General features: G+C 45.0%; 5 protein-coding genes and 2 long non-coding RNA genes across 12 annotated transcripts; 4 read left to right on the plus strand and 3 right to left on the minus strand.

The window, feature by feature from the left end:
• Positions 1 to 2,806: 2,806 nt before the first annotated feature.
• LOC120676891 (pyrrolidone-carboxylate peptidase-like) lies at positions 2,807 to 5,693 on the minus strand. 2 transcript variants are annotated; one of them, XM_039958223.1, is made up of 6 exons: positions 5,539 to 5,693; positions 5,032 to 5,334; positions 4,249 to 4,353; positions 4,105 to 4,152; positions 3,288 to 3,545; positions 2,807 to 3,196 (listed from the first exon to the last, which is right to left on the minus strand). In XM_039958223.1, exons 2-5 carry the CDS (start codon positions 5,284 to 5,286, stop codon positions 3,306 to 3,308), a joined length of 648 nt encoding a protein of 215 aa, XP_039814157.1. In that variant the 5' UTR covers positions 5,287 to 5,334; positions 5,539 to 5,693; the 3' UTR covers positions 2,807 to 3,196; positions 3,288 to 3,305. The 2 variants fall into 2 exon arrangements, with proteins under 2 accessions (XP_039814157.1, XP_039814158.1); XM_039958224.1 differs by having other exon boundaries at positions 5,571 to 5,586.
• A 3,246-nt stretch (positions 5,694 to 8,939) lies between these two features.
• LOC120672464 (NADH dehydrogenase [ubiquinone] 1 alpha subcomplex subunit 6-like) lies at positions 8,940 to 24,764 on the plus strand. Of its 2 annotated transcripts, none has more exons than XM_039952867.1 (3): positions 8,940 to 9,085; positions 20,572 to 20,739; positions 24,284 to 24,764. In XM_039952867.1, the coding sequence occupies exons 1-3, from the start codon at positions 9,041 to 9,043 to the stop codon at positions 24,467 to 24,469; spliced, it is 399 nt and encodes a 132-aa protein (XP_039808801.1). In that variant the 5' UTR covers positions 8,940 to 9,040; the 3' UTR covers positions 24,470 to 24,764. The 2 variants fall into 2 exon arrangements, with proteins under 2 accessions (XP_039808801.1, XP_039808802.1); XM_039952868.1 differs by having other exon boundaries at positions 8,966 to 9,091; positions 20,578 to 20,739.
• Positions 10,471 to 17,561, minus strand: LOC120672463. Of its 4 annotated transcripts, none has more exons than XR_005674136.1 (2): positions 16,630 to 17,561; positions 10,471 to 10,773 (listed from the first exon to the last, which is right to left on the minus strand). XR_005674136.1 is itself a non-coding variant. In XM_039952866.1 (2 exons), exons 1-2 carry the CDS (start codon positions 15,996 to 15,998, stop codon positions 10,643 to 10,645), a joined length of 429 nt encoding a protein of 142 aa, XP_039808800.1. In that variant the 5' UTR covers positions 15,999 to 16,011; the 3' UTR covers positions 10,471 to 10,642. The 4 variants fall into 4 exon arrangements, 1 of the variants encoding a protein (XP_039808800.1); XR_005674137.1 differs by lacking the exon at positions 16,630 to 17,561 and adding an exon at positions 12,397 to 12,567; XR_005674138.1 differs by lacking the exon at positions 16,630 to 17,561 and adding an exon at positions 11,666 to 12,112.
• An 8,367-nt stretch (positions 24,765 to 33,131) lies between the features above and the next one.
• On the plus strand, positions 33,132 to 34,084 carry LOC120676652. The gene is made up of 2 exons (XR_005675931.1): positions 33,132 to 33,627; positions 33,731 to 34,084. It is a non-coding gene; the product is annotated as an uncharacterized LOC120676652 (long non-coding RNA).
• A 102-nt stretch (positions 34,085 to 34,186) lies between these two features.
• On the plus strand, positions 34,187 to 36,407 carry LOC120675930 (probable glutathione S-transferase GSTF1). Its single transcript, XM_039957134.1, has 3 exons — positions 34,187 to 34,373; positions 34,486 to 34,534; positions 35,877 to 36,407. The coding sequence occupies exons 1-3, from the start codon at positions 34,227 to 34,229 to the stop codon at positions 36,326 to 36,328; spliced, it is 648 nt and encodes a 215-aa protein (XP_039813068.1). The 5' UTR covers positions 34,187 to 34,226; the 3' UTR covers positions 36,329 to 36,407.
• A 3,946-nt stretch (positions 36,408 to 40,353) lies between these two features.
• LOC120676437 (probable glutathione S-transferase GSTF1) lies at positions 40,354 to 41,633 on the plus strand. The gene is made up of 3 exons (XM_039957699.1): positions 40,354 to 40,617; positions 40,735 to 40,783; positions 40,895 to 41,633. The coding sequence occupies exons 1-3, from the start codon at positions 40,468 to 40,470 to the stop codon at positions 41,368 to 41,370; spliced, it is 675 nt and encodes a 224-aa protein (XP_039813633.1). The 5' UTR covers positions 40,354 to 40,467; the 3' UTR covers positions 41,371 to 41,633.
• A 2,380-nt stretch (positions 41,634 to 44,013) lies between these two features.
• LOC120671812 lies at positions 44,014 to 45,781 on the minus strand. Its single transcript, XR_005673876.1, has 2 exons — positions 45,318 to 45,781; positions 44,014 to 44,315 (listed from the first exon to the last, which is right to left on the minus strand). It is a non-coding gene; the product is annotated as an uncharacterized LOC120671812 (long non-coding RNA).
• Between the last annotated feature and the right edge of the window lie 24,621 nt (positions 45,782 to 70,402).

Consider the following 70,402-nt stretch of genomic DNA (forward strand, 5'->3'; position numbering starts at 1 on the left):
AGGCTGGGCAAGAGCCAAGGCCAGCAGAGGAGGTTCACACATCATCTCCACAATCCAGACTCAAGCTCTAGCGAACTTCTCACTCTCGTGGGAAGGCAATACAACACACAGTGGACGTAGGGTATTACGCTCCGGCGGCCCGAACCACTCTAAATCCTGCTGTGTTCATCGTGTTCTTGAGGAAGATTGATCTAAGACTAGCTAACCCCCGAGTACACACCCTCTGGGCTAGGGCGGGTGCCTTCCGCCACCCGGCCGTGGTTTGCAGCACCACGACAAATAGAATTCCCTAGTAAGACCCTGGTACTCAAAGCGATATGAGTTATCAAAGAAGTGCACTCAATAGGACCCGTCATTTTGAAATTCATGAGCCACTACTTAACCATAGCCTTTACGGGGCAGACCTCAATCTTATCAACCATGGTGTATAGGATCATCAACTCATTGTTGTGTACGAGCCAAATGTCATCTCTTGGAATGAGAGTGATGGTCCACTTGTGCATCAAACGAATAATAGAATTTTGAATATCATTGCACCGAGGTGCAAACTTACCATGGACAACATGACCTGAAATCAAACCCCAAAAATCATGGCGATTAAAACTGCAACAGGCTTATTCAAGAGAAATCGGCAAGCATGCGCTAAAGCCGAGGTGGTGACCCAAATTCTTCCAAGTAAAATAGTATTCATTCCCGAAAAGCGAGAAACAAACACCGCCATCCACCTCCCGAAGAGTGCAAAGAATTGGATGATGAGGAGACGAGAACCATTCTCCTCAACGGGCACAAAACTCTCCCATCTAATTGCATGCCAAACACGAGCAAAGTCAACGTCCTTACCTGTTTTCTCGAGGAGGTCCAGGTCAAAGACATTGGTGTGACCAAAGCTCCGACATTTGAGGATGGCGTAGGCTTGACGCTTGTTGTTGTCTCGCAAGTCGAGGTAGGATGCATCATCATCGTCCATCTCCATATCCTTGACTTGCGGCTCTTCAGCTTGCTCTTCAAATTGTTCTTCTTGTTCATAGTCCATCATGGTCGGGCTTGGCTTTGGTACGGGAGAGTGATGGGAGCTTGACCTACCCTAAAATCATGGTTCCATATATAGAAGTATACCCATCATTCCATGTTTTTGAAAAATAACGTACCACATTCCTCGTCCCTGTACCTTTCCCATCGTCCCGGGAACTTAATGACTAAGGTCGGACCCATTGGTGCGCACGGCCTTTCTTACCTCTGGCCCTCACGAAGATGCCCACCGCCCTGGGGCACGTCTCGCCATAGTAGCCGACCTCGAGTGCGCCCTGGCACGCCGAGCAGGACGAATGAGCTCATCACGATCAGAAAGGCAATGCAAGCTGACAACCGGCAGCCATCGGCCATCGCGTGCTAGCTCACTCGTCGTGTTGCTGCTCTAAATAGATTATTACCTTGAGTTCTTGATAGATTCAGTGTTCTCAAATCGGATTATTTGTGGTTATTTAAAAGCTTTGTCCCTGAGCTGTAGCCGGGAAGGATCGGCAAGATGTAATGTAACCGCGCAAACTCGCGGCGCGGCCAGGCGGCAACCCAATCATCGGCGTTTGAAATCTACCACATCGGCAAGGATCGGAGCTCGCATTTCCTCTGTATGTCTGAATGCCTTCAGTAGTTCAATATCGCTGTACGTCTTGTGCCGGTCTTTTTGTTTCTAACTCTTTTGAATTGTATGTTGATAGAACACTTTAAGCTAAGCAAGCGTGCTGGGAAACACCGAGACGCCGGACCACCGGCTGATGTCCACGGCCAGCCGGCGGCATGCCACTGGAAAGTGGAAAGCTAGGAGACGACGCAATGAGGCCCAGGCTTTTCAGATCCCTGAGAGACATGAGGATGTATCTGTATTTCTGGTGTAGGAGGGAAGATCACCACACGTAAAACTAGGGAGCGCTAAGACATCTCAAGAGTAAACACCAATGCATCGACATCGCAAAGTGCGCGCACAAGAGAGAATGAATGGGCAGGTGATATATGTATTGTAGCGCAAAATGCACCTGGTCTGTTCTAGAATCAATGTACCTGTCCAGGTTCGACTAGTGGCCTAGTGGGACGGTGGCAATGAGCCAATGATGGTTAGGAGTTTTGGTAACATTGAAGCCATTTCTGTTGCATCTTCCACAAGATGTGCAGCCCTATGATAACCAATATCAAGTTTTATTTGGAGAATCGATAAGTGAGGCAGTATACATCTAGATCCATGTAAAGTCATTCCTTTTCGGGGTGTTACTGACAAGAGAATGGCTAGGTTGTGGAGCGAAACACCATTGAAACTGAAAGTGTTTCTTTGGATAGATTTCAAGAACAGGCTACAGCCAGGGGGTCAGCATAAAAACAAAGCGTGGAAAGGAGACTGGATGCAATCTTTGTTATTTTCAATTGTTATTTATCTAAATTCACGTGGTTTTGTTATTTATCTAAATCTCTTCAAAATAATCCACGTGGTTTTGAATTAAAATGTACCAGGTTCAGACAAGTAGTAGCTTTTGGGATGGCAAACTGGTAATCGCCCTTTTCCCTCTAGCTCTTGTGATCATTGTTTCTACTCTGACTGTCAGATCTTAAACAGAAACTGTAGTGATGTTCAGAGTTTCAGGTCTAGCTGGTGTCAATGTCATATATAGTCTTCGTTTCAAAATCAATGTCACAGACAGAAACTATTAGAACTTTGATCACTAATAGTCTAATATAAATATTACATAGAGTAATAACAATCTAAGATAGATATTACTAGATTTGCCATGATAAGTATTTTGAAACTATTTAATTATCTTTCATTGAAATTTCATATTTTCTCAGAAATAATTGGTCAAAACATGCATTTTGAATCAATGGAGTATATATTTGTCTATAAACAGTCAGATTTTTTCTCTAGAAAAGGTGCAAAATAAAGTTCAATAATGTCATCGTACACAATTGTCTTCTTGTACTTGGTGCATGTATTCCAATTTCCAACCCATTCGTCAAGCCTTTGGAAACAAGTTTCCACTTTAGAATTTGGGGCAGTTTGCGAACTTTTGATACCACATTTCACAACAGGTATAATACAAAATATAAGCAGCCTATTATTTTTTCCTTCAACACACCCTTTAGAGGAAGAACGATGACACCAAAGACCACACCATCTTTACATCTCTGGTTACATCATACAACCATTGATCTGCTAGCAAGAAATCGACAAAACAGAGAAGGATTATACTCAGGCTCTTCCTGCAACATAATTATTGGAACAAAGGATTAACTAGACCCACCTGGAAACAAGTTGCTGTCTAGTTCAAGCTAGCAACAGCTTCAAGAAGGGAAGCAACAAAATGCATCTGAACTGGCTCATCAATTGTCGAGAAGAGGGGCACATGCACAAACAGAGATTTGATGCCATGCTCCTCGGCGAAGCGGAGAGAATGATAGTACACATAGTTGCATACAAATCGATCAGCATCATCTGAACGCATCACATCATGGCCAATCTTTCGAAGAATCTTGACTAATTCATTAACTGGAAGGGTAGTCTGATTCATAACAAGTTAATCATAACATAAGTAATGCTTGAATAATGAGATGCAGAAGTCACAATCACAAGCCCTAAAGTCGAATTTGTATCGATGTAATGTGTGTATAGAGAACCCATTTATCTAGCAAGTAATGTTTCTGTAACAAGGAACAATAATATTTTGATTCCAGAATACAGTGTCTCTATTCCAACTCTTGTCAAAACTGGAGTAAATGATTATCAGTATGGAGAGCATGCCGTAGTCACCTAAAATATAATTTCTTCCTGCAATCAGGTGATGACAGATATTTATCGTATTCCTTTTTTCTCACTGGCTGATGCTATGTGATTCAAAATAATAAACCAGAAAGGTAAAGTTTCCAGTACTTCTACAATCAGAGATTTTTTGGCATGTAAAACAAATAAAATATTTGTCAGGTAGCTTAGTTATAAACATTGCTGACTTTGAAGGAAAAATACTGTCAGAGATAATATTCACATAAACAGAATTTCATGCAAAAAGACATCAAAGAAAGTATGGCTGCAGTTTCTAGCTATATTTCATACTTGACAATTACCTTTCTAACCCGTGAGATGTTTCCATCAGATGCTACAATAGGGACCCTCTGCATAGAAACAATGGAGTAAATAAAACATATAGAAAGACAATATTTGTCTGTATGTGTAGATCATGAAAATAGACAATTGTGCAATAACGCAACCTGAGGTTTCCATCCTAGCTCATCAGGACAAGCAAATGTGGCGTCATTAACAGCTTGATTCTCAAGCGCAAATCTTGGTAAACCACCATTGACCCCAAAGTGGATCTGAGAAACGATACATACAAAAATTCATTCATGTGCCATTGGGTACAACTAGAAACTCTATGACCTTTTCAGATATAGAACATGACAACACAAGAACGGAAGCATTGATTTCCAGTTATCTCTATGTTTTTTCTCTAATAAATTTCACTGTTGCAATCTGGATATCATTCAATATAAATATTGAAATTTTTAAATGGAGCTTTGCTGTAAGACAAAGTAGATCAACTATACCAACAACCAACATCAGCTGCAGCAAAGAGTAGAGCTTCAGCATTAGATGCCCACACGGTCAAATGCATATATTCATGAAGTACAAATCAGTGAAAACTACAAAAAAGTAGGAGATGGCATATCCTCATTGTGCTTTTCCTGAACTGGGAAGTTCCTTTTATCTAGGAAGCAATTTTCTACGAAGTCATCCAAAAAAATAAATATCAATTTATATATTCATGGAGTCGTACAGAATTGATAATTCGGTCTTTTTTAATATAGTTTCAGCTATCAATGCATTAAGAAACATGCCAGTTGAACCAATACAGTTTTAATGCTAACCTCCTGGTCAAGAGAACACAAACAAAGAGTAGCAAAACAAAACTTTTCAGGTGAAAGTTAAAGGAAAGCTGCTTCACCTATCATGAAAGTACAGGCTATCAAATGTAGACTAAGGTGAGCACTAACCCAAATTATTTGCGACCCTTCATGTTTATTTGAAATAGCAGATTCTAAAACCTCATATAGTGTGCCAAGTGCACCCTGCCCTGCAACCTCGAGAACTGTGCAGCTGCCGAGTACAAGGTTTTTTGGCAAGCCTTTCTTTTCCATATAAGATTGAAGATTGCTCACTATTTTCTCAGTTGGGTTCTCAGGAACTCCAATAAACTTCTTGAATCCAGTAACATGGACAGTCACAGATAAAGGTCCTTCTGATCCCATTTAAACTTTTAAGAATAGCCAAACAACAAAGAATGGTTTCCCTATAACCTGAATTAAACAATGATCAATAAATGGGAAATATCAGCAAAGAGCATACTTTACCAGTTACACAAGCCAGAGAGGGCCATAATCTATATTGAACAGCATAATTTGGATTCGGTTGCTCATAGAAGCAGGCAACCTGTAAACAGATCTACCTATCTCCCAGAACAAATTACTCCAAGAAAAAAGGAATCTAGCTAGGGTTCTTACCGACGAAAGAAAAAAAAGGAAAGTTGGATCACCGAGCCAGTCAATGCGGCGGCCTGGAGGGTGCCTCCCTTTTGTCTTTCTTCGGAGGGACCACTAGGGCCTGGCCTGGTTACAGATGGAAAGGAAGAGGAAGTGGCCGCCGCCGCCGCGGTGGTGAGGGTTTTTTACATATTTACCATTATAACGAAAGTTACTCGCTCGTTTAGTATTTTTAAAATAATTCCTACATATTTAGCACTACTATAGCTACAATTTCTATATTTTTACCACTTTTGTTGACGTGGCATGACACAACGGCCTGACACGGTGGCGCTGAGTCAGCAAACTTATGCGAAATGTCCTCGCTGCCCCTAATCTCCTCTCTTCTCGCTCTCCGACAGCCGAGTCCCGCAACTCCTATCCCTGCCAGGTGGGCCCCACTCATCAGCTTCGTCATCTACCTCTGGCACCGGCCGGTCGCCGAGCTCCTCCCCTCCCTCTCCTCTCCGCTCCCCGCGCCGCTGGGCCCTGGCCCCCCGCCTACGCCGCTGCTGCAGGACCCGCGCCGTGGCAAGGTAGGGAGCTGAAGCTGCCGCCGCTGTAGTGCCACCGGATCAGGCCCTGCTGGAACTCGAGCACGAGCGCGTGTCCTTGTCTTTGCGAGCTTTCAGAGAAGCCCGCATCTGATCCGTGTATCACAAGAACATGCAAATGATTCGATCTGTGATTGTAGCGCATCGAGAAATGCTCCCTCCATTCCTGCATTCAGTGGGAGACATTGGGCCCGCCGAAGCTCGAAAATTTGTTTCCCCAATCACTGATTAGACCTTTCGCGATTGATTGTGTAGCGTAGCGTCAAGGCTCTGATCTTTCCTTGCCGGTGGATTCGTCGCAGCTGAATCTTCCCCCGAGCAACTAGGGTAGCTGCATTGGCGGGGAAAGCGCGAGGAGCTCAGCAGCAATGGCGGAGCAGGAGGGCGCCGGGAGGTACTGGTGCCACATATGCGCCGTGGCGGTGAGGCCCGCGGAGGGCGAGCCGGAGATGAAGTGCCCGCACTGCCACAGCGGCTTCCTCGAGGAGATGGAGACCGCCCGCAGTGCGGCCGCGGCCGACGGCGAACACGACGGCGCCGTTCCGGCGGCTGCCCATCACGAGCGGGCGGAACCCGTGCGGGTCGCGCACGGCGAACATCTTGTCGGCCGTGCGGAACAGGAGCGAGTGGCCCCCGCGGCGGCGCGCCTGTTCGTGGAGGGGGAGGTAGATAACAAGCTGACGAGTGGAGGCCATCTGCTAGTGAGAGAGAGAAGCTACAGGACCCAACCCTCGGAGAGGGAGAAGAGAGGAGGAGATAAGAGGCAGCAACGACATTTTACGTGAGCTTGCTGACTCAGCGCCACTGTGTCAGGCCGCCGTGTCGTGTCATGTCAGGCAAAGTGGTAAAAATGTAGAAATCACAGCTACAGTAGTGTTAAATATGTAAGAGCCATCTTAAAAATACTAAACGAGCGAATCACCTTGGTTATAATAGTAAATATGTAAAAATCTCACCACGAGAGAGCAGAGAAGACTCGGACTCCAAGTTCGGTCAACGGAAGGCTCTGTTTGATTTCATTATTTGGACTTTGTTTATCTGTGAAGCCATGGGAACGTATGTGGTGGAAACCACAGTCTTCGTGAAAACTCATGTAAATCACAACAAAAAAGTCATCTAAATTCATAAAAAAATTACACATGTAGATGATATGATGATACACGACCTTGTAAAATATTCTGTCCAAACTCGAATTCGTTTGTGAGATATAAAAACAACAAATTTCAAGCCAACAAGTTGTCCAGATGATTTGTTAGAAATTTGTTATTTTAATATCTCACAAACGAAATCGAGTTTGGACAAGATATTATACAAGATTATGTATCATCATATCATCTATATGTGAGATTTTTTTCGTGAATTTAGATAACTTTTTTGTCATGGTTTGTATGATTTTTCATAAAAATTTAGTTTTCACCAGATATGTTCCCGTGAAGCCATAGTCTCTAATAAGCCAGCTGCCTGATTGTCTTTCGCAAAGCCAAAGATGGCTTCCCAATAACTTCCTCCACCCTAAACTATATGTTTTTTATGTTGGTTTTTCCCCTTAATTATATATTTATCTATATACTCTCTTCGTCATCAATTGTAGAACATCCAAAGATTTAAAATCTATACTTAAATGTAAGACATTCTAAAATCTTTTGAATAAAATTCTCTCTCACACTTATCTCTCCACTTCCCATGCACCACTTCCCAATACACCAGGTTTGTTTTGGTGAGACTATCAAGCGGGTGTGCTACTTTTTTAGATAAATCAATTAATGTGGGCTGAGGGGAATAAAAGAATGAATGCTAATCTTCTTGTTTTTTGCGCGAGAGCTGAACAACCAGCAATGAGTTAAGTTGTTGAGTAACTAAACAATACACTAATGAATACATATGTCTTTTCTCAACCTTCTTAATCTATCTGCAAAATCCTAAAATACCCTATATTTCAGGACAGAGAAAATACATAGTTAAAATTTTATATTTAAAGAAGTTAAAACGACCTACAATTAATAGTTTAAAATGGGAGTTGCACATCTGGAAATACAGAATCACGTTATAACTACAAAATAAATTTATTCAAATTCATAGTCTCAACGAACACCTAGGTGGCGTTTTGATAGCATACTGGAATGGGAAAATGATATGCAATGGGTTATGTGAGAGCAGGTATGGTTAGGGATATAAAGTTTTTATCCTTGCCCCATGTTTTGGTTCATAAAGTTTGATTTGGGTTAATGGTATGGGATCCGCATAGCCATATTCACCGTTTCATTACCCATCCAAAACACACCCCTCCCACTAGGATAAATTGATGGGAAATAAGCTTGTCTTATCCCTATCCTATAGCTAGTTCTTAACCCTTTCCATATATTCAAGGGTTAATGGGATTCGTAGCATTACAATTTTGCAATTTCTAAACTACGTCATTACAATTCTTGTATTTGGAACGATGACATTACAATTTATTCGTAACTTGAAACATGTCATTTTCTACATCTCCGATGTTTGTATTTTTTTTAAGGACCAAAACAACCTTGTCATGATCCTCTCCCTCCACTCACTGACATGCGGCTCCACATGTTCGTAATTTGTAATAGCATGAATCTAATTCTAATTAAATCTTATATCCAAATAAAAGGATTAGCTATCCATCTTCCCTCGTTTCCCTTTCCCACCCTTCATTTTAATTCTATACTATCCAAACGTCACCCTAAGGAAAAAAAATAACTAGAATATTTATTCACGTTTGTATTCGGCCCAAGCCTTCGACTGAACGCCGTCCCCGTCCTTCCGGCCCAACCACACCTCCCGCAGCCACCGCAGGTCCGCAGCCAAATCACGTGCCCTCCCGGAGCTCGAACCGAAGCCACCAGCAGCACGACCACCCCACCGGCGAGGGAGAGGGCGGGAAGCGGCGCGGCCGGAGGAGTGGGGGAACGATGGCGTTCACGATGCGCGCGGTGAAGGTTCCCCCGAACTCGGCCTCGCTTGTGAGAACCGCCCAATTTGATACTATTTTAAATGAACCGCCGGTCATTATCACCCAGATGAGAGTTAACACGTGCTTGCCGTAGAGCGAGCCACGTGTTATCCCACATCTAGAGACACGAATAACCGACACGTCATTCATTCAAAATAATACCAAATCCGGTAGTCCCGGTATGTGCTCCAACATACGCCCAGGATCAGCATATGCACATACCGTATACAATCGAATACATAGCCAACAATCCACAAAGAGCAGTTATATAAAAACCAGAGTTCGAGACTTAATATTACAAGTTCAACATAGGTGGGTTTAAAGCTTCACTTTACAAGCCTTGGGCTCACGCGAGTCATATTAAACAGAGATTTAGAGCTTATTGAAAATACATGCTCTCCCGAAGCTCAGCTACGATAAAACCTACTTAAGATGATGATGCCTTGCTCAAGGACATCACCACAGCAGCAACAGCCTACTCTTCCCCCGCATTAGGAACAGCGGGGTAGAAATGGCCGAACACCACTTCTGGCTCACCTGCAACTAGGTTTAGAAAGCACCCTGAGTACAAAAGGTACTCCGCAAGACTTACGCGATTAAATAAACAAGGATCATGCAAAGGCTCAAAGAAAAGCTTTAAGTTAAGTAATTATTGCATAAGCATGAGCTCTTTACACTACCACCTAGCAGAATTAATTAATCTTGCCCAACCCCAAACAATTTTAGTTGATTAAGAGAGTAAAATACTAAACAATAGATCATTAACAAGACATGATTCCAAAACCAACAATACCGAAACTCTCTAAGAGGAATTCGGCGAACCAAGAGCTTGCTCATATCCGAGAGCGCGGCAATTCGAATTGATTTAACCTTGCAAGGGTGTACTACTTTACCCACATGACGCGAGGACCATGCGACTCACCCAATCGATCACGCCGGGCAAGGGGGTACTCACGTCAACCGTTCCCAACAAGGCTCGATCATTGAACCTCACACCTAGCTTACGAGTAGAGACTTAGTTCCACCAGGGACATCTCTAAACTTTCCTACACATAAGTCCACCTGGGGACACACTAAGCCTCTCTGCATAGCCTGTAGCCACGTAGCTAGGACTGCACATCAATGATCAAGTCAAAGAAGGTAATTGGCTCATCCGTTCCATTATATTGGATATGTGGTAGCACGGAAAGGTGCTCAAGGCCGATGGCATCCACTCGGTCCTTAATCGATCCAAGCGGACTATGCCCATGTGACTTCATTCTCTAGGCCCTACCATTCCGCTCGAACCTCGCTACTACACTCCACTTATCCCAGCTTCCCAAGTGCGATCAAGGATGGATGGTAAATGTGATACTCTAACCCAATCCTTTCTTGCAAGTTATACAAGTATTCAAAGCAAAACTAAGCATCTAGTCAAATTAAGTTATTAGCTGACTAACACGTGGCAAGGACATGGTTAAACAATTCAAGGATGGCTAGTGCATCAAAGTAGGTACAAGGATGCAATACATAGATAATATATAACCCAACAGTACCCGATGAGATAGCTAACTAAATCAGATTAAATAGGTGCAAGGAAAATGCTTAGCTGCTTGCCTGGGTTAACTTCCGGCTCGACCACGAACGGGACTCCAAGCTCCGGCTCAACGGACTCGACGGGTTCCCCGGGTTCGCTCTCCGACGGTCCGGTCACTAAAATGCATGAATGCGATGCAAGAATTAAGGAATGAACTAAACAGCAAGCATAAATCATGAAACAATTTGAGCATGCAGAGGACATCACAAAGAACTCATGAAAATTGGTTTTGCAGCAAAAGCATTTTCCTACATTTAATCATAAATATAACAGTTTTCAGCCACTTTAAACAAAGTAAAACAGAAAAGGAATGCAAACTCAACTAAACAAATCCAACAAAATTATCATGGAAACTAGAAAGGAACACAAAGCTAACAAAACTGGTTTTGCCATTTTATCACTTTCCTGCAAAAAAATTCCACAATAAACCATATTTTGGACAGCAAGCACAAAATCGAAATAAAACCCTAACCAACAGCAAGTAAACATGTGAACAACCTGCACCACTGGAAATTACACCTCACAAGGAGTCTAACAAAATTTGGTTTGACATTTTTCTAGCAGTACACAAATAACCAAGCAATAAACTCACTTTTGCAAGATAAATCTATAGATAAATCTACAACAAAGTAACATGCAAAACAATATTTTTCCTAGGTAGATCTCAGCTAGAGGAACTCAACAAAACAAGTTTCACAATTTTTGGAGCTATACATGAATTTCTATGAATTTTGGAAGATTGCAGAAATATGGAACCTAAGAAACCCTAGCTAAAACGCTAGGTACACCCGAGGTAGCCACCCCGGCCACCGACAGGTGGGCCCAGGGAGCCGGGCGGCACCACCAGGCCGGGTCAAGGCCGAAGCCTGCCTTGACCCCGCGCCTGGGCGCGCCCACGCGCGCGCGTGCGCGGCGCGGTGGCGCCGGCGGACGGCGGCGCGGCGGGGCGAGGCTGGAGGAGCTCGGGGCGAGGGCGCATGGCGTGCCCTAGGTGACGGCGAAGCTCACCGGCGGCGATGCGGGCGAGGAGCGGCGGCGGACCGGTGGCGCGACGAGCAGAGGCGGCGGCGGGCGGAGGCGCTCGTCGCCGGCCCTGCAGGGGAGGGGAAGGGGCCGGGTTAGGGGTGGAACGGGTCGAGGGAAGCGAGGAGACGCTCCACCCGCGAAGAATCGACTAGGGACTCACTGTGAGCGGCGAATCGGCGGCGAGGAGGGAGCTCGGGGCGGCGGCGTCAATGGAGGAGGGGGCTAGGGTTTGGGTTGGAAGGGAACGGGGTCGACCGGGCGCGGATAAGGGCGTGGGGGAGGACGACCGTGGCACGGGACGCGAAGATGGCCGGCACGTGGCGCGGCTCACGAGGATGGCCGGCGGCGGCGACGCGTGCCGCGGCGCGCGGGAGAAAACAGAGAAGGAGAGGGAAGGGGCTGACAGGTGGGGCCCGGCGGAGGATTTTATTTTCTTTTTCCTTTTTTTTTCCAGGGCTGTGACAACTCTCCCCCCCTTAAGAAAATCTCGTCCCGAGATTTAGGTAGACAAGAGGGGAAGGATAAAACTCGGACTAGGTTGAGGCCATATTTACCTAGACAAGATAAACATCTAAGAGATGATGCACAAAGGCAGGGATGATGTGATGTGAGACATTCCTAGGGTTTTCTTGATGGTGACTGTGTACACATATAACAATATCTGGGAAACTGAGCTTCATCAAGAAAGTGGGGGTGGTAGGGAGAAAACTTACTCATCGGAAAAGAATTCCGGGTATTCTTGACGTAATCGATCCTCACGCTCCCAAGTGGCTTCATCTTCGGAATGATTGCTCCATTGAACCTTTACAAACTTCACCATGCTACGCTTCACCTTTCTTTCATCTCGATCAAGAATGGCAATTGGATGTTCTTCGTAGGTAAGACCTGGTTGAAGATCAAGTGACTCAAGGTCGACGGCGTCAGCTGGAACACGATGGCACTGCTTCAACTGAGAGATATGAAAGACATTGTGCACTGCGGAGAGTGATTGAGGAAGTTCCAATTGATAAGCCACTGCTCCAACTTTCTTGATAATTCGAAAAGGTCCGACATAGCGTGGCGCTAATTTTCCTCTGACTTGGAAACGGCGAGTGCCCTTAAATGGAGAAACCTTGAGATAGACATAATCACCAATCTTGAGATGGAGTTCTCGGCGACGACGATCAGCATAAGTTTTCTGACGAGATTGAGCAATGCGAAGATTCTCACGGATAATTCTGACTTGATCCTCAGCATCTTTTACCAAGTCTGGACCATAGAAAGGCCTTTCTCCCGATTCGGACCAGTTGATCGGAGTTCTGCACCGTCTTCCATAAAGGGCTTCAAAAGGAGACATCTTGATACTTGCTTGATAACTATTGTTATAAGAAAACTCTGCGAATGGTAAGCATGTAACCCATTTCTTCTCATAGATTAGAGCACAGGCTCGAAGCATGTCTTCTAAGACTTGATTCACTCTCTCGGCTTGACCGTCGGTTTGAGGATGATAAGCAGTACTATAAGTGAGATCGGTTCCCATCGCTTCATGAAGACTTCTCCAAAAGTGAGCAACAAACTGAGGACCGCGGTCAGAGACAATTTTCTTAGGAACACCATGAAGACAGACAATGCGAGTGAGATATAACTCTGCATATTGCTTGGCATGATAAGTAGTCTTCACTGGAAGAAAATGAGCAGACTTTGTCAATCGATCCACAATTACCCATATAGAATCATATCCTTGAGAAGACCTAGGTAATCCAGTGATGAAATCCATTCCAATTTCTTCCCATTTCCATGATGGGATAGGTAAGGGCTGAAGAGTACCAGCTGGTTTAAGATGCTCGGCTTTAACTCTTTGACAAACATCACACTCAGAGACGTACCGAGCGATTTCTCGCTTCATGCGAGTCCACCAAAATCTTTGCTTGAGATCTTGATACATTTTTGTACTACCTGGGTGAATGGAAAATTGAGAACTGTGGGCTTCATCAAGGATAATTCGCCTGAGCTTATAATCCTTTGGCACCACAATTCGCTTCCCAAAGAATATAACTCCTTGATCATCAGTAGAGAAACACCGAGCTTTGCCCTCCCTCATTAATTCCTGAATTCGAGCCATACCTTTATTCTTCTTTTGGACTTCCTTAATTTGATCATAAAGATCAGATCGGACTGTAAGAGTAGCAAGATAACCTTCTTTGACCATAGAAATTCCGAGTTTCCGAAGATCATCACAGAGAGTATGCACAGGAGAAGCTATGGTCAAGCAGTTGCATTGAGCCTTCCGACTTAGTGCATCAGCGACGACATTTGCCTTACCAGGATGATAGTGCACTTCCATATCATAATCCTTGATCAGTTCAAGCCATCGACGTTGCCTCATGTTTAGATCAGATTGAGTGAAAATGTACTTGAGACTTTTGTGATCAGTATAGATGTTGCAATGATTACCAAGCAGATAATGACGCCATATCTTTAGAGCATGGACAACAGCCGCAAGCTCTAAATCATGGGTAGGATAATTTTCTTCATGCCGCTTGAGTTGACGAGAAGCATAGGCCACTACTCGGCCTTCTTGCATAAGAACACAACCAAGACCGATGCGAGAAGCATCGCAATAAACATCGAAACTCTTGGAAATATCTGGCTGAGCAAGAACTGGAGCAGTAGTGAGGCGATCCTTAAAGGTTTGAAAGGCTTCTTCACAGGCTGGGGACCACTCAAACTTGACCCCATTTTTCAATAACTCGGTCATAGGCTTCGCAATTTTAGAGAAGTTCTCTATGAACCGGCGGTAATATCCCGCAAGTCCCAGAAAACTCCGAATCTCATGGACATTCTGAGGTTGCTTCCAATCCAAAACATCCTGCACCTTACTAGGATCTACAGCAATACCATCCTTAGAGAGGACATGACCAAGAAAAGATACTTCTTCAAGCCAAAACTCACATTTGCTAAACTTGGCATAAAGACGATGCTCCCTAAGCTTTTGGAGGACAATATGAATATGACGAGCATGATCTTCTTTGGTCTTGGAATAAATGAGAATATCATCGATGAAGATGATCACAAAGACATCAAGTTCCTCCATGAAGATGCTATTCATCAGATACATGAAATAAGCCGGTGCATTGGTGAGGCCGAAAGACATGACAGTGAATTCATAGAGACCATATCTAGTAGAGAAAGCCGTTTTCGGAATGTCTTCAATTCGAATTTTGATTTGATGATAACCCAACCTTAAATCAATCTTAGAAAAATAACGAGCTCCAAAGAGTTGATCAAACAAGATATCAATCCGTGGAAGAGGATATTTGTTCTTGACAGTGACTTCGTTTAACGGACGGTAATCAACACACAACCGTAAACTATCATCTTTCTTCTTCACAAAAAGAGCCGGGCATCCCCAAGGAGAGGAGCTCGGACGAATGAAACCCTTGTCCAATAAAGTCTTGAGTTGTTTCTTCAATTCTTTCAACTCATGGGGAGGCATTCGGTAAGGCTGTCTAGAGATAGGAGCAGTTCCGGGCTTGAGCTCTATGACGAACTCCACCTCACGATCAGGAGGCATACCCGGTAATTCTTCTGGGAAGACATCCGGATACTCACAAACCACGGGAATATCTTCCAACGTCGTGGTTTTGGTACCCGCCAAGGCATATAAACAAGATTCCACCTTGGCAAGGGACAGTACAACTCTACTCCCAGAAGGGTGCAAAAGATCAACGGTGCGGGGCCCACATTTAATAACTCCGTCATGCTTACTCAACCAATTCATCCCAAGAATCACATCTAACTCTAGCTTGTCTAGAATGAGAAAATTGGCTCGAAAGGTAACTCCCCCAATGAGAATTGGAACCTCACTAGCAAAGTGTTTGGCAATGATTTTCCCACCCGGTGATTCTATATGGTATGGCACTTGTAGGTTTTGAATCTCAAGCTTACTATGCAGCATAAATTTCTTGCTTATGAATGAAAAAGTTGCTCCAGAATCGAAAAGAACACTTGCAGGGTGAGAGTTGATTAGGAGCGTACCCATGAGTACTTCAGCATTCTCCGGAATTTCTTCAGCGGTGGTGTAGTTGAGACGGCCACGTTTAGGAGCTTGTTGTGGCTTAGCTTCTTGACGCGATGCTTGAGGCGGAGGAGCATTGGGTCTAGGTGCATTGAAGGCACCACCACGCCTCGGAGAGGGGCAGTCCCTAGAGATGTGGCCTAAGCCACCACAATTGAAGCACGGACCCTTTGCGGTCACACCTGGGTTGTTCCAATAAGCACTGACCGGCCTAGGAGCTTGTCCTTGAGGAGGTTGAGGGTGACGCACAATCCACATAGGACGTGGAGCTTGAGCACCCGGCGCCCGAGGTGGAAAAGGAGAAGGCCCCAGACGTGGACGTGAGGAGCTACCGCCTGCTGAGGTAGGAGCAGGACGCTTGTTCTTTGCTTCCAGATTCTTCATCTTGTGCTCGGCTCTAATGGCAATATTCACCAAGTCATTGAAGTCTTCAAACTTGGTAGTAGAGAGCTTGTCTTGCAACTCTGCAGAGAGCCCATCATACAGGCGTTCTTGCTTCTTGGCATCGGTGGCCACTTCTTCAGGTGCATATTGGGAGAGAGTGTTGAAGGCATTGACATAGGCCATCACATCACGACCTCCTTGAGTAAGATTCAGAAACTCCTTCTTCTTGATGTCCATGATACCCTTGGGAATATGGAAGGAGCGAAAAGCTGTGCGGAACTCCTCCCATGTGAAGCGGTAGTTGGCAGGGTGAGATGCCTTGAAGTTCCGCCACCAAGCCCCAGGGGCATCATGAAGTTGATGAGCAGCAAAGAGAACCTTCTCATGGGGCTCACACTCAATAAGATCAAGCTTCTCTTCAATCACATTGAGCCAGAAATCGGCATCCAGAGGATCTTTGGAGCCACGGAAGATAGGCGGGTTGGTGCGGAAGAAATCTCCGAACCTGTTCACTTGAGGCTCAGCTCTTGGACCATTATTGCCGGGATTGCCCAACTGATTGACTAGGTGTGCCATGAGTTCAGTTTGTCGGGCCAGGACGTCCGCGAGGTTTGGGTGAACTGGAGGATTAGGAAGGGGATCCTCGTTGTTGCGGTGGTTATTACCACCCGAACCACTGGCACCATCCCTTTCATTTCCCGAACGCAACACCATCCTGCTAATAAACAAAACGGTTAGCGGTCAGGAATGAAAGATAGAGGATGATACACAAAGGCAGGGTGGAAAGACAATGTGTAGATAAAAATCTAACACATGATCAACACCGGAATAGCAACTCTAAGAAATAGAGCAGATTTGGTCCACTAAGATTAGCAAGAACGAGATCAGCGAAAACTAGACCACGACACACTAGATTAGTTAGATGCAGGTTTGAAAACCACAAGAAAATATGCATGCATGCGAGGTATGAATGCAACATGACGTCTCCTCACAGCGTGAGCACGCCTTAACGTTCTAACACTCACTTACGATCCGCAACAACCGCATTGTCCAACAGCGCTACAACCCACCTACTAGCGCTCAGGACAATGGGTGATTCCCACCTTCTCAACTCCGGTAAAAAGGCTCAAAAGGTTTCCAGCAGGTGAAAGGGTTTTCCTACGCTACCGCTACTCATGCAGACAAGAGAGGTTAAGCATATCTTAATTAAACAAGTGAAGCATTAAGGAAGAAATAGCTCTAAGACCAAGGAAGAAAGGTAGCAACCAGCCTTAAGTTCAAAGTTTTAGCAAAAGTAAACATTAGTGCAAGTGATCAAATTTTATTTGACTCTCAACCCACTAAGCAAATTTTAGGTTCACTTCATGGAAACTCAGCTCTGATACCCGTTGTGAGAACCGCCCAATTTGATACTATTTTAAATGAACCGCCGGTCATTATCACCCAGATGAGAGTTAACACGTGCTTGCCGTAGAGCGAGCCACGTGTTATCCCACATCTAGAGACACGAATAACCGACACGTCATTCATTCAAAATAATACCAAATCCGGTAGTCCCGGTATGTGCTCCAACATACGCCCAGGATCAGCATATGCACATACCGTATACAATCGAATACATAGCCAACAATCCACAAAGAGCAGTTATATAAAAACCAGAGTTCGAGACTTAATATTACAAGTTCAACATAGGTGGGTTTAAAGCTTCACTTTACAAGCCTTGGGCTCACGCGAGTCATATTAAACAGAGATTTAGAGCTTATTGAAAATACATGCTCTCCCGAAGCTCAGCTACGATAAAACCTACTTAAGATGATGATGCCTTGCTCAAGGACATCACCACAGCAGCAACAGCCTACTCTTCCCCCGCATTAGGAACAGCGGGGTAGAAATGGCCGAACACCACTTCTGGCTCACCTGCAACTAGGTTTAGAAAGCACCCTGAGTACAAAAGGTACTCCGCAAGACTTACGCGATTAAATAAACAAGGATCATGCAAAGGCTCAAAGAAAAGCTTTAAGTTAAGTAATTATTGCATAAGCATGAGCTCTTTACACTACCACCTAGCAGAATTAATTAATCTTGCCCAACCCCAAACAATTTTAGTTGATTAAGAGAGTAAAATACTAAACAATAGATCATTAACAAGACATGATTCCAAAACCAACAATACCGAAACTCTCTAAGAGGAATTCGGCGAACCAAGAGCTTGCTCATATCCGAGAGCGCGGCAATTCGAATTGATTTAACCTTGCAAGGGTGTACTACTTTACCCACATGACGCGAGGACCATGCGACTCACCCAATCGATCACGCCGGGCAAGGGGGTACTCACGTCAACCGTTCCCAACAAGGCTCGATCATTGAACCTCACACCTAGCTTACGAGTAGAGACTTAGTTCCACCAGGGACATCTCTAAACTTTCCTACACATAAGTCCACCTGGGGACACACTAAGCCTCTCTGCATAGCCTGTAGCCACGTAGCTAGGACTGCACATCAATGATCAAGTCAAAGAAGGTAATTGGCTCATCCGTTCCATTATATTGGATATGTGGTAGCACGGAAAGGTGCTCAAGGCCGATGGCATCCACTCGGTCCTTAATCGATCCAAGCGGACTATGCCCATGTGACTTCATTCTCTAGGCCCTACCATTCCGCTCGAACCTCGCTACTACACTCCACTTATCCCAGCTTCCCAAGTGCGATCAAGGATGGATGGTAAATGTGATACTCTAACCCAATCCTTTCTTGCAAGTTATACAAGTATTCAAAGCAAAACTAAGCATCTAGTCAAATTAAGTTATTAGCTGACTAACACGTGGCAAGGACATGGTTAAACAATTCAAGGATGGCTAGTGCATCAAAGTAGGTACAAGGATGCAATACATAGATAATATATAACCCAACAGTACCCGATGAGATAGCTAACTAAATCAGATTAAATAGGTGCAAGGAAAATGCTTAGCTGCTTGCCTGGGTTAACTTCCGGCTCGACCACGAACGGGACTCCAAGCTCCGGCTCAACGGACTCGACGGGTTCCCCGGGTTCGCTCTCCGACGGTCCGGTCACTAAAATGCATGAATGCGATGCAAGAATTAAGGAATGAACTAAACAGCAAGCATAAATCATGAAACAATTTGAGCATGCAGAGGACATCACAAAGAACTCATGAAAATTGGTTTTGCAGCAAAAGCATTTTCCTACATTTAATCATAAATATAACAGTTTTCAGCCACTTTAAACAAAGTAAAACAGAAAAGGAATGCAAACTCAACTAAACAAATCCAACAAAATTATCATGGAAACTAGAAAGGAACACAAAGCTAACAAAACTGGTTTTGCCATTTTATCACTTTCCTGCAAAAAAATTCCACAATAAACCATATTTTGGACAGCAAGCACAAAATCGAAATAAAACCCTAACCAACAGCAAGTAAACATGTGAACAACCTGCACCACTGGAAATTACACCTCACAAGGAGTCTAACAAAATTTGGTTTGACATTTTTCTAGCAGTACACAAATAACCAAGCAATAAACTCACTTTTGCAAGATAAATCTATAGATAAATCTACAACAAAGTAACATGCAAAACAATATTTTTCCTAGGTAGATCTCAGCTAGAGGAACTCAACAAAACAAGTTTCACAATTTTTGGAGCTATACATGAATTTCTATGAATTTTGGAAGATTGCAGAAATATGGAACCTAAGAAACCCTAGCTAAAACGCTAGGTACACCCGAGGTAGCCACCCCGGCCACCGACAGGTGGGCCCAGGGAGCCGGGCGGCACCACCAGGCCGGGTCAAGGCCGAAGCCTGCCTTGACCCCGCGCCTGGGCGCGCCCACGCGCGCGCGTGCGCGGCGCGGTGGCGCCGGCGGACGGCGGCGCGGCGGGGCGAGGCTGGAGGAGCTCGGGGCGAGGGCGCATGGCGTGCCCTAGGTGACGGCGAAGCTCACCGGCGGCGATGCGGGCGAGGAGCGGCGGCGGACCGGTGGCGCGACGAGCAGAGGCGGCGGCGGGCGGAGGCGCTCGTCGCCGGCCCTGCAGGGGAGGGGAAGGGGCCGGGTTAGGGGTGGAACGGGTCGAGGGAAGCGAGGAGACGCTCCACCCGCGAAGAATCGACTAGGGACTCACTGTGAGCGGCGAATCGGCGGCGAGGAGGGAGCTCGGGGCGGCGGCGTCAATGGAGGAGGGGGCTAGGGTTTGGGTTGGAAGGGAACGGGGTCGACCGGGCGCGGATAAGGGCGTGGGGGAGGACGACCGTGGCACGGGACGCGAAGATGGCCGGCACGTGGCGCGGCTCACGAGGATGGCCGGCGGCGGCGACGCGTGCCGCGGCGCGCGGGAGAAAACAGAGAAGGAGAGGGAAGGGGCTGACAGGTGGGGCCCGGCGGAGGATTTTATTTTCTTTTTCCTTTTTTTTTTCCAGGGCTGTGACATCGCTGGAGGAGGCGCGGCACCGCGTGTTCGACTTCTTCAAGCAGGCCTGCCGCTCCATCCCCACCGTCATGGAGATCTACAACCTTGACGACGTCGTCACTCCCTCCCAGCTCCGCTCCACCATCGCCAAAGAGATCCGCAAGAGCCAGAACATCACCAACCCCAAGGTTCCCCCTCCCGTCCCCTCGTTTTCTGCTTCCCCTCTCGGTTCGATCCCTAGGTCAAGATGAACACTTCTCCGATCTGGATTCTGTCCGATCTAAAGGTGCATTTTCTGTAGAATCCAACATATTTGGTTATAGTCGGGCTCATGAATCGTGGATACGTTTTTCAAAAAAAAATCGTGGTACGCCGTCCGGATGGTATGCCATTTTGGGTGGAATATAAGATTTTACTCACTCCGTCCTGAAATATAAGTCATACTGACTGTTTTATTGTGTCTAGATTCATAGAATGTTCAATGAATCTAGGCATACAGTTTCAAACTTCAGAGAATGTTCAATGAATCTGTTAAAATGCCAGAATGACTTACATTTTAGGACGGAGGGAGTATTTCCGTAAAAGATTCACAGCCGATTGCAGTGTATTTTTAGGCCTAGAGATTGTTGGGATAAATCTCCCCCCTTGTAGATTGGCGGGGATTGAGAGGTAAATGAACTAAACACCCCCCCCCCCATCTCCTTTCCCCTAAAATCCTTCACATGGCGAATGGACCTGCTCATGTCATAGCATATCACTCTTACTGGCTAAATGCAAGGTTGACTGTAGTGTTCCATCAATGTTGGTTGGTTTGCATTATGGTTGTGAATTGTGATGCTAAATGTTGCCTGCATGCTTCCATATTAGTCTTACATTTGTCGTAGTTGCAGAATTGCACTTGCTCATCCATTATGCTTCTATATGATGTATATACAAATGTTTCTGGGGGCAAATTTCCTGATATGACATCAGTTTCACCCAACTATTTCACTATGTTTCTACTTGCATATATGTTTTACGCCTTTTGCAAATAAGTCAGATCACAGTCTGATAATATTAGGGATCTTTGACATTTGTAGCCTGGAATGATTTGGTTAGTCGTGATGGATGTCAGCACTTTAAAGTTTACAGGGAAATTCTCTGCATTGGCTGGTGGATTACTGTAACTGGCTACCCAAATATTTATAAAAATGTTTGTCAATGCAAATCCCATTAAAGGAAGAATGAATTTGATACTTTTAGTTCTGCAACCATGTGCTTGTTAGATTTCTTAATTCTGTATAAACTCAAATTTTGTTCTTGGTTGTTTTTGTTCGGCAGGATTAAGGATGAAGTTTATAGTTCTAGACAGCTTGCTAATTGTTGTTATATAATCATCGCATGTTAAATTTAGAGACATTTATGCAGTCCTTTTCTCTCCTAAGAAAGATGCTAGATCCTATTTGCATCTTCTAATGAAGTTAACTATTTTATCAGTAGATCTCTCTATCTTAGATTTCATGGTGTACAGTGTCATAATGTCAGTCACAATGCCCATTACAGGTGCTAACTTGCAGTTTCTTGGCTTCTGTTTCTGTAGAATCAATGTTTTACAATGATCTAATCAAAATTAATCGCCATGGCGCGGATAGGGTGATTAGTCATCAATTAGGCCGATTAGTTGAGCCTAGTCAAACCTAGTCGTCTGTATAGTCATCCTGTACATCCATGACCGATATGATATGTATACTATACAGTACATAGTATATATAACAAGCATCAACACCACAAATTTTGGCAGGGAGCTCCTGGCAGCAGGGAGGCGTGGAGCTCCTAGGCAGCGGGCACTCCTGGTAGCAGGGAGGCGTGGAGCTCCTGTGCGTTTCCTCAGCGATGGCGTGAATTTTGGCGGGCTGGTGGCGGCGCGTCCGCACGTGTGTTATGAAGGGTGTTATGGAACGAGGTGGCCCGGCAGCACTACAGCTGTGAAACATATACCCAAAACCTAATGGGCCTAATTGTCTGCCCAGTAGCCCACCACCCACCACCCGAAGCCCATTATCTCAAATCTGATAGTTTTCAAGCCTAATCGGACGACTAATCACGGTTAGTCGACGACTAACCGGATAACTAGGTTTCTAGTTGCTCAGACCTAGTCGCTGGCCCTTATCGGTGGCCAGCCCGACTAATCGTGAGTAATAGCGTCGCCATTAATCGGACGAGTACAAAACGTTGCTTGGAATGTTACTACAAATGATTTGACCTCAATTCACAAATACAAACTCCTGTATACTTCCTATCATTAGATGCAATTAACTTGGCTAAGGTAAAGCGGGTTACTTTCCAACTCAGTTTGACATTTTCGCATAATACGAAGTTTCCACTATCTTAACATTTTTTATCTAGGGTCAAAGTTCACTGCGAGCGTACCGCTGTATGTTTCTGTAAACTATATATATTGGTGAATGGCTGTATGCTTTGTGGGTAAAATGAATGATGCATACCTTTTATTCTAGGGTAAATTTACAAAAATCAAGCATACATTCTTTATGAAGGTGTCAAAGTTACATAATTCTTGTTTGATGTAATCATATTGGTATAACTGGGGGCTATCAATGAACAAACTAAAAGTAGCATCTTCTTGAAAATATGGTGATATCAGGAAAGCAGTCTGCGTAAGTGTTGTAGTTCTTGTTTTGCAACAAGGGAATGATTTAGGCTTTTTGTTATAAAAAAAGATATGCTAGTCATTTTTGGTCAGGAGAAAAGATGTATAACTAATAACATATACTATCTTTTGAGATCCTGATAAATTACATATACCATATTTTTCAGCTGCAAGTACATATTTTGCTTTTTTTGGTTTGCCCTTTCTTGTGTTAGCATTTCTTGTCTAAGACAAATAAAAAATCGTAACTACACTTGTATGATTAGGCAGCTTAAGTGGCAAATCCGGTGACAAAGGACCACAGATGCAAAACCACCCATCAAAGCCAGCTTAGGCCTTGCTCGGTTGCGCAGGAATTGGCATGGAATTGGAGGAATAAAATTCAGTTCCCTCTCAATCCCTGCCAATCTTTGATAATCCACATTAAAACGAACAAGGCCGGGTGATCTGGATATAACATTAAAGTTTAGAGGGTTGGATTCATGGTATTATATCAGGGGCCAAACAAAGTCTGGATCAAACTTTGGAGGTTTATTTGGATTTCTTCCTAAATTATTAACTGACTTCAGGTTTGAAAAAAACTTGGAAATAATTTAGATTTAGCTTCTTATCAATTACCATTCCAAGAGAGTGGAAATGAAGGAGCAAGGAGCTGTGTTTAATGTATAGAATCACAGCTGGAACAAAGATTCTGATGCCTTGGTGTTCAGTGATTAACTTTGTATGGACCGAGTTTGGACTGAAATATCACAGAAACTCCAATTCTATAATTAAATTCAATGAGTTTGTGATATTTCTGGATAATTTAGTGTTGTCATTCAGTGAGTTTTATATGATCACAGTGTTAATTTGAAGTACTTCTGTTTTGTACCACCTATGACCTGCAGCCTGACTGCCTGAGTCCAGCATAAATTTCAGAAACCCCTAAAATTATTTTTCACATGTTTCATCAATGCCTTTCCCTTAAGAGCGATGGCAGATCCCTGCCTTGATATCTGTAGCCTTCCAGTGCTTCTGAATATCAGGATTGACTCTTCTTTTTAATATTAATATCCATGTCAACTAACCTTTTTTTTGCAAAGCAGGTTATTGATATGCTTCTGTTCAAGGGGACGGAGGAGCTGAACAACATAGTTGAGCACGCAAAGCAGCGCCATCATGTGATTGGGCAGTATGTGATTGGCCAAGAGGGCCTGGTGCATGAGCTGGGCTCAAAGGACCAAGGGAGCTCTGATTTCCTGAAGAAATTCTACAGTAGCAATTACTTCTGATCATAATTACAGATTTTCACCTTCTGTAATACTCAAGAGGTGCTTCAAATAAGATGCTGAGGACTTACCCAGACCCAGTTATTTCGCCGCTGGAGGTTTTGATTTATTTGGTCGAATCCTCTGCTCAATATGATGCTGCTGTTAGTAGTTTCACTTTGTGGATTGTTGTTGTACTTACAGAATTGATGTTTATAAATCGATCCTATGAAGATCGAGCCTTTTGTATCTGAACATGCTGATAGTCCGAAATCTTATATGCTTTAAATGGGCTGAAAGTCTGAAATTTTAAAAATTATTTCGTGGCTCTATCTCACCCTTGTCCTCGACACCAAATGAGGCTGAACACACGCCTCTTGATTTTGGGCTTTTCTGCCTTCCGAGGGAGAGAGATATCTCTGTCATGTGAGCCAGGCAAAGTGGTACTATGATGTTATAGGAAGATTGGTGCGCTTCACCGTGCCTATCAGTGCTGTACGTGCTGAGTATGGTTTATTACCGGAGTGTTTACTGTTTCATTAGTGGATGTCTCGCCTGCTTGATATTTTGACAATGGGTATTTTTTTTTCACTAACGAATCTTGGTTGAACTGCAGAGTGAGCATGTGTTCGCTTGGCTGTGGTTGATGGTTGGTGCTGATTTGTTATGAGAGAACAGTACTGGTAGCTGGTGGCCGGTGCTGATTTAGTATGAGAGAACAGTATTGCTGCCTGGTTGGCTGAGAAGCCAAGCGAACACAGTGTTGTCTGCGTCATTGGACTTGTCGGAATACTTGCATCTTCTGATTGCAAATGCTATTTCAAACCAGTGATTGTGAATGGGGTTAAGAGTGTCATAGCAATACATGAGTCATGACACGGTAAAAATAGGAATTGCCTCACAATTATTTAGAAATGCGTGCAGTATCTTTGTTTTTGTTGCAATTTAACAATGATGATTTGTAGAGTGAAATAATCACGACTAGTTAGCACATATAATCGAGTGGAAAAAATAATGAATGAAGTCAAAACTTAAATCACATATTTATTTATTATGAGCATCGCAAGCCAGACAACTAATTGACAATACCCAATCTATTACAAACCAGATTCATATATGGACAATCTATTGCTGCGTCTATAATTTGCAGATGGAAAAGTTGGATATGTACAACACTACTTCCATCTATCCTATTTTACAAACCAATCTTGAAATTCGTCATCTCCCAAGCAAGACTCAAGTTGCCCCTGATATGAAACCCAAAGGCACAAAACAAAAACCATGAAAGCTAGAAATTAATTAGGTACCGGAGTGGGACTTATACTCGAAGTAAAAGTACATCACTGTGAGGTAACCGTGATAAAATTTCAAAGATCCAATCAGAGAAATATTCAGAATGTAGAATACAGCTAGGGTATAAATAAAAGGTAATCAACATGAGTTTCTAAAAGAAAGGATATATTTTTTAGATAATGTAAAGCAACTCCATTATTTTTACAATCACATAACATGCCTTTGTGTTGGTAATGTTCGTTGACCACATGAATGAATGCATGCCACCAGTTTATTTGGTATAAGCAGTACAATCATCCTGTGAAACATTGAGCATACGACACACCAGCAGATTAACCGGACACGATACAAACTGCTTTTGATGTTTTGATTCACACGAAAAGACTACAGAAAACTACATTCACAATACATTAGAGAGACTGCACAAAAATGAATTTGTAGGCCCTCATTGCGAGACAAATTTACCCATGGTTGCAGCTCGTTAGTATTAGCACACAAATTACACTGGAGAACCCACACTCTTCGTATGGAGAGACTGAGAGCAAATAAATATGAAATTCTCTGAAGGAATATGTAAATAAAAGGAAAGAGAGGAAGAGAGATCCTGTACCTGTTGGCAAGAAAAGAAGGTGACACAGAAAGATCGAGGGTTTGACTTATCCGGTGCAGAGGACTATTGGGAATGACCCCTGACCATGGTTAACCTAACCGGTGGGAACCGGTCCGGTTTGACCGGTTACCGGTCAAACCGGTCCGGTCCGGTTCCGGTTCCGGTTCCGGCCGGTACCCAACCGGCCAAAATTCAAATTTTAAATTTAAATTCAAAAAATGAAAAATTCCCAAAAAATTCCTAAAAATACTTCAAGGTGTGATGAATCTAATGGTGTCAAATTTTCTCAAAAATTCATTCATTTAGTATAGTTTGTGGGAATTTAAAGTTAAATCAAAAAAGAAAAAGAAAAAAAATGGGCCGGCCCATGAAGGCCCACCGATCAAACCGGTCAAACCGGCCGGTAAACCGGTCAAACCGGTCGGTAAACCGGTAAAACCGGCCGGTAAACCGGTTGCACGGGAGCTTTTGAATTTCAAACCGGTAAAACCGGCCGGTAAACCGGTAAAACCGGCCGGTAAACCGGTCAAACCGGCCGGTAAACCGGTCGGAACCGGTTGCACGGGAAAATTTGAATTTATTTGAATTTGGATTTGAATTCAACCGGTTTCCACCGGTAACCGGTCAAACCGGTCCGGTAAACCGGAACCGGAGCCCGGCGGTTACCGGAAACCGGTTGGGAAATAAAACCCTGCCCCTGACACGCTAGAAGCTGCTTCGGTGGCCGACACAAGCAAGCACACGGATGTTGTGGACGCGAGCGCGAGGTGAACTGAAGGAAGCAACAGGCAGCAACCACTATCAAGTTGCAGCAGAGGAGGGCACATAATTGATCACATACCGAGTTGAGCTGATGGGAAGGGTAACACAAGGATCGTCCGGCCACGGCTTCAACGTGATAGTTACTTGGTTTGATCTAAAATCACGTTGTCTAACATGATAATTTGATTCCACCAAAGAAGTAATTTCACAAAAATACATCTATAAGATATGCCTATTATTAAAAAAAAAAACTCGGCCGGCGGGGGAATGACCGCCCCCGCGGTATTGTGTGATAGAGAAGACTGTCTCACACCGGCTAAGAAAATCCCCGAACCCCCGTCTCACCCTTACACAGCGGAACCGTAGCCCATGTGAGACGACCACGACCGGGGCCGGGCCTTAGACCTGTGCTTTGGCACTATGGGACAGACAAGGGGAATTTTTTAAAATCAACCTGAAATTCGCTTCCAGGTGGAGTCGATCCAGGTGGAGTCGAACCCAGGACCTGAGGAGTGCCGCTGGGTTCCTCTAACCAACTCAGCTAGAGGCCCTTTGGCGCCTATTATTTAAATAAAGGTGTAATGTCTTTAAAAGTCCTTGTCACAACACATTAAGTAACATATCTAATGCTGTCGGTATTTATGATTTTAAAAAACTGATGACCAAATTGTTAATATTTGACGAATGGTAGTCATAAACAAACTTATATTTGAGGTTAGAGGTATTAAAACACTGCATACATGTTTCAACGTTTAAAGATGAAAAGTTATATCCGAATTTAGTTGGTACCTTCTGGATATCCAAATAAATCTGGAAAGGAAGCAGGTGCTGCTCTTGTGTTCGCAAATCTCAGCTGAGCTTTTTTCCAAGGTATTCAAATTTTACTTAACATAGCTTACGGCTATTGTGTATAACACACCAAATAGAGTTGACAGCATTTACGTGTGGTTTTCAGTTTGTTCATTATGAGATATGCGCAAAAAAAAATCCCATAGCACATTCAAAGTCTAGCATATACAAAATTGTACTGACGTGAAACATAGAAGAGTCTAACTTTCCAGTTTGTTACTCAAGCTGGAAATGTCTCCGGTGTTGTCGTCGGAACAATCTAGCACATTCAAATATAACAAGGAGCATGAATACCATGATAGCTAACTGAACAATGTAAAACCATGGTGTCTACAATTCAAACGCCAAGGAGACACCACTAATAGTAACTGGTAAGAGTTTAGCTACTAATTACACAATTATAGCTTGCAGCAAATTTTAGTACAATATAGTTAATACTTGACTCAGACCCACCAGAGTACCAAACCTCAACTACACATAGGGTGTGATTGGTTACTTTGGCTATTGCTAGCCTGGGTAGGAGTTAAGTATGGCCAGCCCAATCCAGGCTATTGGAAGCCTTTAGACCCGTGTTTGGTTGGTTACATTGTGACTTTTTACTCTGGCTAGATTGTGTTTGTTTGGGTGCATAATGGGCTAGCTTGCACTGTGTAATGCAATTGGGCATAATTGGTTGCTTGTATAGGGCCTCTTGTGAGCAACGTAGCCTTGTTTTGGGTATGCTTACTCCTTTGCCTATATGGAAGGCGGGACTCCTCCTTTCCCAAACCCTACAGTTCATTCTCACTGCTCACCTCCAGTCCTCTCTTCTCTTGCCTCCACCTCAAACTCTCCTTCCCTCCCCACGCCGAGGCCTCCAGCGTGCCACAGCTGGTGGCGGGCCTTGCTCCAAGAGCGGTGCGGCGAAGCGAACTGCGGCGCAACCCTCTGGTCCCTCCAAGTTTGTGGATGTGACCTCCCCGCAGCCCATCCCCATCGACTATTCAACATTCATGCGCAAGGCGGGCCGGCCATGCTCTCGGTGCCACGACTACCACATGAGGAAGCGTAAGGAGGAGACGGTCGTGGCAGCCAAGAAGGGAAGCAACACCTCTCCGTTGGCCTCCCTTAGTGGATCGAGCACCACCCCTTCGGAAAGATCCAAGGAGGAAGATGGCGAAGAGGAGGAGGATGATTCCGACGACAACACCAACGTCTCATCGCGATTAACCATAGTTTGAGACCTCTGTAGGATCAAGGACACCGACTAGAGGGGGAGGTGAATATGCGGTTTTAAACTAAAATCACAAACACTAGAGAAAATTAATTAGTAACACAAAAGAGCTTCTATTTCTAGCAAAACTTGGGGTTTGCAACCTAGGTGACAAGAGGTAATTCCCTCCCCCTTTTAGTCATCACTTTTATGATAAGGAATAAAGTGTGCCATCTTAGAAAATCTATCCATCACAATAAAAATGATATCCCTTCCCCTTTTAGTCCTAGATAGTCCCAAAACAAAATCTAAGAGGCATACACAAATCATGTGGATTCAAACGAGACGTAGCTTTTTGACATATTGTGCAGCGAGTCACAAACCGCTCAATGTCTTGTCTGATCTTTTCCTCCTCCAACTCTTCATCCAAATACTTCATGTTCCTCTCCATTTTTCCTAAATACAATAACATCATTAGGTAGCATACCATTCTCATAATTACCAATTGAACATAGGAATGAGCTCACCTGTTGATTTAGTTGATGTGCACGAGCTCTAGTTATTGATCCTTGCATATCCATGTGAGGAATGCCGTTTGTATCCGAAGGAGTAATGTCCTCATCACGGGGAGCAAAAGCTGGAGCACAGATGGGAGAAGAAGCATGGGCCTGCAGTTGCGGTAGCACTTTCATAGCATGCTAGCGCCACAACAGCAGTGGATCGGGCGAGGGTGGTGGGCCTGAGGTGGCGATGTGGTGGCCGATCCGCAAAAAGTACCAGGCCGAGGTTCAGGTCAGCGGTATGGGCACGGCTGGTGGCAAGATGTAATGGAGGTCAAGGCATGGTGCCCCGAGGCGACGATGATGCGGCGGGATGGAGCTGGGAACACATTGGGGTGGTGTTGATGGGAGCTTCTCACAGAGGATGCCTACATTGTGACAGCTGCGGCGGGCCGGGCGATGCTTTGCAAGGCGGGTCATCGCAGGGGGAGGGGAGGTGCGGATCGTGCGGAGTGATAGGAGCGGAAGTGTAAAGGCGGGAACAGGCGAGATGGAAAAGAGAGAGCTTCATCTATCAATGAACAATAGATTGACGGAGCTCTTGGCATTGCTTTGTTTTTCTCTCCTTTCCTACTAGTGAGTTCCGATCCTTTCGTTCGAAATTTTGTGGAGATCAAACGGGGACATCAAACGCCTCATGTGGCGAGTTGGCAAATCGGATGGTTCATGTGGCTGGCTGGCGGACTATCAAGACCTAGTCAAAGATCGTAGCAAACTTCATCTTACTATTACTAATTGAAGGCATGTGAAGCCACCTAGGATTCTAGGTGGACACTCTGAAAACATAGAGAAATCATATAAATTCTCATAAAAATCAGAAACATCTAGCCATCAATCCAACAACTCTTATTATAATAACCATCGGATCTGTTATCTTTCCTAATAAATTATCCACCTCTGACATTATAAAAATAGACTAAAGTAACCCCTAAACATATCTAAATTACCCACCTCTGCCATTATAAAAAATCTAAAGTAACCCCTAATCTTTATGTAAATTACCCACCTATGCCATTATAAAAATAATACAAATACCCCCTAAATTTGCATATAAATTATCCAATTATGTCATTATTATTACAAGTTAAACTACTCATAAATTTAAATCTAATTATATAATTATAATAATATATTAAACTGCACCAATATAAATTCTAAAATTACTATTTCTATCATTATTAATATATTATTTATATAAAAATACTATCCATGATATATGTCACCATATATTCATGTATGATGGAAGATATAACAATACTAATTCACAAACAAATAGTTCAACTAAACATATATTGAATACATATGGAGATGACTAAATAATGAAAATATATATTTTAGAGTATGTGTTAGAATATTTAATAGATGAAAAGGGCGTGAGATAGATAATTATAATTATTTATTTTATTTTTATATTAATTCTAATTAGTCCGGGAGCACGGGTTGATAGACTAGTTTTCTTAATTAGTAGTAGAGATTTTCAATGATAAGCCACAAACAATAATACTATTTTGATAGGCTTAGCACTTTGACTGTTGCCCACACTACAAGAAATGTGGTGATCTATGACGAAAATTTTATGAAATTTTAAAAAAGTGTCACAATGTTACACAATCCATGACGATTTTTAAAATTTCGTCATGGATTTGAAGGTATGGGCCCTTGGCCCAAAACTTAGTGACGTTTTAATTAATTCGTCATAATCGAGCCCACAAAACAATGATGTTTCGGCATTAATGTCACAGAAATCGTCATAGTTATTTTTGACTAGTTCTGCCATGGTTCGTTATTTAATTTTAATTATATTCAAAACATGTTGGAAATATGTGCATTATTCTATTACTAGATTTTAATTTGAGGCATGTTTCATAAACAATTAAATACAAGATGCGAGCTAGTTCTAGCAGCATGTAAAATTACTACGCGGTAAATTAGAAGTTGTCTATTACATATAAAAATTATGTTAGGACCTATAAGATTGTTAGTTTTGCATTTTACTTCACAATATTGTCTTAATTAGTTATTTAAAAAGGGCAAAAACAATTTTAGATATAAGAATCGAAACCTAGTCACAAATCTCAAAGATATAAAAAGTATGACTTACCAATGAGGTATGCACTCATTCATGAAATGCTAGGCGTTTTTTTAGTTAAATTATCAGTATGGATTAAAAAGAAAAAAAAGTGGCACTTTTTTAGTTAAATTATCAGTATGGCTTAAAAAGAAAAAAAATAAAGTGGTGCATGATGAGGGTTCGAACCTTGGTTCTAAAGATAAGAGCCACCCACCTTTCCATTATGCCACATCATAACTTGTAGTTCTATATCAGGTATTAAGGTTTTTATATAGTCTCCTATGTCTTAATTCGAACCAAAAAAAAACGAGATGGGGATTCGAACCTGCGCCGTGGGAATAAGAACCGCAAGAACCACCAACTGGTCTACACTGTCGGTTGTGTTGGTGAGTGGTATTACCCTATTTATAGACTAGTATCTCATATTTTAATAATTTGGAGAAAAAAGAGGCGCAGAGACTAGCGGGGATTCGAACCCGGGCTTGGCGCTAAGACAAGGCTGCCCTACCAATGCGCCGAGACTTTGGACTTGATTAGATAATAAATCATTTTTATACTATTGTTGCGACGTGGCCTCGCTTCATCTTTTTTTTCAATTCGCAATTAAATTTTGTAATTAGTATTTCTTCCTCATATGAACACGTCCTTCACATAAAAATTCAGTTCTTGCCACTTGGTCTCCCTCATTGAGTCAAAGAGGGGAGGATGGAGGACGTTGCCATAGGAAGAAGAGGGGGTACACATGCCACTGAAATGTAGAATTCTACAATGATTTGACTTTAGCTCATTTCAATAATGTTGGCAATCCCCATTTAGATGAAGCCACAAATACATCATTTAGATAATTTTACAATTAGTTAAATTTTATACATGTAACATACATAAATATTATTTCTAGCTGTCTCAAGATTTTGCATAGGTTGGCTGATTTAAAAGTTGAGAAACGAACTTGACCAAGTAGCGGAAATTCAAGGACCATATCATCTATTTTGCCTTAATTTTTATATCTCAAACAACATTGGGGAAAGTAATTTTGACTCACCATGCATGAATCAGTCACACATGATGCTAAAGATTTAATAACACTCTATCATATATATTGTCGTGAACTTCAAAGGGAGTAGATATCTTCTCCAAAGTTCTCCGCATGGTGATGTAAAGAAAGCGATCACATGATTATCTTTGGTTAAGGGCAACTCCAACAGATTCTGTAAAACTAGTTGAATCTGCAAATATAACTAAATGGCTAAAAAAACACTATCCAACAGCTTTTGTATCCCACTCGCTCAGCTATCCAGTTCTTCATCCCGGCTCCTTCCTTCGGCAAAAATGCAGCACCTACTCGACGCGCCATCTACCATCCCGCGGTCCCCACTGGGCCCTTCCATCTCACCGCCGCGGAGCTCCTCCACCCGCCACAGAGCTCCTCGGACCGCCTATTCCCCTGCCATCCCACCCCCTCGCGGCGGCGGAGCTGGGCGCCGTTCTCGCCGGCGGCGGGGTGGGCAGACCCGTCGGCTACGCACCCGGGCGGAGCTGGGGCACTCGCCGGCGCGGCGCAGGGTCACCCAAGGGCTGCCCGCGATGATGCGACGAGCAGCGGCGGCGGCAGGAGAGGCTAGCGCAAGGAGAACACGGCGAGGTCGCCATGGCTGCCTAGAGGCCGAGCTCCGCCCCCATCTTCAATACTCCGTCCACGAACCAAATTAATCCAATTCCTCACAGGGATAGCAGCTCCATGACCTCCTCCATCGATCCCCTAACCTAGCCGGCCGAATCCCCCACCGAAGAGACGTCGTGCCGTCACGCCATGATCCGCTAGAACAACCTACCTCGACCTCTCCGGTGAGGCCCCTCCCAATCTCCGAACCAGAGCCCACGAACTACCAAAATGGACTTATCTCGTCGCGTGGATCATGGTGCTCTCGCTAACTCTCCATGTTCGCAGCTCGTTTGACGAGGAACGCAGAGTTGCCGCCGCGGGCGCTGGTGGCCACGCCGATGAATGTCGCCGGCGCGTTCTTCCTCGTCTCGGGCGAGCTCCAGTCACCGTCTACCTGTGCCAAGTGCGTCACCACGTGTGCCTCAAATTTCTGAACACTGTGGTATGCTTCTTGGTCGCCAGTGATCCTCGTAGTGTGGGAACGCCGCTCTTAGAGGAGGAAGAGGAGCTGCTGCACGCGGTTGGATTTAGAGAATCTGTTGGATTTCATTGCTCTTTTACTAGCTATTTCATTTTACATAATAGCTAAACCAGAATTGTAGCTATTCATTTTTAAAAAAGCTGTTGGAGATGCTCTAACACAAAGCCCCATGAGTTGACCCATACGCTAGCTCAAATCTCTATAAAGCAAGTCTTCTTCTCCAGTTAGTAGCACAATCACAGACTCCTCCTAGCTTCATCTTCATCCCATTATCACACGAGAAGACCACATACAGAGGAAATGGCAATGAAGGTGTACGGGCCAGCAGCGTCGACGAACGTGGCTCGCGTTCTGGTCTGCCTGGAGGAGGTTGGCGCAGAGTACGAGGTAGTGCCCGTCGACATGCCCTCCGGCGAGCACAAGATCCCAGCACATGTTGCCCGCAATGTAACTCATCATCACCTCCTTTGATTCGACGCTGTCTGCTTGCAATCCTCCCTTATCAGCTGGTGCGCGGTCTCTCATGTCTATATTGTACTTTCTCTACTTGTTCATGCAGCCCTTCGGTCAGGTCCCAGCTTTCCAGGATGGTGATCTGATTCTTTCTGGTGAGATTTCAACCAACAATGCTCGTTCCTTGCTTGGTTCAGCCCAAATTTAATGAAACAGATTTACAGATGTCATTGCTTGCATCATGGTAGTATGTGGAGATAATTATGTTAAAAAGATCGTGTGATGAGGCAGTCAAACAATGCTGCTATTGTTAGACGAACTCGTTGCCTCCAATTCCTAGTAGTCTGTAGTTTATGCTAACGCCAAGGCAGCAGATGCTCGCGCGGGCCGCGGTGCCGCCGCGCCAGCCGGCCTGCGTGTGCGTGAGTGCGTCGGACTTCGATCTTCGGTGTCGGTGTCTTGTCGTTTGGAGAAGGAGAACACCTGGCGCCAGGTCCAAGCCAGAGTAGATGAAAACGAAAGACCAAACCCCAAGTCGCGATCGCGACGCGGAAGTGTGGAAGTCCGGAAGACCGGGCGCTACTTCGACCCGAGTGGGTATTAGGGCATGATGAGATACTTTCTTTTTAGATGGGCCCAAAGTAAAAAGTTAGGTTAGCCCAATATATTAGTTCATGGTAAATATAAAAAAATTAGAATATTTTTTAATAAAAAATAATTTTTATTGATGGAACAATTGTTCCAGCATAAAAAAAATATTCTGTCATGTGTAATAGTTTGACTACGAAAGGGTGCCTAGCCGGATTGGTTAGGTGGCCTTAGGAGCACTCCTCAGGTCCTGGGTTCGACTCCCGGTGGGAGCGAATTTCGGGCTGAGGTTAAAAAAATCCCCTCGTCTGCCTACACGCCAAAGCACATGGAAATAGGTCCTGGCTCTCCCCGGCCTGCTCTCACACGGGTTACGGTATGGGTTACGTCGCCCCTGTGTAAGGGTGGGGCAGGGGTTTGGGGGTTTTCTCGGCCTGTGTGAGAGGTCCTTCTTCTTACATTAATGCCCGGGGGGCGGCTTGCCCCTCGCGGGTCGAGTTTTTTAATAGTTTGACTGCTAGTCACACGTGTGACTCCTAATATTTATTAGAAGACCTACATATCTAACTGTCTACTCGTATACTCTGAGTTGGATGAAATACTACTAACTATATACTAGATGTTGAGCCCCCTCCCTCTATGAGCCCCGAGCCGTCACCCCGGCTGCCCTCCCCCTTGAGGCGGCCCTGTTTATGCACTCGGCCACTCACTCTTCAGACGTCAGTTTGTCTTTGAGGTCATTAAACATAAGCACCAGTAATATATTTGCTTCGCAATATTTGTGGCGAATATGGAACTTTGCAGTAATGCAGTAGGATCAATCTATTTCCCCCCTTAATATGGAACTTTGCTATGTGCAACTTACTTGGCTTACACAAATGACAAATTGTACATCTCAATTCTCAACAGAGTCCCGTGCAATTTCGAAGTACATCCTTCGCAAAGGCGGGTCCGATCTCCTCCGAGAAAGTAACCTCTCCGAGTCTGCAATGGTGGACGTTTGGCTCGAGGTCGAGAAGGCGCACTTCAACAGCGCCATGTCGCCCATCATCTTCCAGAGCTTCGTCGTCCCTAATTTCTTGGGCGGCGAAACCGACGTTAAAATCGTCATGGAGAATCTAGAGAAGCTGAAGACGGCCCTGGAGGTTTACGAGGCACGTCTGTTCAGGTTCAAGTACTTAGCCGGAGACATTGTCAGCCTAGCGGACATCAGCCATTTCCCGGCAGCCTACTATCTGCTGGGCGGGCCCCATGCGTCAGTGCTTGAGGCGTATCTGCATGTCAAGGCCTGGATCACCGAGGTGATGGACAGGCCGAGCGTGAAGAAGGTCCCGGAGCTCATGAAGATGCCATCAGCCTGACCTCAGGAAGCAGTATACTAGTACTGGATTTGGATTTGTGCAGAATCTGCTCTCTCTAATTGCATCCTTTATATTCTTGATGATGATCCTGTATTGTGATCAAGAACATTCTATTGAGTTAATAAAGTGAGCAACCATATTTATAGTAAAATTGAGATGAAAAATCACCCGTCCGGCGAATTTTTATATTTTTAACCTTTTTTAATAATATTTTAATTTTAACCGATATCAAGGTTTATTTGCACCACGTAGCCTGTTTGGTCGCGCCAATGCACCTGGCGCGACAAGTAGCCTCTGTCGCGCCAGTGCATGTGGTGCGACAGAGGCGCCACATCATTGCCCCATCAGCGCAGCCGTGACGCAGTGCTGCACCGAGCGCCAGGGTGGCAGCCCTGTCGCGCCACATGCGCTGGCGCGACAAGCGCATTACCTGGGCCCGCGCAGGCCCCCTTCCTCCCCCACCCTCCCACTCTTCCTCCCCGCTCCCGTGCAGTGCGCCGCCAGGCGCATCGCCTCCGCCGCCGCCGGCCAAATCCCCCCAAATCCGGCGGACAGTATGCATTTCCCACTTAACAGAACACATGTAGTACGCTCTAGCAGCTGTGGTCGGCCACCTAGATTGCTTCACCTCTGCCGGAATACCGCATTCACTATTTGGGACAGGTAGTGCTGGAGGGACTGGGGCATCCTCGCATCTTACTGTAGGATACTGTATCTCAACCTTACGCTTGCGTTCCGCCATCAATCTAAAGACAATGTCATTATTGGACATCTAAATAAGTTAAATTCCACTACTCAATCCTAGAATTCCTATTAACCAGTACAGATAACCTTCTACGTATCAAATAAAGCTCTAATAAAGAGTACACTATCAACTACAATACATAGTAGAATGATGGAAAAGTATCTAAAAGTTAGACATCCACAATCATTTTCTCCAACTCTCCATTTTCTTTATACATACTCCGTGAAACAACTGAGCGAAATCATCTATCTACAAAAAAAGCAACTACACAAACAATTCCTTGTTGCCTATTATCCATGAATAAAACTCATATTAATAGGCCCTCAATCCTAATATCATTCCCGCAACTCAATCCTAGAATAGATATTAATCGGTGCATGCACGTACTACCTCACGTCCAAATCGCGAGCATAGTACCATCTACGTGTCATCCAAAACTTCAATCATAACTACACTATCAACTACAACATCATTTCTCAAATCAACACCCAAACCCTAATCACCTTCAACTACTAATAACTACTAATGTACATGGTAAAAGAAAGAAAAAAATAGGGGCAATACCTTCGGGGATGGGGAACGATTTCCCCCATTTTTCCCTCCACAAAACGCCAGATTTTAGGGGATGGGGGGCAAATGGCCGGCGGCGGCTTGAGCAAGCCGCTCTGCTCGGGCTGGAGGGGGAATAGAGGAAGGGTGGGGGAGGAGGGGGGCCTGCGCGGGGCCAGGACATGGCGTCTGTCGCGCCACCCCGCCTGGAGCGACAACCCTGTCGCGCCAGTGCATGAGGCACGATAGTCGTGTCCACGTCGACGGCCTGCATGACGCGCGGACCGGCCCGCTGCCAGCGTGGAGCATCTATCGCGCCACCCTGTCTGGCGCGACAGAGGCTAATTGTCGCGCCAGTACGGATGGCGTGGCCAAACGGGCTATCCAGCGGAAATAAACTTACAACCGGGTTAAACTTAAAATATTATTAAAAAAGATTAAAAAAAATTCCGGTCCGGCATACTTCCTTTCAAGTTCACAATTCACTGTCACTCCTGTCCCCTCTCTCCGCCCAAACTCTTAATCTCAAGTGAGTGCTCCTCAACACCTGTCATTAACATGGATTTAAATCTCATATGGGGCTCCTCATGTTGAAAAATTTGCAATATGGAGTCAACTTTCTTCAAACCTTGGTCCCAAAATTCCGGAAAGTTTTTAGTTGAAATTTGTGAATTGTAGTTAACAGTTTTGTCATTTGAAGTTTTATTTAGGTAAGCATTGAATTTTTTTTGTGAGTAAGTTAAGCATTGAATCTTGCCTATGATGAAAACTTTTTTTGCTAGCACCATTAGGTGGGGTGTGGGGAATAAATAAACCAAATAATGTAAGATTGGGTATTTTTTTTTGGAAACGGGAAGCTTTATTGATCTTAGCCAATTAGATCAAAATGATACAATTATGTAAGATCCAATCTGACCTCTACATAACTAGGATGCACACAGCCAATAAAAGAAACAAAAGGAGAATGGCAGGACCAAAAAAGTAATGCCACAGCAAACTACAATATGCAACTTCACCTTCAGCCCTCTAAAACCATAGCAGCCCCTGAACAATGAAATATAATCCCAAAGACAATGCCTCCAACAAGGAAACGGCATACGCACACACCGTCATTATAGTGACCCTACCAACAAAGGCCAGATCAAAGATTTTCACCCGAGGGAGCCATTCATCGGAATCCAAATAATACCTTCAGCAAGGCCATTGCCAGGTACAACTAGTTAAGGTTAGACCTAGGAATTTCTCCCCGGAGCCAATGAAACGAAGTCACTCGGTGCTGCTTCCACCTTCTTACCAAGCCAATGCTTTCATATAGACCAGACTTGGCCCGCATTGATTGGTCATGAACTCCAAATCAAGCAAACCATTTGTAGCCTTGTCTCCCGCAATACCATTCTGCAGAGTAGCCAATAGGTACACATGCACAATCCACCAGAATAATGTGCATATAGAATTAGTCTTCGAGTAAGAGAATTCGTGAATTGAAACCAATGTGACTCGAGTCTCTGGAATATATGAAGAACACATACGAAAATGAAGATGTCATCACCAGAAGTAGTTGCGAAACCCGAAGCTAACTCTTTCGTCACCAAAGCCAAAAGTGCATCCGCTCAAAAGGAGTCACCACCGCCGTCCAAGCCGGCGCCAGATCAGGGACCCCGAAGCCACCCATCGCGAACCACACTGAAGAGCCTCCACATGGGAGAGCCGAGACGTATGGCCAAGTGCTGGAAAGAACAAGACCGCCATGCATCTGCGCCACTACCAAGTGCGGCGCAGCTTCCACTGCGGCAGGAGAGCAGCAGCCGTGACGAAGACAGGCGCAATCCGGTATCAAGCATCCCCTCGACCTGGCTGCCATAGAAGCTCGCAGGTCCGGCCAAGAGCCAGCGGCCACCCGCACCACCGGCCAGGGAGAAGATAGCTGCGACCAAGAAGCCACCGCCGCCGTAGCCCGGTCGCCGATGCCATGGCGGCGCCAATCAGCCGTCCTAACAGGATCAGAGGCACCCACGCCGGTGAACGGAAGCCACGTAAACTTGCCCACACGCAGCCGCCGCCACGGTATCGGCCCTCCTGCCAGATCTGCTAGGGCTGCAGGCTCCTCGCGGCGCCACCCTTGGCCGCCTCGCACGGTCCCCCGCGCGCCTCGTGCCGCCCCTGGCCGTCGCACATCGCCCCTGGCCCCTAGCAAGCCGGAGCCAATCCCGGCCGCCACGCGCGGCTGCCCGCCCAGATCCGCGCGCAAGCGATCAAATTTGCCGGAGAGCTCCCCGCCGCCCCCATCCCAGGGGTCAACCGGACTTCGGTGTCACCCTCCGGCAGTGGTGAGGTTGGGTGGAGGGGAGGAAGGGGGCGGCGGCTATGGTTTTGCCGCCGCCCGAGTCTCCCGAGACCGGGGGCGACGGGCGGCCTCCTCTGTTTTTCGCTACCCCTAGCTTGAGATCGTAAGATTGCATTGAGCTCCTTGAACGGTATATATAGAGTATAGAAAAACTTAAGGGTAAGGCATCTCCCCAAACATATAGGAGTGTTCTCATCTAGCTAATATACTCGAACAAATACATCCGAATCAAGTGTGTGGAGGCAATTATGGTGTGCGACTCCTGTCCGGTTATCTATCACTGCTGACGTTGACGCACTTTTCCAACCAGCCGGCTTGATGCTTCGGGAGACCGCCACAACCACCAGCCACGCGGACCCAGCACTCCCATTAAAACCACTTGATTCCTCGCCTCTTCCAGGACGGCAGCAGCGGCCAGCGCACACCGCACACCGCACACCCCAGCTACCCCAACTCTCAGCAGCAGGCATCGCAGCAGCTGGTGGGCACGCGACGAAGGCAATGGCGCCGGTGAAGGTGTTCGGGCCGGCGAGGTCGACGAACGTGGCGCGGGTGCTGGTGTGCCTGGAGGAGGTGGGCGCCGAGTACGAGGTCGTCAACATCAACCTCCAGGCCAAAGAGCACAAGGGCCCTGAGCACCTTGCCAGAAACGTGAGTAACCTGTCTCACTCTCCCGTCGTTCATCGCTCTCTCGACCTCCGCTCCGATCCATGAGTAGTAGAGTAGAAGCAACTAAATAACTCGGTGTTCTCTCCTCCCTGCTAGCAGCCGTTCGGCCAGATCCCGGCGTTCCAGGACAGTGATGTCGTGCTCTTCGGTACACCACTGCTGGCTCTGCTTTTTCAATTTGCCACCTGTCACTCTCAACAATGCAAGTCTCTCAAGTACGTCTTGCTGATTCCCTGACTCACTACCATATTTGCTTCAGAGTCCCGAGCGATCTGCAAGTACGTGCTCCGCAAGTACAAGTCAGCCGAGGCCGATGACCTCCTGCGCGAAGGCAACCTCAGGGAGGCGGCCATGGTGGACGTGTGGACGGAGGTGGAGGCGCACCAGTACAACCCGGCGCTGTCGCCCGTGGTGTACGAGTGCCTCATCGCCCCGGCCATGCGCGGCGTCCCCACCAACCAGAAGGTGGTGGACGAGAGCCTGGGGAAGCTCCGCAAGGTGCTCGAGGTGTACGAGGCGCGCCTGGCCGCGAGCAAGTACCTCGCCGGGGACTTCCTCAGCTTCGCGGACCTCAACCACTTCCCCCACACCTTCTACTTCATGGTGACGCCGCACGCGCCGCTCTTCGACTCGTACCCGCACGTCAAGGCCTGGTGGGAGAGGCTCATGGTGAGGCCGTCCTTGAAGAAGCTCGGCGCCACCATGGCTGCGGCTTCCGGCGCCAACAAGCCTTGATCGCACAGGACCTTGCGCTTAATGCCGATTCAACTTATGTATTGCTCAACTCATCAATAATGTATATGCGGCGGCTTTGTGTGCACCTGGTTTGTCGTTGAATAAAATTGTAGTTTGGTTATTGTTGCACGCTAGTGTAGTCCTGGCAAGTTGCGCCTTGTACACCTCCACGCAGACTTCATCCTAGCTGTTGTTCATCGTGAGTATGGATGACAAATGCTGTCACGACCCAAAGTTTAGAAACATGCTTAACAAATAATCAAGAGCATCATGAGTATCATTAATGCATAATGAAGCATCATTTGCATATTTTTTGCATGAATTTATTTGATTATTTGGCTTGTGCAAATGAATGCTTGTGAAGGAAGTTTAATTTTTCTATGCAACCGTGCCTCCAAATTTTTTATTCAAATACTAGAATTTAAAATTTGAATTTAAAATATTTTTGTGGAATTTTATGACCTTTGAACCGAGCCATAAAATTCTTGAAAGGTTTAAAAACAGCCATTTTATTTAATTTACTGCGACCAATTTACAAAAGCGTTTTGAGTAATTCTTGCTGCAGTGCATTCTTGGTAAATTTATCTTGCTTCTGTTAAAATTTGATAATTTTTGGAGGTCGGGAAGCCTTAGTTTCTAAATTTTGAAGTTAGATCGACGTTTTCACCTTGCCTTCTCTCCCAGACCCACCTGTCAGCGGGCCTATGGCAGAACCAGTTAAAATTATACCAGTTTGAGTGCATTAAACACCTAAACGCACCTCAACCGATATAATCACTGATCCTTCGGGTAACATCCCGATATAGCCACTGAATATCGGATCGTAATACAAGTATACATTCCGCACGAAGGCGAGTTAGAGATACAACAATCCATAATATTTTACATTACATAGATAAGGGTGTAATTTACATTAGAGTTGAAGCTACAAAGTTGAAGAACTTTAAAGAAATTTTACAGAAACTAAGTGTAAAAGAGAAGTGCTGCAGCGGAAAAGTAAAACACGATATACAAACGTCGTAGGGGTGATGTCTTGATAAGCCCGAACATGACATCATTCATCCGAACCATAGCTGGTAGATGGTTCCCATTCCATTGTCCAGCCAGCAGGTAAAGCACTAGCTCAAGTCATACTATTGTTTGAGTCCTCCAAAGTTATTCCTGAAAATAAGATCACAAGCAAAACTGAGTATACTAATACTCAGCAAGACTGACCTGTCCAAGAGTATATATATCTCTTTAACTAGACATGCAAGGCTTATAGAGGTTCTGGGTTTTTTTTGCTGAAAAGCAACAAAGAGTAGATCCTTACTTTCAAGTTTTAGCTTTCAAATTCTAGTTTTATTAACCATTCTAGATTTGCACCTATCTATACAAACATGGTATAGAAATTATTTGCATCCAACAATTTGAGTATCATCAATGTTCCACTTCTTACTCTATACAGCAAAGGGATTAAGCAGTCTCATTCAGCGTGAGAGGCAGACAATTCTGAATCAAAATTCAATATTGCAAGGATAAATCTAGCACACATGCTTGAAGCACCGTTGAGTCACTTCCAAGCAACCTTTGGCTTCTCATTCCGGTTCATGGATCAGGGCCACTCTCCCCGACTATAGGGCACTCTATCTCGTCCCATAGGGCACTCAACTCATCCCTCATAGTCATAGTGAAGCACTATGAGTTCTAATATCTCTTATCATGTTATTCATCTTATCCTTAAGAGAGAGTGGGAGGTATGTCCACTTGCTGGGCCGAGAAGTTACTAGGCTTGCCACGTACCATATTTACAGCATGTGGTTAGTACTTTCAAATGGTTAACCACCGCTACCACACACTATGGCCTTAACAAATTCATGTAGACAGACGGACTTCAAATGATGAGGTTGACCAAATCCGTCCATGGTCCTTATAGTGATTGCCGGAAGTAAACAATCAACTCCTATAAATCTCGTGAGAGACAGGAAATCCCTCGACTTTTACCGGTCCTATTAGCATAGCATCTAGTCGAACTCTGTTTCTAGTGTTCAAACAATAGGTTCCTAGAATTATGCATTTAAGATTTGCATTCAACTCCAATAACTTAAATGCACAAGTAAATGGTAATAAGCTGCATAAAATAATAGGATTATGCACCGGGGCTTGCCTGTATTCACTACAAAAAATCTGTTGATCCATGATGATTAAATTTCATCATAGATCACTAAAAAACTGTCATAAAACAATATCTATGACGATCTCGAATTCCATCATGTATTGAGCATAACAAATCACACCTCATGACGTTTCTTAAATTTTCGTCATAGATTGCTTGATCGATGACGTTTTGAAACCATCATAGAATGTTCTAGGGCCCCCAAAGCCCAACCCAAACCCATTTTCTATGATGAAAATAAACATCACAAACAGTATAATTTTCGTCATAGATAATGCCACGTGTTCAACCATCGATGACATGAATACTGACGTGGCATCTGACATGGCGGCTAACATGGTTGATGACATGGCAACGAGCAGGTGATGTGGCAAGTGATGTCAGCCTCTAAGCCCAATTTTGAAAGGGCCCAATTCAAAGTGGGCCTAATTTCAGCCCAAACATTCATTATTAGCCAACCAAATTCAGCTTTATACACAGTCCATACAAAAAAAAACAGCCCACCAGTTTTTCAAGCCCACTTATTAAAACAATATTTCCATCCCAGAAATCACAATAAGCAATTACAACCCATTTTCTGAATTACAACACCAAATTTCACAAGATACAAGACAATATGCAGTGACATTTCATTATACATTAGAAGCTAACAAAAAAAGTAATGGATCAACCCCTTAGTTGCCATCTTCAAATTTTGATCTTGCATTAAAAGCAATGCACCATGGTAGATAAGCCAATCCAGCAGTGTCGACAAGCCGTCTCATGGACCTTGTTAGTTGTCATCAATAAACTACAACAACCGAAATAGAATATGTATCAACACCAATATACAAGTATTCTAGCTGTTGTGAAAACAGAACTAAAAACGGTAGCATAGAAGATAACAGCTAACTAGACACTGTTTTGGAACGGACAGGAGAGCTACTAGGCATGCATGGACAGTGCTTCAGTACAGCAAGTGCAAAAACGTGACAACAGGAAGTACTCTAATTTCTTTTTGTGCATACATGCTAACACGCCTGACAGGCACAAATAATGAATTGAAAGCTGAATCGAACCATACTAGATGTTTGTACAAGCAATTAGATTCAGTTAATTGCAAAGAGCACTAGCAGTAGCAGATCAAATAAATAGATTTACAATATCTCATGACTACACATTAAAAGATATCACATATGTAAAGAGACCCAAAAAGGACAAGATATTGGGCAAATCCTAGTGACAAGCTAACTGGCAATATGCCTCTTTACTTTAATTGGAGAATGCAAGCATGCTTGCCCAATAAATCATTTCTCCTCTCTTAGAAACTAAACACTGATAGTAAACAGATCCAATTTCAACAATCATGTGGATTGCATTTCATTTGCATACTAATCCTAGAACTGAAATGGATTGTACCAGTCATGGATGATTGAAACAATGAGCTAGATAAAATTACTGCTGCCAGTCATGGATTGCATGAAAGTGACTGATTAAAATAGGAACAAATACATAAATGATCTTCATTTCTTGATATTTTGCAAGGTGGACATTACAAGTTCGATTGCAACAATGCATCACTAAATTAGTTTCTGAATCAAGTACTGAACTATGAGATGTATGAACATCTACCATATGCATTCACTGGATTTTTAATTTCTGCAAGAAAACTTGGTGCCACGGAGCTTCCAAAGGACCATAACACACGAAGTTAGTCCTAACCATGATAAATTGTTGCGCACAAATGGAAGGTGCACATGGCTGAATCGCTAGCATAAATTGAATCGAGAAAGGAACAAGAACACCAGCGTACCATGGTAATGTATTTCCCTCCTCTTAGGAGGATGAGGATACGGAGGGGAGGGCCGCCTCTCCCCATCCCAGTGGGGACGATGCGGCGGCAATGGATCCAGTGACCACGGATCCAGTCAAGTTGGATCCGTGAGGGTACACCTGCTGATGCAAACACTCAAGATCAGAGCAGGACACGAACAGATCGGCAAAGGGACATCGAAAGAACGTGCGACATATGGAGCTGCGGTACAAGATCATGTAGATCTACGCGAATGCCGCATTGGTTTCGCCGTCGGCCGCGCCATTCCTGCCCACCGACGAGGGGGAGGACAGTGATGGCAACAACAAGTGTCGGGGCCATGAGGATGCTTGGCGGCGCTGCTTGCGGGGGACCCGCTCAAGCCGTGCCCGCAGCTGCGAGCGGCAGCAGCCAGAGCTGCGGCACCTGCGGCGCGTGCATCATGCGGCGGCAGGCCAGAGCCATGGCACACGAGCAGCCCGCGTCGCTTGCGCCCCTCCACCGCGCATGGTGGCCGGCCACGAGCACAGGCGCCCCTATACCCACGCCCCTCCACCGCGCCATTATAGCCTCTCCACCACGCCCGCGGCTGGCCACGAGCAGGTGCCACCTGCGCCTGCTGCATCGGCGGCAGCGCTGGCGGGCATGGCCGGTGGCCGACCGAACCCCTGGTGGCGGCGCTGGATGTTAGCCGGTGGTTGCTGTTCGGGTGAGAAAAGAAGATGGAGTAAGGGAACTAGGGCACCCCTTCGACAGCCTGTTTTCTTTTTATATGAGGCAGAGGCTGATGGCAGCCGTTCGATCAGATCGAACGGTCTAGATGAACTCCGTATTAGGGTGGTTTGCAAGTTGATGGGCCGAGCGGCACTTTTGGGCCGCACTGCTGGGCTGCGGGACGTGCTTAGCAGCACAAATTTTGAGCTATTTTCTAACTTATTTTTCTAATTAAGATATATTTGTTAAATAATTTATAAAAATATTATCCTATATTTTTTATATGTAATAGACAACATCTAAATTTTATTCTAGGAGTTTCAAGAATTTCAGAACTCAGTTACTATTTTTAAGAGTTTAAATGAATTTCTGCGAATTTAATTGAATTAATTATGGTTGAACTACATGTATCTCAAAAAATGCTTCACAAATTTCACAAATTTTTTTCTTAATTATATGTGTTATAATATATCTCAAATCCTAAAAGTAAATGAAAAATTCAAATATTTGCTAGCGATAATTTGAACTTCTACTCGCAATCCTGATATAAAATAATTGTAATAATATCTTAATTTGGTCAAATAATTCTAAAAATTAACATGATAACATATTTTGGGTCCATAATCTTGCCATAAAAAATTTAAGTAATTTTAGTAAAGTTGGACCATACATTATTCATAAAAGTATACATCTCTCACATAATTTCTTATAACTCAATTGAAACTTTGAGATTTGAGTAGCTCATTATATTTTCGAACTCGTACGGATCTCAGATTTGGACACAAGCTTATGTTAACCATAATAATAGAAATTATGAAGTTAAATTAGCTATTGTTTTGTAAAAATATGTATTTCTACTCTATGCTTAAATGAAAGAAAAAAAAGTTATATGAAGAAGATTCAAGAAATCCTAATTGACTTACAAACAAATGCAATTAAACGAAAGAACATGATTTTAGAAAAATTTAAGAAAAAGAATCATCGAATTTGGAGTTCATACGCGGGAGAAATACCAGTTAAAAATTTTAATTCCGAATTAAAAAGAGAAATACCGATCATATTTGTGTTCTTCAGTCTTTGCATCACCCACGTGGCATAACATATTAAAATACCTTTAATGCTGAAGAAACTCACAAACGAGGACGTAGTACAGTGGTAATGCCGCAAGTTTTCGTCAGCTAGCTCGCAAGTTCGATTCCCTGGGAGCACAAGTTTGTTTTTGTTTTGCAGAAATACTATGACTATTTAATGTATACTAAAATGCATAATGCGCTTGTCAACCACTTGTGCGCTACCAGCTCAGTGGTAAGGCTTCAATGCTTCCATCCGTGATGGTGTTTGTTGGAGCCTAATTTTTGGCAGTTTGTTTTTCAATTTTTCAGGTTTTTTTAGTTTTACTCACCCACGTGGTGTATAGAAATTTTTATTATAACAAGCCTTGGCAGGAAGGAAATGGTGGTATATTGGTAGGCGCTGTCCACTCTAAGCCTCATGTGCTGGGTTCGAACCCTGTCCTTGCTGCAATTTTTCACATTTTTATGAATCCTTCTCCCTCCAATTTTCTGTGGCCGAATGGGTTTGCCCAAGTTTGGCTGTGCTGTCAAAAATAAAAATATTTTGGTGCACTAAAATTCCAAACAATTTACTGGCGCAGTGGTTGCATTGATTTTGTCGAAAGCTAAGGTGCTGGTTTCTATTCCCGCCAGAATCAATTTTTCTTAATTTTTATCCTATTATTTTTCTGGCGTGGGCTGAGCCAAGAAAGGCCACGAACTGGACCTGGGCTGCGTTGGGACAATGGGCTGTAGCGAGATAAATGATAGTTTGAGCGGGATAAAAGAAAAGAGAAAGGAGTTTGGTCCAAATTATGGTTTGAGCACCATATAAAATCCATGACGATATAATTTTTATTCTATGATGTTTTCATATATTTGTCAAAGATACTAGGCCCAAATTAGAGCCCATATGGGCTATTTGTAAATCTATGACGAAAATTAATAAATCGTCATAGATCATGTCTGTTTATGACGATTTTCGTAAAGGTCACTGAAAATTCGTCATGGATCAAAGGATTTTTTGTAGTGATTGAAGTCTAGAGAGTCAGTAGTCTTTGGTTCTTCCGAATCAGAGTTCGGGGCTTCAGTTAATTCAACGTTGGCCTGAGCTTCTGAGAAAACCACATCTGGTTCCTAGATAATTTCGTATGTTCTGTCGGCTAATGATGTTTCTATATGCAATACAGTAAATGTAAATTAGTGAAGTGCTTGAGTCTAGCTTTCCTTCACTAAAGAGTTGAAAACAAGTCAAGAAAATAACCATTCATTTTCTATCTACTGGGCAGTCATTTATGGAGTAAAAAGGAACATAAGGAACTCCATAAAATAGCCCAACTAGCTAAATATGGTTTGAAGTCAAAAGAAAAAGAAAAGGTGATTTATATCAAAATAAATCACAAAAAGATTTTTAAAATAAATCCTTTTTAAGATATAAACAATATAGAGAAGAGAAGTTTTAAATGCATGAGTTAAAGTCTACTAATATGTTTTGAAAACTTTTGAAAAGTTTGATATGCTTCAAAGGTCACATGTCCAAAGCTTATTTAAAATATGACTTCCAAAATAAAAGATCCAAGTTAAAAGACCTATGAAGTAATTCTATTTTTAAAACCAACTACTCAAAGTTTCAATGCAAGCTCATAGCATCATCATAAAAGAGCTACTCACAAGGAATCAAACAAATTAATTTCACATTTTTCTGATTTTCTACACATTTCTAGAATTTTTCAAAGTTCACAATGCAAAGAACTTAAACCCTTACAAAAAGACCCTTGAAAAGAATTGAATTAGAGCAATCAGGTCCCTGGAATTAAAGATTCCTTGCAAATAGGCCCTTGGCCGGTTTTGGGAAGGGGAACAGGGGAGGGTGGCCGGATCCCGGCGAGGAGGGTCGCCGGCGGCGAGGGAGGGATGGTCAGAGAGCAAGAGGGGGTTAAGGCGCACCTGTTGGTGTGCGGGGATGGGCGCGGGGTGGCTGTGAAGGGGGTCATCGACGGTGGCGCAGATCGTGGAGGCGGGGGTGCTTGTCGACAGCGAGGTTCCCATTGGGGAACGTCGATGAGAGGAGGGGGATTATCTTCACTAGGTCTCAGTGAAGCTTTCTGAGGGGTTGTGGTAGTCGGGGAGGGATGGTGGCGACTGGTCGGTGGCGGACTAAGGTTGCCAAACATGTGAGGGAGGGCGGTGGTGGTGGATGGCCATCGGTAGAGGACGGTGAGGGCTATTTATAGGCTCAGCAGGGAAAAGATAAGCAAGGGAAGCAAGGGATGAGCTCGTCGGAGCTTGTGGGCGAGATCCCGTGGTGGCGGTGGCAATGCCATGGGCGGCCGGCGAGGTGGCGGGTCAAGGAGCTTGCGGGACGGCGTGGCGCTGCGCAAGGGTTCCAGCAGAGGCGGCGCAAAAGGCGGCGGTGTTGCACGTGCAACGCGTGGAGGCGGCGGAGCGGCACGGGGAGGAGAAACTGGCGGCGGTCAAGCTCACCGGAGATGGAATCAGGGGCGGTGGCGGACTGCCTTGGGGAAGGAGAAAAGGGGCGCCGCAAAAGGGGAAATGCATCGAGGAGGGGCCGAGGAGGCTCACCGGCGCATCAGTTGGCGGCCTGGGGCAGCCGCTGGGCCGGGGAACCGGTGGCAAAGTGCGGCGGCGCCCTCTGTTTCTCGGTAGCCCGAGGTTGAAGAAACTGTGGGTGGGCTAGTTTGCAATTACAGGAAAGTTCAAGGGGCTAACTGCAAACTAAAATTCCCCACTAATTTAGGGCTCAAATGAAAAAAATGCCCAACATGAAAGTTGTTCAATTTTTCAAGATCTACAACTTTCATGTTATGCAAATTTGCACTAGATCAAAGGTTTTGAAAATATTTTTATAATTTCAAAAGAACATTATTCCATTAAGGAAACAAATACTTTTTAATAGCAAACATATAATATTTTTGGGCTAGAATAAAATAATGCTACTAAGTAGATATTTTTAGCATATTTGCAATAAGGCCCATAACAAGTTGAAAATACTTTTCAAGCCAAAACTTTTTGCAACAAAGTACTTATAATTTTTCATAATTACCAAAATACCCCTAGTTTTGCATAAAATAATTTTTAACTATGAAACATAATAAGCACCAAATCCACACATTAAACCCTAATTTAGCATCTAGACACCTGAGGTGTCACAGGGCCCCACCTATTAGCTTCGCCCCCCACCTCTCATGTTGCTCCTTGTCGCTGCATTGGGCAGCAGGGGCGGCGGTGCCCCACCGCCGGCCGCCCGATTGGCCACCGTGGCCGGCCGCCAAGGCGCCGAGCCCGCCCGTCCGCCTCCCCTCCTTCATTTAAGCCGGCCACTCCCCTTCCAAACCCTGCCCCTTTCCCCATCCTCCCCATCTCCATTGCCGCCGCTCCAGAGCTCCGCCGCCTCCCGATTCGCCCGCTCCGGTGAGCCATCCTTCAATTCCTCACGCTGGGACCTTTCCCTCCCTCTTCTCTACTGATTCCGGTGCTCACCCGACTCCCTCTCTTGCCGTGCAGGGCTCCCGCCGCCGGTGTCCGCCCGCCGCCGCCCCACCTCGCCGGGCCGCCTCCCCGCCGCCTCTCCTCGCCGTCCGCCGCCGGGGTGAGCTTCGCCGACCTCGGGGACACGCCGTGCGCTCGTTTGCCTGGCCCTTCCCGCTCTGCTCCGCTCAGTTGCCGTCTGCCGCCGTCGCCGTGGCGCGCCACGCGCGTGCGCGGTGCGCCGTGGGAGGATGTGACGCACGTAGCGGTAGCTACCCACACAAGCCAACGGTCACGATCCCACGAAGATGGCTTTAGGATTGGTTAGGTGTAGGACAATTACACATGAATTGCCAGCATGGCAGGAGTCCTGTCGCAGGAGTCAAAGCTACTCCACGCGCCAATCGTCAAAGTACATGATGATTTGGCAGGAGTCTTGTCATTTTTCTCTTTATGACTGGTAGGAGTCTTCATCTTCCTTGAGAAGGAACCGGATAGGACAGTACTACAAAATAGTACTGACGGAGGTGTTTAGGTCCCAAAAATTTTACTACAGTAGACATCACATCGAATCTTCAAACACATACATGAAATATTAAATGCAGTTGAAAAAATAACGAATTACACAGTTCAACTGTAATTTATGAGACGAATCTTCTAAATCTAATTAATTCTTGATTGGATATTAATTATCAAATAACAACAAAAGTGCTACAGTACTCAAATCCAAAAAAAAATCGCGAACTAAATGAGCCTGGAATTAGGTTGCTTCATTGCTGCTCTGGAAGATGGCCGAGAGGAGACATAAAATAAAAGGGTGAAAAAACACAGAATAGTGTAAAGGGAATAAAAAATTAAATTAAAGCTAGTATACTATGATACCAGACCCTAAATTTTAAAACCCTAAATACTAAAACCTAAATATCCTAAACTCTAAAACTCCAAACCCTACAACCCTAAACACTAAACCATAAACCCTAAATCGCTAAAACCCTAATCTCCGAAAATCGAAATCACTAAACTCTAACCCTAAACCCTAAACTTTAAAACCCTAAATAGTAAAACGCTAAACCCTAAATACTCTAAACTCTAAAACTCTACCCTAAACTCTAAACCCTAACCCTAAGCCCTAACTCTAACCCTAAATCCTAAATCAAAACGGTAAATTCGAAAACCATAAACCTTCAACTCTAAATTTTTTATAAAAAAAATCTATAACCCCAAATCCTAAACCATAATCTCTAATCCTAAACTCTGAAAGTCCTAAAAATACAAACTCTCGAACCATAAATTCTAAAGATCTTAAAGTCTAACCCTAAACACTAAATCATAATCCTTAAAAGTAAAACCCAAACCCACAACCCTAAACAAACAATCTACTTTTGATTAAGTTAAGATAAACAGTTCACCTACACCCTTCGCTTTTCAAAAAAAAAACACCTGTACTACTTTCCAATTCGGTCAAAGAAATACTCCCTCCATTCAACTATCCAAGGCCCATTAGAAAATCTGAAAAATCCATCTATATAAGGCCTATTTCTGTTTTCCCTCGTAGTCAGATGACGCTCGACGCTTCGTTCTCGTCGCGGCAGTAACTCCGCCGCCCGCGCGCGCAACGAGATGAAACCCGAGGCTTGGCGACGGATCCACTGCGCCACCGTTTATTCTCCGCGTTTTCCATCTTCCGCACCTTCCTCCTTTCTTTCTTTCCCGTTCGACCATGGACGTCTCGCCGCTCGTCGGCCTGGGCGATGATGCGCGCGACGGGCTGGACGTCTCGCTGCATGAGGGGCCGGACGTCGAGCCGGTCGTCTGCCAAGCCGTCGAAGCGCGCGACGGCGAGGAGGATTGGCACGTCGAGGCTGTTCAGCGCGACGGCGAGGATTGGCCCGCCTTGGCTGTTCTACGCGACGGCGTGGAGAAGCGGCGCGTCGTCCTTGGCGAGGACGTTGCCCTTGGCGTGCAGCCGCGCGTCGTCCTTGGCGAGGGTGGAAGTTAAAAGGCAGCGATTTTTTTGGATTGGCAAGTTTGGCTTCCAGCCGTGCACGCACTAAAAGAAATCCTTTAAATCCTTTGATCCATGACGAATTTTCAGTGCACTTTACGAAAATCGTCATAAACAGACATGATCTATGACGATTTATTAATTTTCATCATAGATTTACAAATAGCCTATATGAGCTCTAATTTGGGCCTAGTATCTGTGACAAATATATGAAAACGTCATAGAATGAAAATTATATCGTCATGGATTTTATATGGCGCTCAAACCATAATTTGGACCAAACTCTTTTCCCTTTTCTTTTATCCCGCTCAAACTATTATTTATCTCGCTACAGCCCATTGTCCCAACGCAGCAAGTCCAGTTCGTGGCCTTTCTTGGCTCAGCTCACACCAGAAAAATAATAGGATAGAAATTAAGAAAAATTGATTCTGGCGGGAATAGAAACCAGCACCTTAGCTTTCGACAAAATCAATACAACCACTGCGCCAGCAATTTGTTTGGAATTTTAGTGCACCAAAATATTTTTATTTCTGACAGCTCCACAGCCAAACTTGGGCAAACCCATTCGGCCACAGAAAATTGGAGGGAGAGGATTCATAAAAATGTGAAAAATTGCGGCAAAGACAGGGTTCGAACCCAGCACATGAGGCTTAGTGTGGACAGCACCTACCAATATACCACCATTTACTTCATGCCAAGGCTTGTTATAATGAAAATTTCTACTCACCATGTGGCTGAGTAAAACTAAAAAAACCTGAAAAATTGAAAAAAAACTGCCAAAAATTAGGCTCGAACACACACCATCACGGATGGAAACATAGAAGCCTTACCACTGGGCTGATAGCGCTCAAGTGGACGACAAGCGCATTATGCATTTTAGTATACATTAAATAGTTGCATTATGCGTTTTAGTATACATTAAATAGTCGTTGTATTTCTGCAAAACAAAAGCAAACCTGTGCTCCCAGGGAATCGAACTTGCGAGCTAGTAGTAGCTGACAAAAACTTGCGGCATTACCACTGTACTACGTTCTCGTTTGTGAATTTTTTCAGCATATGATCGGTATTTCTCTTTTTAATTCGAAATTAAAATTTTTAACTGGTATTTCTCCCGTGTATGAACTCCAAATTAGATGATTCTTTTTCTTAATTTTTTCTAAAATAATGTTCTTTTGTTTAATTGCATTTGTTTGTAAGTCAATTAGGATTTCTTGAATTTTCTTCATATAACTTGTTTTCTTTCATTTAAGCATAGAGTAGAAATACATATTTTTACATAACAATAACTAATTTAACTTTATAATTTCTATTATTATGGTTAACATAAGCTTGTGTCCAAACCTGAGATCTGTACGAGTTCGAAAATATAATGAGTTACTCAAATCTTAAAGTTTCAATTGAGTTATAAGAAATTATGTGAGAGATGTATCCTTTTATGAATAATGTATGGTCCAACTTTACTATAATTATTTAATTTTTTTATGGCAAGATTATAGACCTAAAATATATTATTATGTCAATTTTTAGAATTATTTGACCAAATTTAGATATTATTACAATTATTTTATAACAGGATTGCGAGTAGAAGTTCAAATTATCGCTAGCAAATATTTGAATTTTTCATTTACTTTTAGGATTCGAGCTATATTATAACATATGTAATTAAAAATATTTTTGCGAAATTTTTGAAGCATTTTTTGAGATACATGCTCAACCATAATTAATTCAAATAAATTTGCAGAAATTCATTTAAACTCTTAAAAATAGTAACTGAGTTCTGAAATTCTTAAAACTCCTAGAATACAATTTAGATGTTGTCTATTACATATAAAAAAGAGTAAAATGCACTGGGGGTCCTTAAACTAGTTGACCTGTTTTGTTTAGGTCCATGAACTTCGAAAATGCATTTATAGGTCCACAATCTATTCAAGTGTGTCATCTAGGTCCAAAATATCTCTGACCACCATTGACTGCCTACGTGGACAGCCACGTCCGATCTAACGGGGCCGCCTCCCCCATCCTTTCATCTCCTTTGTTCCCGCACCGCCGGGCCGCTGCAGCCCCGCTGCTCGGCTCCCTCCCCGTGCCTCGGCCATGGGCGCCCCTGCTCCCTCCCCGCGCCGGCCATGAGTGCGCCCCTCCTCCCTTCCTCCTCCGGCCTCAGCTCCACGCTGCCGCGGACTCTCCCCTCCTCCCTCGCCGCGCCGCCCCGGTCCTCCTCCTCCTCCCTCGCCACGGAGGCGCCCCGCCGCCGGCCGGATCCACGCGCGGCGCGGCGTTGCCCCGCCCCCGGCAGCGCGGACCGAGCTCGGGCCGTCTCTCTGGCCGCCGGCCATGGCGGGTCATGGTGCGGCCATGGCAACGGCGGCCCCTCCTCCCTCCCTCTCCCTCCCTCCTCCCTCCCTCTCCCTCCCGCTCGAGCTCACGGGGGGGGGGGGGGGCAGAGCAGGGCGCCGCCGCGGCCCCTGCTCTGTGGCGAGCAGGACCGGGCACGCGCGGCGGGCAAGTGTCCTCCCTGCTCACGCAGAGCAGTGAGCCGCGCCGCCCCTCCCCACCTTGAGCTGGCCCACGCACTGGCACCGGCGGCGCGGAGGAGGTGCGGAAGACGGCGGTGTCAAGGACGCGGCGGCGGGCCTCCCTCTGCTCCAGCCCGCCGTGAGAGCAGCGAGGGGGCGCACCCGTCGCAGGCCGCCGAGCCGCGAGGAGGGGCGCCGGCCAAGGCAGGAGGTGGCGCCACCGGATCCCCGCCGAGGAGGTAGGAGCGCCGGATCCCGCGGGATCCTGTCCGCGCCGCCCTCCCCGCCGCCATCTGCGAACGCCATCCGCGCAAGCCGCTCGCTCGAGGAGCCAAGCCGCCGGGGGCAGGAGCGGGCACCGCGAGCTCCGCCGCCGGGGGCAGGGGCTAGCGCCAGCCCGCGCACGCAAGGAGCTCCGCCTCGCCGCCGTGGTCACCCCGCCGCGCACCCGCGCGCCATGGCCGCCGTCCCGCCGCCGCGCAGGGGCTCGCGCAGGCCGGGGGAGGAAGAAGAAGGGAGGAGGCCGACATAGGGGCCCCACATGTAAGGATCCACGTCACCGCACAGTCAACCTGCCACATCAGCTTCTAGGGTATGGCGTGGCTGAATTGGACCTAGATGACACACTTGAATAGATTGTGGACCTATAAATGCATTTTCGAAGTTCATAGACCTAAACAGAACAGACCAACTAGTTTAAGGACCCCCAGTGCATTTTACTCTATAAAAAAATATTAAAATATATAGGATAATATTTTTATAAATTATTTAACAAATACATCTTAATTAGTTAACAGGGGATCCGCCGGGGGAAACGGAGTAATTACAGGATTAATTGGTTTTTTGCTTAACAAGGAAGGATTAAATAGATTTCTCTCCTTGTTAACTCTTCCTTGTTCTTTGAGTCATGAACAAATGGGCCTTAGATAGTTGGATGGAGGGAGTAGTACGATTTTTTGATTCAATAAGAGCCTGCACACGCACGTTGTGTGCCCCTTGCTAGTTGTGCCGTACCACCAAAAATAAATGAAAGAGAGAAGGTTAGTGTGAAGAGATGTGAACGCATTAGATGTTGGATTCGTATCAAGGATTAATGACAGAAGATAGCAATCCATGTGGCTTCCTCGGCATCAATCTTGATGCACGCAGCAACGGCCGATAAGCATGGCGGTAGCTACCGCTACGTGCATCTGAACATTTGGCCCGTGGGCGCGCCCACACCCCGGGTCAAGGCCGCCGGCCTGGCTTGACCTGGATGGTGGGCCGCTGGCCCCCTGGGCCCACCCGTCAGTGGCCTGGGGCGGCAGTTTCGTATAGATCTAGCGTTTTGAAGAGCCCTTGTTTGTGCAGTAAAGTTGTAAAATATGTATAAATTCGTACATGTCTCTAAAAATTGAGACATTTGTTTTGTTTGATTCCTGTGCCTCAGATCTACCATGGAAAAATATTGGCTTGCATGTTGCTATGTTTTAGATTTATCTATACTTTATGTTTGTAAAAGTGATTAAAATGCTTAGTTAATTCTCTACTATTCTAAAAATATCAAACTAAATTTTGTTAGCATCCTTGTAAAATTATATTTCCAGTAGTGTCACTTGTTTTCATGCATCTTTACTATTAATAGAGTTTTAGTGTGTTTTTGTGCTTGCTGTCTGAAGGCTTGTTTACTGCATATCTATTTGCAAAAAAAATGATAAAATGGTAAACCAGTTCTGTTAGCTTCATTTTCATATCTAGTATCGGTGATAATTTTCTGAGATATGTTCAATGAAGTTTGCATGTGTTTTCTGATTTAACTTGTTTGGACTAGCTGAAACTTGTAATATTCATAAGTGGTTTTAGAAAAATGTTTTCGCTGCAAATCAAACTATAATGAGTTCCTTATGATGTCCTCTATATACTTGAATTATTTCATGATTTATACTTGCTGTAGAAATTTCTGTTTATTAATTTTTCTATTAGTTACTTGTGTGTGATTGCTATTGCTTGTGTTATTTTGTGTCACCGCATGTGATGCTTTTCATTATTCATGACATATCATTTCATGAACCAAACATAGCATCACACTAATGCATACATCTCATTCATGCATTATAGTGATCCAACCGTCGGAGAACGAGCCAGTTGAGCCCACCGAGTCCGTTGAGCCTGAGCCCGGTGTTGAGTTTGTGGTTGAGCCCGAAGCTAACCAAGACAAGCAGCTAAGCATGATTCCTTGAACCTATTTAATTTGATGTAATTGTTGACAGTCCTTAAATCAGAAATAAAGCCGTCAACTCCTGCATCTTTTCATGACTTTCGAACACCAAAAGTAGTTATAGGGCTTATTTCTAACCATTTCCAGAAGTTTTGGTGATTCTTGGATTGCAGGCACCCATACACGGAATAAGGCAAAAACATACAAAATACGCAACACAAATGCACGAAATATCCAACCCTGCGTCACACTTACAAAGAGGGCCCACAAAGCAGGGCAAACCGACGAATGAAGCCCCGACACCAACGTATAATCAAGAGGGCCCACTCACCAGTCTCCCTGCAAAATTCGGTGGGCAAAGGTGGCAGAGTGGGTTCGGCTGAACCCCAGGTTCGACCGAACCTGGATGGGTTACCGGCCCCCTCAGCTTTGGAAGGAAGGTTGCCACCGCCATCCCAACGTCGGTTGCCAACGTTCCCGTGTTCTTCTCACCCGGGAACCGACCTCTCCACACTATATAAGGAGCCTCCACACACCCTCTCAAGGGATATACACATTTTCATTCATCCCATCACATACACAAGGAGGAGGAGTAGTAGTAGGACTCCAATTGTATCATTAGAGTAGGAAAGTGTGCGAGGTGGAGGATCGGAGAAGAGCCGGACGTGTCGGCCTCTCTTTGTCTTGTACTTCGACAAGTACGAATCACTTGAGTAAGTATTCGTAGTTCATCTTCTGTTAAGTTCTTGGTTCAGTATTCTTAAGCTATTCATTTGTTTACAGGTTCATCGTACGTTCTAGTAACGTATGCTCTGGTGGAGGGCCCCTGATAAAGACGGGTAACCCTGCGCAACGCTAGAGTACGTAGTCGAAGGTTTAAGCGTGGTGCTTAGGTCCTAGATTGCTTTTGTTTGCCTCGTGCTCCACAGTATTGCGGGGTAGACCGCAGGTGGTGACAGCCCTGTCGGTCCGCTATGAAGCTACTTCGTGGTTAGTGCACTCCACCCTGTCTGAGTACGGCATAGAGCCACAAGCCAGAGGTCCCTAATAGAACTTGGGTGCCTGAAGTAAACAAGTGACAAGCCTAAGTTTACCTTGCCTTGATCCTTGTCCTTAGATAAACAACACTACCTGAAGCTCTCCTACTTCTTGTTCTCATGGTTTAGAGTCATCACACTCACTTGGTTACCCTTGATTGCACGTGTTCGGTTTAGGCTATGTTGGAAATGTTGGGTTGGTTATGTTGGAAAGTTGGTTTCGTGGTTTGGGCGGAAAGATAGGGCCTAGAGAAAGGAGTCTCAGAGGCATAGTCTGCTTGAACTGACTAAGGACCGTCCGTGGATGACCTGGACTTTGAGTATTTTTATCATGCTACCACATATCCTAAATAATGGTATGGATGAGCCAATTACCTTTTTTGACTTGGTCTTTGATGCACGGTCCTAGATACGTGGCCAAGGGGCTTTGTAGAGAGGCTTAGGGGTGTCCCCGGTGGACCTAGGTGACTCTCCGCATAAGCTAGGCGTGATGTTCATCGATTGAGGCTTGTTGGGAACGGTTGATGCGAGTACCCCCTTATCCAACTTGGCCGGTTGGGTGAGCCTCATGGTCCTTGCGTCGTGTGGGTAAAGTAGTACACCCTTGCAAGGTTTAAATCAATTCGAATTGCCGCGCTCTCGGATATGAGCCCGCTCTTTGTTCGCCGAATTCTTCGTAGAAAGTTTCGTTTATGTTGGAATTAATTCATGGCACCTTTATGATGAATTATTTTATTCTTGTCATAATCAACATAAACAAAATAAAAATTTTTAAGCTCCATAACAAATCCTGACGATAGGTATAGTTGCATCGTCCCGACGGCAAAAGTAGCAACTCTTGCATTATTGCCGATGTGGAAGTCAACTTCTCCTCTTTTAACGCTTCTACTCTTTGTCATTCCCTGCATCGAATTGCATATATGAGCAACCGATTCGGTATCAAATACCCAAGGATTAACATAAGAGTCAGCGAGAAATATTTTTATAATATGAACAACAAGCATACCTGAGGTGGAAGAACGATTCTTCAGCATGGCTAGGTATAGCTTGCAGTTCCTCTTCCAGTGTCCGAGCTGGTGACAACGAAAGCACTCCTTGTCTACAGCTGGTCCAGGTTTGGCCTTAGGTGTAGAGTTTGGCTTGGGGTTCGCAACCTTAGACTTTCCCTTCTTCTTCTTCTTCCAAGAAGAACCTTTCTTCTTGAAAGTAGGCTTATTCTGGACAGCCATCACACGGCCGCCACCAGTGCTTTTCTTAATGTCACTCTCTGCCGTCTTGAGCATGCCGTACAGTTCATTCAAGCCCTTCTCAGCCCCGTGCATGTGGTAGTTCGAGTTGAAGTTTTCATAGCTCAGAGGTAAAGAGGCAAGAATGAAATCAGTGGCCAACTCTTGGCCAAGTGGGAAGCCCAGCTTCTCCAATCTCTGTGTGTAACCAACCATCTTGATTACATGTGGCTCTATTGATGCTCCTTCTGCTAGCTTAGTTTCAGCAAAGACCTTGGACACATTGAACCTTTCAGTCCTGGCCTGGGTCTAGAACATGTCTCGTAGCGTCACGATCATATCGTGCGCCGCATGGTTATTCTCAAACTGCATTTGCAGCTCAGGTTCCATGTAAGCTAGCATGAGACAACTCACTTCATGGTCGTTATCAACCGCTCTCCTGTAAGCATTATTCTCAGCATCAGGGGCATTTGCAGCAGGCTCTTCTAGCAGTGGGTTGTCTAGTACATCTTTCTTGTTGGCAGCCCTGTGATCAATTCTCAGGTTGCGGATCCAATCTGCGTAGTTTGTCTCATTCAATTTATTGCACTCAAGTACGGAACGTAAACCAAATGGAGTAAATACTAAGACAAAGTATTCATGATGGAGTAAATGACATTAAACATTTTAACAGAATTTACTCCCACTAAAATCAATATCCCTCTTTTGATTCTTAGTGATTCAAGACCCACAACTAACACGTCCACTAGTGAGATTTTACATCACCGCTAGAAGACGAGGTAGATGGTAAGCAACTCTTGCCAATCATATCTCATATGACTCTCGTTGTTGGGTGACATCTCCATGTCTGGCTCCCAACCTTTATGCCCCAAGGTCCTTAACTGTTAAGATGACCTTGTCAAGCTAACCAACCTTTATGCGTGCATGTATCCGATACAGTCTGTCTAGTCAAGGAAAACTAGTGGCGCCCTAATTTTATAGACCCACCACCAATCATACAAGACATGGGACAATGCAAGGTTTAGTTGGTAGGGCATGATAGCTCGAAATTAATGAGGGATCGTTCTACTTCTACTATGACACACATAGTAGTAAAACATCAAGAACGGCAAGCACATAATTGTGAATCAGTATGGCCCTTGTTCTCATGGTGATCTTCATCTCCATAGAACTTGTTCACCATGTTGATCTCCATCTCCATGTTCATGTGTGCCATCCTTCATTTGATGAAAACTCCAAGAACTAGAACTCGCTATTACACCTAATATCTAGTAAATAAAATTACATTCACGACTTGGATCAACACAGGTTGGCACGCAGGCCATTACATCAAATGCAACAATTCATATGGCTCCTGCCGAATTGTCATGATCAATACAAGTTGTCATCCATGGATATTCAAGGAACACTTTATTAATCATGAATACAAGGAAATATGATAACCTCTAGGGCATATTTCCAACACTTTATGTCAATCGTGAGCCCAAGGCTTGTAATTGGAACCTTTAATTTCAGATTTGAACTATCCTTGTCATGACTTTTAATCCCTAAAGTTGTACTCTTTTTATGACTAAAATTGCTCTTTATGGTTCAATGATGATGTATCTTTTGTATAACGGTACGTGTGCTTAATCCTGGGCATGTGGCAAGCATGTACCGGGACTACCGGATTTGATATTGTTTTGGGCAAATGACATGTCGGTTGTTTGTGTCTTTAGATGTGGGTTAACACGTGGCATGCTCTCGGGCAAGCGCGTGTTAGCTCTCATTTTTATGATAATGACTGACGGTTTGCCTAAAATAGTGTCAAATTGGGCAGTTCTTACAATGGGTAGCAGAGCCGAGGTTCCATGAAGTGAACTTAAAATTTGCTTGGTGGGTCGAGAGCAAAATAAAATTTGATTACTTGCATTAAGATTTATTTTTATTAAAAAATGAACTTAAGGTTTAATTGCTATCCTCCTTCCTTTGTCTTAGAGCTTAATTCCTTTCTAGTGCTTCACTTGTTTAATTAAAATGTGCTTAAACCCTCTTATCTTTATAAATATGTAGCCCCTAGTTTCACCTTGAACATGGTTGGTTTTCTCACACTTTTCAACGAGATACTAAGAAGGGCACACTACACATGGAAGTTCAAGTATGAAGTCTATTCTCGTGGATGGAATGGTGGACTACGCGACGGCTCTTCAACTTGAAGCAAGGATGGTGGTTGGATCGAAAGTCTACGACTCTCAAAGAAGAGGAACCTCACCGGGCACGGCCATTCAAGAGGTAGATCGTGAAGCAATAACTCGACGTCATCATGAGCAATGAGAGCTTATAAGAACCCTTATGCCTACCTTCCGGTGAGAAGATCCTAGAAGTGTTTTGTACGTTAAGCCATCTAAGGGAGATGAGAGAATGTGAGTCACCCAAGTGCTAGTAGGAGGGTTTGTAGTGCTTTTGGACATTGCGGTTGTTTCGGGTCGCAAGTGAGTGTTAGGACGTTAAGACGTGCTCTTTGTGTGATGCGTGACTTCGTGGATGCTAGTAGTGGTTAAAGTAAGCTAGTTTAGTTGTTTTTATCTTGTTGCTTAGTGTTTCTAGTTGTTGTTTAATTTGCTTAGGTTAATGTTTGTGTTGCATGCTTTCTTAGATTCATTTGTTATTGTGTGGAACGAAGTGAGGAGATGACATGTTGCACTCATCTCACATGCATGCACTCATACATTCATGATACTTGTTGGAATATAATTGTGGCAATTTTCTCACCATTTTGGTTCCTAAAACCACCCCAACTTTCTTAATGAAGTTCGCATTTCTATTCTCTTATATGAGTACACGACCACCATCATGAAGATAGCTCTCCATCCTACATCATACTTTCTTTACAAGAATACATTCTCTACTTTCTTATATGTGTACACAATCATCATCAAAAAAACTCTAGATGCAATCTACACCACCACACCACCGATACTCTTGTACATCAATTCTTGGATGATCATCTTGTCGAGGTGAATATGGCCTCAATACACCGAAGCTTTATCCCTCACGCTCCACCCAAATCTTGGGATGAGATTTTCTGGAGGGGGGGTGGGGGGGGGGATTGTCACGACCCAAAATTTAGAAACATGCTTAACAAATAATCAAGAGCATCATGAGTATCATTAATTCATAATGAAGCATCATTTGCATATTTTTTGCTTGAATTTATTTGATTATTTGGCTTGTGCAAATGAATGCTTGTGAAGGAAGTTTAATTTTTTTCTATACAACTGTGCCTCCAAAATTTTTATTCAAATACTAGATTTCAAATTTTGAATTTAAATATTTTTGTGGAATTTTAGGACCTTTGAACCGAGCCATAAAATTCTTGGAAGATTTAAAAATGGCCATTTTGTTTAATTTACTGCGACCAATTTACAAAAGCTTTTGGAGTAATTCTTGTTGCAGTACATTCTTGGTAAATTTATCTTGCTTATGTTAAAATTTGATAATTTTTGGAGGCCGGGAAGCCTTAGTTTGAATTTTGAAGTTAGATCGACGTTTTCACCTTTCCTTCTATCCCGGACCTACCCGTCAGTGGGCCCCACCTATCAGCTTCGGCCCCCACCTCTCCCGTGCCTCCTCGGCGCTGCATTGGGCAGCAGGGGCGGCGGTGCCCCACAACCGGCCGGCCGATTGGCCACCGTGGCCGGCCGCCAAGGCGCCGAGCCCTCCCGTCCGCCTCCCCTCCTCCATTTAAGCCGGCACTCCCCTTCCAAACCCTAGCCCCCTTCCCCATCCTCCCCATCTCCATTGCCGCATGTGATGCTTTTCCTTATTCATGACATATCATTTTGTGTGTGATTGCTATTGCTTGTGTTATTTTGTGTCACCGCATGTGATGCTTTTCCTTATTCATGACATATCATTTCATGAACCAAACATAGCATCACACTAATGCATACATCTCATTCATGCATTATAGTGATCCAACAGTTGGAGAATGAGTCCGTTGAGCCCACCGAGTCCGTTGAGCCCGAGCCCGGTGTTGAGTTTGTGGTTGAGCTCGAAGCTAACCAAGGCAAGCAGCTAAGCATGATTCCTTGCACCTATTTAATTTGATGTAATTTAGTTATCTCATTTGGGTATTATTGGGTTATGTATATTATGTTATCTATTGCATTTTTGTACCTATCTTTATGCATTACCCTTCCTTGAGATTGTTTTATACTTGTCCTTGTCACATAATAGTTAAATGAATACTCAACTTGACTAGATGCTTAGCCATGCTTAGAGTATTGTATATATCACTTGGTAGAGAAGGAAAGAATGGTTTAGAGTCATCACACTCACTTGGTTACCCTTGATCGCACGTGTTCGGTTTAGGCTATGTTGGAAAAGGTTGGGTTGGTTGTGTTGGAAAGTTGGTTTCATGGTTTGGGCGGAAAGATAGGGCCTAGAGAAAGGAGTCTCGAAGGCATAGTCTGCTTGAACCGACTAAGGACCGTCCATGGATGACCTCGACTTTGAGCATTTTTATCGTGCTACCACGTATCCTAAATAACGGTATGGATGAGTCAATTACCTTCTTTGACATGGTCTTTAATGCACGGTCAAGGGGCTTTGTAGAGAGGCTTAGGTGTGTCCCTGGTGGACCTAGGTGACTCTCTGTGTAAGCTAGGCGTGATGTTCATCGATTGAGGCTTGTTGGGAATGGTTGATGTGAGTACCCCCTTATCCAACTTGGCCGGTTGGGTGAGCCTCATGGTCCTTGCGTCGTGTGGGTAAAGTAGTACACCCTTATCCAACTTGGCAAGGTTTAAATCAATTCAAATTGCCGCGCTCTCGGATATGAGCCCGCTCTTTGTTCGCCGAATTCTTCGTAGAAAGTTTCGTTTATGTTGGAATTGGTTCATGGCATCTTTATGATGAATTATTTTATTCTTGTCATAATCAACTAAAACTTGTGGTGGGTTAATTTTGCTAAAGAGGTAAATGTTGGTTAGAGAGCTCATGCTTATGCAATAACAACTTAACGTTAAAGCCTTATCTTGTGCCTTTGCATAATCCTTGTTTATTTAATTGCGTAAGACTTGCGAGTACCTTTTTGTACTCATCTTGTTTTTCTATTTAAACAAAGTTGCAGGTGAGCTGGAAGTTGTTCGATCGATGTGTCCGCAATTGTGCCTGTCGGGTACCATAATACAGGGCACCCTAACCTAGAGATTAAAATGCCCTCAAAAATGCAAAACACAATCAAGCAGCTAATCCAAAGGCCCCACCCGACACAGTGCCATCATCTATGCTTGGACGTCCAAATCCTCTCGAGGTGCAAAGGGCCCCCGGGTTGGGTGCCATCATCTATGCTTGGACGCCCAAATTCTCTCCAGGTTCCAAAGAGCCCAATACGCACTCAGCCCATGGCCCAACATCGAGGAACGGCTCATCCGAGGCCTCCTCAGAAGCCACAGAGCGATCTCCGCCTCGCCCGAGGCCTCCCCGCCAAGGCCCCTGGCAGCGCGCAGCATCTTCGCCTCGCCCGAGGGTAAGAGGCCTACCCTCGAGGAGCAGGCGAACTCCACCTCGTTCGAGGCCCCTCAAGCCGAGCCCTCCGTTGGGCCTCGGTTCGAGGGGAAACTCCACCTCGGTCGAGGCTCCCCCTCGACAGACGGGGGCTGTAACCCTCTACGGGACCGGCACATTAATTGCGAACCACTCCGCAGCAGGGCGCGGGTGTCAGACGGCGTCAGTAGCCATGTCGCACAGCAGACATGAACGGAGTGCCGTCCGCCAACTTCGGTCACTATGCTGCCATCCCCGGCGCTATGCCTTCCTGCAACACACTGTGCGGACATGCCTGACACTGCACACGCCACTGTACTGCCAAATCCTCGTACTTCCTCCCCTGCAGGACCCTCGGCCGGCGTGGCAAAAACCCTTAAACGCTGTACGGCCCTTGACCAGAGCAAGACCACCGTAAGCAGGACCCTCGGCACTCCATCCAGTTAGACGCGGAGGACAGTACGCCCTACAGGAACCGCCACGCTGACCACTGGCGCCACAGGACGCGGACACATTCTAAGCGTGGCAAAAAAGCTTCCAAGGATGACACCCACGCCCAACGCCATGCCCCACAGTGCTCGGCAATAGCAACTATCCACTGCTCCCCTCCGATTTGGGGAGAGGATGACAAAACCAAGGACAGCCCAAGCATGTAACCCGCCCCTCCTTGAGCCTATAAAAGGAGGAGGCAGGCCTTTCCCCCTGGCCAGCACCCAGCGAACTCCCACCCACACTCGCACACCGAGTTCCTCCCGATATTGGCACCTGCCTCAATCAACCCTAGCGTACGCGGAGACTTGGGAGCTTCTCTCCCTCTCTCACCCAAACTTGTATCCCCTACTACAAGCACCCGATGCAAGATAATATAGTGCTCGCACACCCTGCTGGACGTACAACCCCGTTGGCCGGAACTAGATTAAATCTTGTGTCATTGTGTTTCTTCTTGCATCAACCATCTAGAGACAGGGACACGCAGCATCATCACTAGTTGGTGCTAGACCACGAGGTCCGGACACAGACAGTTGGCGTGCCAGGTAGGGGCCTATGTTGCATGATGATCATCTCTTGCTCCCGCTTGCTCTCTACATGGCAGACGAGCCACGCCTGCTCCCGCCAGTCATGGTGCTCCAGTTCGGGAGCCTTGAGTTCATGGCAACCGGCAACAGTTACGACATGGAGCTCCTCCCGCCCGGAGCCAATCCCAATGCTCCGGCACCACAGCACCAGTGTAGGAGGTGCTCGGGCCGGCGCAGGCATCGGGTGCGCATGGAACGGGACGTAGGGTGTTTCGCCTCAGCTCTCCCATGTGGGTTGAAGCTAGCATGTCGCAACCTATCGCCGTGGTGGAGGACGCCACCTCTTCACCACCAAGGGCGGCGGCGGTGCTTCCCGAGGAGAACGCAGCTAGGCCGCCGCTCTTTCCCTTCGGGATTTGTACTCCTGCTGCGACCTGCGCATCATCCATCAGCACCAACATGAGCTTTTACGAGGACTTACCCGGGCATCACCTGATCTCGATCCAGAACCTCATCGTGTCAACACCTGATAGCTCGTACCCCGACTTCGCGGACGAGGGGTACGTCTTTGTACGCGATCACGCGGCCTCGGAGTGGGACTACTCTGGAGTTCGCGATCGCAAGGCTTTTTTGTCGTTTCAGGCTGCAGCGGACTACTACCTCACCTACTCCGACGACTCTAGGAGGGGGATTACAATCCCACTCGAGAGTGCTTCATCGTCGAGCTAGAGGAACACAACGATGATGCGCCAAATGCCGCACACGCCCCTGCTGTAGCACCGGTGGCGCCCGTTGGCACCCAGACCGGCCATCCCGGCGAACTCGGGGCTACAGTAGGCATAGCTGGAGCAACTCCAGGAGCTTGAGGCCAAACTCCAGGAGTAGCACAAGCAAACACAGAAGCTACGTGCCACGCTTGAGAAGGAGCATTCCGGCCAAGGTGCGGGAGCCCGAGAGGCAGGACGCATCGCTCGGCGGCGTGGAACGACAACCGGCCTTGAACAAGGCTAGCCAAATGATCACCGATGCGGCTATTCTACTCCAAGCCATGCCTGAACCCTCTATGCCCGAGGGTCGCAATCTGCGCAAAGAGGTGCAGGCGCTCCTCGAGGATGCTGCAGTGCAGCAGGTCGAGAGCTCTGCATCTCATATGCACTCGGCAGCCTCGGTGAAAGCCGGTGCAACTACACGACGAGACCACGAGGACTCGGTGCACACCCCGCCAGCGAATAGGGACAAGGCACCCTTGGTACGCCCGGCGGTTGAGGCCAAGGCCCCCACGGTGCACGACCGTGTCAAGTTGCCTCCTGTAAAGGAGCGCATCATCACTAGTTGGTGCTAGACCGCGAGGTCCGGACACCGACAGTGCCCATGAGCAAGACGTCATTGCTTTGTTACGCTTTTATTGATTTATCCATTGCGTATGTGAGAGCATGTTGAAACACTAAACTTTAGTTTCCTATCTCTTTTATGTCAATCGTGAGCCCAAGGCTTGTAATTGGAACCTTTAATTTCAGATTTGAACTATCCTTGTCATGACTTATAATCCCTAATGTTGTACTCTTTTTATGACTAAAATTGACCTTTATGGTTCCTTGGTGATGTATCTTTTGTATAACAGTATGTGTGCTTAATCCTGGGCATGTGGCAAGCACGTACCGGGACTACCAGATTTGATATTATTTTGGGCAAATCACGTGTCGGTTGTTTGTGTCTTTAGATGTGGGTTAACACGTGGCATGCTCTCGGGCGAGTGCTGTTAGCTCTCATTCTTTATGATAATAACCGACGGTTTGCCTAAAATAGTGTCAAATTGGGTGGTTCTTACAAATGCCTATTGACGGATAAAAAACTAAACACGACAACCTAAATCTTTGTACAAACACTACTGGAACACTACGAGAAATAGAGGGTTTACACGGCAACGGCCGATAAATACATGGCAAACATGCTCTTTGCCATGCGCTTTACCTTTTCCGTGTGTCGTATTGTCCAGCACATGGCAAACGTACTCTTTTTCATGTGCGGTAAATTAGCCGAACCTGTTTCCCTCGGGCCAAAGCCCCAGGGAAATGGTCAGAAAATTGGTAAGAAAGGGCTTCTAGGAAAAAATTTGACAGGAAACGAGGATTGCCCTACGGTTCTGTTGGAAAACTTTAGGGAAAGTTTCCCTCAAAAACTTTGAACTCTAGGGAAATTGTCTAGAAAAAGTTTTAGAAAAATGTCGGTCCCTAGCTCCGAGTGTTGTTGCTTCCCGGCCAGCGCTGGCCGACCGCACCGGCACTACTACTCTGCCTGCCACGCTCCACAACAGCCCAGTTGCCGCGCACCGTTGCTCCACTCTGCTGCGGCGGCTCCCGTGTCCCGGCCCACTCGTGGGAGAGGAAAGCAGCAAGGCGATGAGAGATGAGGATATGAGAGAGAGGGGGTCAGGGGATGAGATTGAACTATTTGAGTACAGAGCGTGCACGGTCATCGTGGTTTCCTCATGAATATGTTTAGATTCCTAGAGACGAAAGATAAAATAGTTTTCTAGGAAACTAGTTAGATTCCTAGTGAAATTGATTGTTCCCTACACTTTTTGAAAAAACACTAGGAAAAAGTCTTTCCCCTAGAAAATTTCAAATAACCCTAGAGAAACATGCGGATTCCAGTAGTGGAAGAGGATCTAACCAAACTATGAACATCCATATTCGATTCTTGGTATTCAAGAATAAAACGGATGGATTGGAGGTCCTTCGACGTTGCCTCGATCCTCTTGGACAATTTGGCCATAAACTCCCATTGCCTCTCCTTTGATGCTTCTGACGATCACTTGCTAACACTAAGTGGTGCAGAAGCAGATCCTTCGTCAAAACCAGCTCCTCCCTGCAAGACAACGCGCGATTCCAGCATCTTGGAGTCCATCACGTCTGCAGCGACCGCCGTAGGGGCTCCCAAGAACGTCCCCGATGAGTCCCAGGCTTACCTGTAACAGCCCCAAAACTCACTCAAATTTATAAACTATTCTCAAAACCTTTTGCAAAAGTTATCTTTTGAGCTCAACTCCTCTTTATCATCTAAACTCCAACTTATGCCTAATCTCCATTCAACAATTTTCTCTCTTACAATCTAGGAAGGCAGACGGTTATCTTCTTCCTCTCCAATCTCTCTTGCTCTATCTCCTTCCTGCCTACTCTCACGTACAGACACGAGACCTCATACAAAGCACTCGTACATGCATGACAGCAAGCATGCTGCTGAAGCTGGCTGCCGCATGCCGCGTGCAGCTCGCTAAGCCAGGCCCTAGTGTAAAACTTTTAATTAATCCTAGTGTGTGAGGGATATTTGGACCTTTTAATTTTGGACATTTGAATTTACTATTCATGTCGTTTGATGGATATTTCAAACCTTTTAATTGTTCATGTTATTGTTATAAGAATTTATTGATTTGTTTATATTTATTCAACACGATGTAACGAAATCCATCCATTTGAACTCTGAATATGAGAATTTTAGTAGTGAAATTAGTCCTTTTTTTTTGAAAACTATGTAGATGGACCGGCAATGGATGTATAATGTTGATCGATGTTCTAAGGAGTTTATTGATGGCCCACATTACTTTTTGGATGTGGTCCAGGCAAACAAGCAAAATGGTTTCATATGCTGCTCGTGCAGTGATTACCATATAAAAAGGATTACTCTTCAAGAATCCTTTACAGCCATATCTTCGCTAATAGTTTCATGTCCAATTACATTTGTTGGACCAACCACATAGAAAAAGGGGTTACAATGGAAGACAATAAAGGAGAAGATTGTGACGAAAACATTCTTAACCATACTGAATTTGGTGCCTTTGATGATGATACTGTCATGGAAGAACCTGAAGCACGGGCGATAGAAGATGATCCCACCAATTATCTTGGGCATGCATGATGTGGTGTGCTAGAAGACTGTAAGAGTGAAAAAAAGAGGATGAAGTTCTAGCAGATGCTAGAGGATCACCACAAGTTGTTGTACCCGGGCTGCGAAGATGGATTGAATAAGCTTGGTAGCATCCTAGAGTTGCTACAATGGAAAGCGATGCTTGGTGTATCAGACAAGAGATTTGGTGAATTATTGAAACAATTAAAAATATGCTTCCTAAGGATAACGAATTGCCTACCACAACATACGAAGTCAAATAACTTGTTCGCCCTATAGGATTGAAGGTGACTGCATTCTTTACCGAGGTAACGAGTATGGGAATTTGGATGCATGTCTCCTATGCGGTGCACTGCATTACATGATCATGAGAGATGACCCTGGGAATGTTGTGAGGGGGA

This window comes from Panicum virgatum, chromosome 5N, assembly GCF_016808335.1.
Source record: "Panicum virgatum strain AP13 chromosome 5N, P.virgatum_v5, whole genome shotgun sequence".
NCBI lineage: Eukaryota > Viridiplantae > Streptophyta > Magnoliopsida > Poales > Poaceae > Panicum > Panicum virgatum.

Coding starts and splice junctions, on each gene's coding strand:
- LOC120676891 (XM_039958223.1), bottom strand. CDS start 5,286: ATGGGATCAGAAGGACCTTTATCTGTGACTGTCCATGTTACTGGATTC. Junction 4,354..5,031: donor AAGGGTCGCAAATAATTTGG/GTTAGTGCTCAC, acceptor ATCGTTTCTCAG/ATCCACTTTGGGGTCAATGG. Junction 4,153..4,248: donor AGCTAGGATGGAAACCTCAG/GTTGCGTTATTG, acceptor GTTTCTATGCAG/AGGGTCCCTATTGTAGCATC.
- LOC120675930 (XM_039957134.1), top strand. CDS start 34,227: ATGGCAATGAAGGTGTACGGGCCAGCAGCGTCGACGAACGTGGCTCGC. Junction 34,374..34,485: donor CAGCACATGTTGCCCGCAAT/GTAACTCATCAT, acceptor TTGTTCATGCAG/CCCTTCGGTCAGGTCCCAGC. Junction 34,535..35,876: donor TGGTGATCTGATTCTTTCTG/GTGAGATTTCAA, acceptor AATTCTCAACAG/AGTCCCGTGCAATTTCGAAG.
- LOC120676437 (XM_039957699.1), top strand. CDS start 40,468: ATGGCGCCGGTGAAGGTGTTCGGGCCGGCGAGGTCGACGAACGTGGCG. Junction 40,618..40,734: donor CTGAGCACCTTGCCAGAAAC/GTGAGTAACCTG, acceptor CCCTGCTAGCAG/CCGTTCGGCCAGATCCCGGC. Junction 40,784..40,894: donor CAGTGATGTCGTGCTCTTCG/GTACACCACTGC, acceptor TATTTGCTTCAG/AGTCCCGAGCGATCTGCAAG.
- LOC120672464 (XM_039952867.1), top strand. CDS start 9,041: ATGGCGTTCACGATGCGCGCGGTGAAGGTTCCCCCGAACTCGGCC. Junction 9,086..20,571: donor AGGTTCCCCCGAACTCGGCC/TCGCTTGTGAGA, acceptor AGGGCTGTGACA/TCGCTGGAGGAGGCGCGGCA. Junction 20,740..24,283: donor AGAACATCACCAACCCCAAG/GTTCCCCCTCCC, acceptor TTTGCAAAGCAG/GTTATTGATATGCTTCTGTT.
- LOC120672463 (XM_039952866.1), bottom strand. CDS start 15,998: ATGTGGATTGTGCGTCACCCTCAACCTCCTCAAGGACAAGCTCCTAGG. Junction 10,774..15,700: donor GAATGCTGAAGTACTCATGG/GTACGCTCCTAA, acceptor CATGCATTTTAG/TGACCGGACCGTCGGAGAGC.